This window comes from Pleurodeles waltl, chromosome 1_1 (genome assembly GCF_031143425.1).
Source record: "Pleurodeles waltl isolate 20211129_DDA chromosome 1_1, aPleWal1.hap1.20221129, whole genome shotgun sequence".
Classification (NCBI taxonomy): Eukaryota; Metazoa; Chordata; class Amphibia; order Caudata; family Salamandridae; genus Pleurodeles; species Pleurodeles waltl.
Window position 1 is genome coordinate 546,326,012 of NC_090436.1, and position 72,089 is coordinate 546,398,100.

Here is a 72,089-nt window from a genome sequence, read left to right on the forward strand (position 1 = left end):
TCCATCATCTATCTACTGCTCACACTGCATAAGTCACACTACATACATTACACTAGATGTCTCGCTAGGGTTACTAACGCCCCAGTAGGCAGAAAAGAAAACGTACTTGATTTTTGTTATTATTGCTAACATTCGTTAATCTTCTCCACACAGATATGTAAATACCCACTCAAAAGCCAAAAGATACAGAAATAGAGGCAGGAATGCAATTCCACACACGCACGAGTTTGATTCAAATCCGTGAAGAAAGCTGAACAGCTTGAAAACAAAATTAATCCTTACGGCAACCAAGCTGAAAAGTTCTCAAAATGATATGCCTGTATGTGAGTGTAATTTTGTTTAAAGCAATCTTTGACTGAGCAAAAGTAACTTTCTCTCACAGAACAGAGATAAGTTGATAGAATTCTGGATGGATTGGTTTTAAAATGGCTTTTCACTTTTCTTTAAGGAAAATCATAGCCATTCTTAGATAAACATTCCCAGCCATATTACAAGCATCCGAACCTATTCAGAATATGTGCAATTGCTGTCATGTGAGACTATATAGAACGTGTCCTCGTGTATATCCACGGTATAATAACTGCAATAGATGCGGAATGCATTTCAGTTCCCACAGACTCACGCGAAGAAACAAACCTCCCTTGCAGAGGGCAGCATGAAAAAGCTCATTTTCTCCTTTAAATGCAAATCAACAAACTCTTGCAATTTTCGAGTGATGCCCAATCTATGACAAGACAGCAGGATGTCTGCGTGCAATGTGTGCTTTTTAATGTGCCCCTCGATTAACTTTGTCCCTATACAAAAATATTATCGGGGTGGGGGGCGGGGAAGAATCTTGCGGACTCTCATTTTAATGTTAATTTACGGTGTCTATACACAAGTTGGCGCAGAACAGATTTCTCACGAAGCAAGGAAGCATGAGAAAAAACTGGCATTTTGTTTTACCATCTATTTATACAGGCAATGACAAACCTCAATGCGCCCTTGAAAAACAGAAGCTTAGGGGCATATTTACAAGCCCCTAAAGCGACGGAAGCATCACTTTTAGCGATGCTCCAGTGGTGCTGTGCACTGCGCCATATTTACAAGACAGCACTAAGCCACTTTTTGTGGCTTGACACCGCCTTGTAAATATGGACCCATCCGATGCATTTTTCTGCAGTAAAGGGGTGTGCAATGGGTGTTGCTATGGGCGTTCCACTGCAACACCCATTGCTTTTGATGTTGCCCCAGATTTACAAGGAATCGTAAATCTGAGGTAGCGCCAAAAAGTAACGCCACCACAGGGGTGGCGTTAGCATGGCACAATGAGGAAAACTACTTTTATTTCTCCTCGCCTTTGCTTTTTTTTTTTTGGGGGGGTGGGGGGAGTTTAAGAATGCTTTATTCAAAACATTTTAATGAGATGGTACATTATATTGTAACCAGACTAATATTTAAATCGAAATGATAGAACTGAGATAAACAATAAAGTTATAAAATAAGTTATCTATCGAATATGCCATTATTGATCTATGGAATGAGGAAAGAAAGTAAATAGAAACAGTACCTTAGTACTGTTGCATTTTTTATACTTTTTATATTTTTAGGAAAAGGAAGAAATACAGAAAGAAAAGTAGCCAAAAGGAGATGAAGAAAAGAGAAAGAAAGGGAAAATAAGAAAAAATAGAAAGAAAGATAAATATAGAAAAACAACCTTACCAGCACCTATTATTATCAAATGTCATAGCTTAATACAATATATCATAATAGAGCAAGTAGCATTTTGACAAAATAACGTTGAAGGAGTAAAATGCTGAATCATGGTCACTGAAAAACTAAATTACTGATTGGAATCCAATGGATTGATTACATAGATAATTAGTGAGAGGTGACCAGAAAGAGTCTTTTTGAAGAAGTTGTTTTGTGGAGATGGCAGATGCTCTGTCTAGTCTATGGTGATGACAACGTAAGTTCCACCATTCCTTAAAAGTAACTTTAGTAGCATCTTTCGAGCTAGAGGTAATAATTTGAAGTGCTATAGCTATAAGCAGATCAACAAGCTTGCCTAGTTTACGGTCACCAATCCAAATATGGAAGGACCTTCCCAAGTAAATATTGTGGTGTGAAAAAGGAAATTCACATTATATATTGATGTAATTGTGTTGCATAGCTTACACCAAAAGGAAGCAATATTTGGACAATGAAAAGACAATTGCAGTTAGGTACCTGGTGTATTAGAACATGTCTAACAGAGGCTTGATATATTTGGATTTTATTTGGAGAGAGAAGAAGGAGTTAAAAACAACCTGTGATAAAAGTAGTAAAGAGTTTGTGTGCTGCTTCCATTAGATGTGGTATGACTCATTTTTGACTGTATGGAATTCCATGTTTGAACAGAAAGAGAGCAGTGTCGTTCAGATTCCCCTATAAGCTCTATTTTGTGTTTAGGATGATTAGGAAGTTGATAGTCAAGGTATTTGTATAAATATGAGCCTTAGTGGGTGAGGAGGGAGTTAAGTGAATAAGAAATATCTCAGAATTGAGGGAAGGAACCTTTGATATAGAGGATAATTGTTGTGCAAGAAAAAGTCTTAAAGATTCATATTTCAACAAGGAAATATCAGAAATGTCAAATTTAGACTGGATTTCAGAAGGGGAGAGGAGATGCATGTCTTATGTGAATTGAATAATTCCTTTAGCAATCCACTCTTTCCAAAAAGTAGTGCAGTTAGATGTTTTTACTTGTTTTTTTATACCAGAGAGAAGGATCAAGAAAAATATGCAGTGGTGATAAACTGATAGTAAGGACTGGAAAAATAGTAGATATAGAATGAGAAACGGTGGGGGAAGTAAAAGATATTGGGGGATGTGGAAATGAGCTAGAGACTAAAAGAAAAAGGGGAAATTAAAGCATCTTTTAATCTGTGCCATATCAGTAGGACTGTATCCATTGATATATGTACATGGAGTAGAACTTGTTTTGATAAAAATGAGGAATGATATTGTTGAAAATTGTGAAAATTCACTCCACCCGTGTCTTTGGGTAAACATAGTAAGGATTAGGAGATATGAGTTTCCATCCATTCCATCGAAATGTGCCCAAAGAACCATTAAGAGATTTAAAGAAAATCAAGGGAATTTTAATTGGCAGCATGGATAAATGAACATTAATAATAGGGAGCATCATCATTTTGATTGATTCTAGCCTTCCCCACCAAGATAAATACAAAGGTGACCATTTGTCTGACATAAGAAGGATCTTTTGAAGAATGTCTTCAAAATTGAGTTCGATAGTTTTGGTGATGGAAGAGGCATTTTTGATTCGTAAACATTTTATGTAATTAGGATTCCATTTAAAACCAGTATCCGTAAACATTTCCTTCAGACAAAATTTATCAGGGGGAGAACCTCAGATTTCTTAAAGTTGAATTTGTAGCCAGAGAGGTTGGAATAGGTAGCTAAAAGATCTATAAAGGCAGAAATTGACATCTGTGGAATAGAAACATATAAAATGATGTTGTTAGGCCTAGCATCCTCGGCTTGGTTTCCCCTGACTTTTTGCCTCTGCTTCCTGTATTTTTGACTGGGTGCTGGACTTTGTTTTTGCTGGTTTTGGCACTCTGGGCATTTTACCACAGCTGACCAGTGCTAAAGTGCAAGTGCTCCCTGTGTAAATTGTGATTCTGATTGGTTATCCCTGAGTGGCTTAATTGAGTACACGAATAGCCCTGGCAGCATGTCTCCGACCTGCCATTGCAGTGCATAGTTTTGCATTACCAATTCAACCTGGCAAGTGTACTCACTTGCCAGGCCCAAACCTTCCCTTTTCACTACATGTAAGTCACCACTAAGTAGGCCCTAGGTAGCCCCATGGGCAGAGTGAAGTGTATTTAAAAGGTAGGACATGTACTGGTGTATTTTACAAGGCCTGTCTCTCCCATAGGTTGACATGGGGAATGCCTTTAAATATCTTTTAAGTGCAGTTTCCCATTCTGAGCAGATACAGATATGAAGACTGGGTTCTTTGAACTCACAATTTAAAAATACACATTTTGGTAGAGTTGGTTTTTAATTGTCTGTTTGAAAAGGGCAGTTTTAGAAAGTGGGCATTTTCATGCTTAACCAGTTTGTTCCTCTGACTGCCTGTGGAGTCCACATCTGGGTAAGTGTAAAGAAATGGCTCCCTGTTGCAGTTACCCCCCACTTTTTGCCTGATACTGATGCTGACTTGACTGAGAAGTGTGCTGGGACCCTGCTAACCAGGCCCCAGCACCAGTGTTCCTTCACCTAAAATGTACCATTGTATCCACAATTGGCACACCCTGGCATTCAGATAAGTCCCTTGGAACTGGTACTTCTAGTACCAAGGGCCCTGATGCCAAGGAAGGTCTCTAAGGGCTGCAGCATGTCTTATGCCACCCTAGAGACCCCTCACTCAGCACAGACACACTGCTTACAAGCCTGTGTGTGCTAGTGAGAACAAAATGAGTAAGTCGATATGGCACTCCCCTCAGGGTGCCATGCCAGCCTCTCACTGCCTATGCAGTATAGGTAAGACACCCCTCTAGCAGGCCTTACAGCCCTAAGGCAGGGTGCACTATACCATAGGTGAGGGTACCAGTGCATGAGCACTGTGCCCCTACAGTGTCTAAACAAAACCTTAGACATTGTAAGTGCAGGGTAGCCATAAGAGTATATGGTCTGGGAGTCTGTTTTACACGAACTCCACAGCACCATAATGGCTACACTGAAAACTGGGAAGTTTGGTATCAAACTTCTCAGCACAATAAATACACACTGATGCCAGTGTACATTTTATTGTAAAATACACCACAGAGGGCACCTTAGAGGTGCCCCCTGAAACTTAACCGACTGTCTGTGTAGGCTGACTAGTTCCAGCAGCCTGCCACACCAGAGACATGTTGCTGGCCCCATGGGGAGAGTGCCTTTGTCACTCTGAGGCCAGTAACAAAGCCTGCACTGGGTGGAGATGCTAACACCTCCCCCAGGCAGGAGCTGTGACACCTGGCGGTGAGCCTCAAAGGCTCACCCCTTTGTCACAGCCCAGCAGGGCACTCCAGCTTAGTGGAGTTGCCCGCCCCCTCCGGCCACGGCCCCCACTTTTGGCGGCAAGGCTGGAGGGAACAAAGAAAGCAACAAGGAGGAGTCACTGGCCAGTCAGGACAGCCCCTAAGGTGTCCTGAGCTGAGGTGACTCTGACTTTTAGAAATCCTCCATCTTGCAGATGGAGGATTCCCCCAATAGGGTTAGGATTGTGACCCCCTCCCCTTGGGAGGAGGCACAAAGAGGGTGTACCCACCCTCAGGGCTAGTAGCCATTGGCTACTAACCCCCCAGACCTAAACACGCCCTTAAATTTAGTATTTAAGGGCTACCCTGAACCCTAGAAAATTAGATTCCTGCAACTACAAGAAGAAGGACTGCCTAGCTGAAAAACCCCTGCAGAGGAAGACCAGAAGACGACAACTGCCTTGGCTCCAGAAACTCACCGGCCTGTCTCCTGCCTTCCAAAGATCCTGCTCCAGCGACGCCTTCCAAAGGGACCAGCGACCTCGACATCCTCTGAGGACTGCCCCTGCTTCGAAAAGACAAGAAACTCCCGAGGACAGCGGACCTGCTCCAAGAAAAGCTGCAACTTTGTTTCCAGCAGCTTTAAAGAACCCTGCAAGCTCCCCGCAAAAGGCGTGAGACTTGCAACACTGCACCCGGCGACCCCGACTCGGCTGGTGGCGATCCAACACCTCAGGAGGGACCCCAGGACTACTCTAAGACTGTGAGTACAAAAACCTGTCCCCCATGAGCCCCCACAGCGCCGCCTGCAGAGGGAATCCCGAGGCTTCCCCTGACCGCGACTCTTTCAATCCTAAGTCCCGACACCTGGGAGAGACCCTGCACCCGCAGCCCCCAGGACCTGAAGGACCGGACTTTCACTGGAGGAGTGACCCCCAGGAGTCCCTCTCCCTTGACCAAGTGGAGGTTTCCCCGAGGAACCCCCCCCTTGCCTGCCTGCAGCGCTGAAGAGATCCCTAGATCTCCCATTGACTTCCATTACAAACCCGACGCTTGTTTCTACACTGCACCCGGCCGCCCCCGCGCTGCTGAGGGTGAAATTTCTGTGTGGGCTTGTGTCCCCCCCGGTGCCCTACAAAACCCCCCTGGTCTGCCCTCCGAAGACGCGGGTACTTACCTGCAAGCAGACCGGAACCGGGGCACCCCCTTCTCTCCATTCTAGCCTATGTGTTTTGGGCACCACTTTGAACTCTGCACCTGACCGGCCCTGAGCTGCTGGTGTGGTGACTTTGGGGTTGCTCTGAACCCCCAACGGTGGGCTACCTTGGACCAAGAACTAAGCCCTGTAAGTGTCTTACTTACCTGGTTAACCTAACAAATACTTACCTCCCCTAGGAACTGTGAAAATTGCACTGTGTCCACTTTTAAAACAGCTATTTGTGAATAACTTGAAAAGTATACATGCAATTTTGATGATTTGAAGTTCCTAAAGTACTTACCTGCAATACCTTTCGAATGAGATATTACATGTAGAATTTGAACCTGTGGTTCTTAAAATAAACTAAGAAAAGATATTTTTCTATATAAAAACCTATTGGCTGGATTTGTCTCTGAGTGTGTGTACCTCATTTATTGTCTATGTGTATGTACAACAAATGCTTAACACTACTCCTTGGATAAGCCTACTGCTCGACCACACTACCACAAAATAGAGCATTAGTATTATCTCTTTTTGCCACTATCTTACCTCTAAGGGGAACCCTTGGACTCTGTGCATACTATTCCTTACTTTGAAATAGTGCATACAGAGCCAACGTCCTACATTGGTGGATCAGCGGTGGGGTACAAGACTTTGCATTTGCTGGACTACTCAGCCAATACCTGATCACACGACAAATTCCAAAATTGTCATTAGAAATTCATTTTTGCAATTTGAAATTTTTCTAAATTCTTAAAAGTCCTGCTAGGGCCTTGTGTGTTAAGTCCCTGTTTAGCATTGTCTTTTAGAGTTTAAAAGTTTGTTAAAGGTTTGAAATTAGATTCTAGAAACAGTTTTAGATTCTTTAAAAAGTCTTCCAACTTTTAGCAAAATAATGTCTGATACAGAGATGAATGTGGTGGAACTCGACACCACACCTTACCTCCATCTTAAGATGAGGGAGCTAAGGTCTCTCTGTAATATAAAGAAAATAACCATTGGCTCCAGACCTACCAAAATTCAGCTCCAGGAGCTGTTGGCAGAGTTTGAAAAAGCCAACCCCTCTGAGGATGACTTCACAGAGGAAGAAATTAGTGACTTGGAGGGCAATTCCCCCCTTCCAGTCCTAAATAGGGAGACCAGGGCCTCTCAAGCCCTGTCTCCAAAAATGATAGTCAGAAATGTTGCTTCCCTCACAGGAGGGTCCAGCATTTCTGAAATCACTGAGGATGCTCTCAGTGAGGATGACCCCCTGTTAGCCAGGATGGTCAAAAGATTGGCTTTGGAAAAGCAGCTCCTAGCCATAGAAAGGGAAAGAAAAGAGATGGGCCTAGGTCCCATCAATGGTGGCAGCAACTTAAATAGGGTCAGAGATTCTCCTGACATCCTAAAAATCCCCAAAGGGATTGTAACAAAATATGAAGATGGTGATGACATCACCAAATGGTTCACAGCTTTTGAGAGGGCTTGTGTAACCAGAAAAGTGAACAGATCTCACTGGGGTGCTCTCCTTTGGGAAATGTTCACTGGAAAGTGTAGGGATAGACTCCTCACACTCTCTGGAAAAGATGCAGAATCTTATGACCTCATGAAGGGTACCCTGATTGAGGGCTTTGGATTCTCCACTGAGGAGTATAGAATTAGATTCAGGGGGGCTCAAAAATCCTCGAGCCAGACCTGGGTTGATTTTGTAGACTACTCAGTAAAAACACTAGATGGTTGGTTAACTGGAAATGAAGTGTGTGACTATGTTGGGCTTTATAATTTGTTTATGAAAGAACACATTTTAAGTAACTGCTTCAATGAAAAGTTGCATCAGTATCTGGTAGACCTAGGTCCAATTTCTCCCCAAGAATTGGGAAAGAAGGCAGACCACTGGGTCAAGACTAGGGTAACCAAAACTTCCACTGGGGGTGACCAAAAGAAAGGGGTTACAAAAACTCCCCAGGAAAAAGTGGGTGACACTAGAAACAAAGAAAAAGAGTCCTCTGTAGGCCCCCAAAAACCAGAACAGGTGGGTGGGCCCCAAGACACAACCCAAAACAAAGGTGGGTACCAGGGTAAGAACTGGGATGCCACTAAGGCATGGTGCCACAACTGTAAACAGTCTGGGCACCACACCAGGGACACTTCTTGTCCCAAAAACAAACCCCAGAACAAAATTCCAGGGGTAACCAGTGTAGCCATGGGAGATGACTCCTCAGATGAGGAGGTCTTCCTAGCCTTCAACTGGAAACAGGGCCCAACAGGTGAGTTGGAGATTCCAGAGGGAAGTAGACACTTCCACCACCTACTGGTGAATGGAATCCCAACCACTGCCCTGAGAGACACTTGTGCCAGTCACACTATTGTGCACGACAGGCTGGTGCTCTCAAACCAGTACATCCCAGGTGAGACTGCCAGGGTAAGAGTTAGCCTAGACAGGGTCACTAAGAGGCCTGTGGCTTTAGTGCCCATAGAAGTGGGTGGCACTCTTAGCTGGAGAAGGGTAGTAGTCAGTACAGACCTCCCCCTTGATTGTCTCCTTGGAAATGACTACCCAGAGGTTAGTCAGAGCTCAAGAGAGGAACTGGTCCAGTGCCAGTCCTCTCCCAAGGATTCTGGAAGTCCTGCCTCTGCAGTAAATGCAAGCAGGCCCCAGAAGAAGAAGAAAAGAAAACAGAGTAGGAGGGGTGGACAACCTTTAGCCAAGGTTACAGCAAGCCAAGGAGATTCTGCTCCAGTAGGGGAGAACTCCAAAAATGGCCCTGATAAAGTCCAACCTGACCCACAAGAAGTCCTGGCTAGTCAGGCAACTGTTAAACCTGAGTGGGTGGCTCCTCAGCTAACAGAAGAAAGAGTGGAAGAAGGGTGTTTACTACAAGATGTGGTAACCCCCCACTCCAATACAGCAGACAGGCAACCTGAACCCAAAGAAGCCTGTAACTTAGCCCCTTCCCTTTTAGGTGAAGAGCTAAAGGTGTGGTTCTGGGCACTGACAGCTGTCAGTGGCCTCTGCTGGGTGTTAGCCTTTATGGCTGCACTATCCTTAGCATGGTGGTCTGACCCCATGCCAAATAGCAAGTTAGGCCCCCTGACCCTATTGGTCATGGTGGGGTTACTCCAGCTCTGGGTAACCTCTATGGGTAAGCTAGGGGTAACCCTGGCCAAGATAAGATTAGCAGAGGTGGATACCTCTAAACCCAAAATAAAAAGAATGGGTGGAGACATTGAAGAGGCAGACAAGAGGCAATTCAGACTAGGTCCTATCACTGTGGAAGTGGGTCAGTTCCCCAAAGGGAATGACCTGAACAGAAGGATGTAAGGCAGAGTAGGTCCTGCAACTAACCAGCCTATTTCTCCTACTCTTCCTCGCCTGACAGACTAGGAAGACTCTCCCAGCTTGGGCTGAGTCTCCTGGCCTGTGGGCTGGGGGGGGCTTGTGTAAAGAAATGGCTCCCTGTTGCAGTTACCCCCCACTTTTTGCCTGATACTGATGCTGACTTGACGGAGAAGTGTGCTGGGACCCTGCTAACCAGGCCCCAGCACCAGTGTTCCTTCACCTAAAATGTACCATTGTATCCACAATTGGCACACCCTGGCATTCAGATAAGTCCCTTGGAACTGGTACTTCTAGTACCAAGGGCCCTGATGCCAAGGAAGGTCTCTAAGGGCTGCAGCATGTCTTATGCCACCCTAGAGACCCCTCACTCAGCACAGACACACTGCTTACAAGCCTGTGTGTGCTAGTGAGAACAAAATGAGTAAGTCGATATGGCACTCCCCTCAGGGTGCCATGCCAGCCTCTCACTGCCTATGCAGTATAGGTAAGACACCCCTCTAGCAGGCCTTACAGCCCTAAGGCAGGGTGCACTATACCATAGGTGAGGGTACCAGTGCATGAGCACTGTGCCCCTACAGTGTCTAAACAAAACCTTAGACATTGTAAGTGCAGGGTAGCCATAAGAGTATATGGTCTGGGAGTCTGTTTTACACGAACTCCACAGCACCATAATGGCTACACTGAAAACTGGGAAGTTTGGTATCAAACTTCTCAGCACAATAAATACACACTGATGCCAGTGTACATTTTATTGTAAAATACACCACAGAGGGCACCTTAGAGGTGCCCCCTGAAACTTAACCGACTGTCTGTGTAGGCTGACTAGTTCCAGCAGCCTGCCACACCAGAGACATGTTGCTGGCCCCATGGGGAGAGTGCCTTTGTCACTCTGAGGCCAGTAACAAAGCCTGCACTGGGTGGAGATGCTAACACCTCCCCCAGGCAGGAGCTGTGACACCTGGCGGTGAGCCTCAAAGGCTCACCCCTTTGTCACAGCCCAGCAGGGCACTCCAGCTTAGTGGAGTTGCCCGCCCCCTCCGGCCACGGCCCCCACTTTTGGCGGCAAGGCTGGAGGGAACAAAGAAAGCAACAAGGAGGAGTCACTGGCCAGTCAGGACAGCCCCTAAGGTGTCCTGAGCTGAGGTGACTCTGACTTTTAGAAATCCTCCATCTTGCAGATGGAGGATTCCCCCAATAGGGTTAGGATTGTGACCCCCTCCCCTTGGGAGGAGGCACAAAGAGGGTGTACCCACCCTCAGGGCTAGTAGCCATTGGCTACTAACCCCCCAGACCTAAACACGCCCTTAAATTTAGTATTTAAGGGCTACCCTGAACCCTAGAAAATTAGATTCCTGCAACTACAAGAAGAAGGACTGCCTAGCTGAAAAACCCCTGCAGAGGAAGACCAGAAGACGACAACTGCCTTGGCTCCAGAAACTCACCGGCCTGTCTCCTGCCTTCCAAAGATCCTGCTCCAGCGACGCCTTCCAAAGGGACCAGCGACCTCGACATCCTCTGAGGACTGCCCCTGCTTCGAAAAGACAAGAAACTCCCGAGGACAGCGGACCTGCTCCAAGAAAAGCTGCAACTTTGTTTCCAGCAGCTTTAAAGAACCCTGCAAGCTCCCCGCAAAAGGCGTGAGACTTGCAACACTGCACCCGGCGACCCCGACTCGGCTGGTGGCGATCCAACACCTCAGGAGGGACCCCAGGACTACTCTAAGACTGTGAGTACAAAAACCTGTCCCCCCTGAGCCCCCACAGCGCCGCCTGCAGAGGGAATCCCGAGGCTTCCCCTGACCGCGACTCTTTGAATCCTAAGTCCCGACACCTGGGAGAGACCCTGCACCCTCAGCCCCCAGGACCTGAAGGACCGGACTTTCACTGGAGGAGTGACCCCCAGGAGTCCCTCTCCCTTGACCAAGTGGAGGTTTCCCCGAGGAACCCCCCCCTTGCCTGCCTGCAGCGCTGAAGAGATCCCTAGATCTCCCATTGACTTCCATTACAAACCCGATGCTTGTTTCTACACTGCACCCGGCCGCCCCCGCGCTGCTGAGGGTGAAATTTCTGTGTGGGCTTGTGTCCCCCCCGGTGCCCTACAAAACCCCCCCTGGTCTGCCCTCCGAAGACGGAACCGGGGCACCCCCTTCTCTCCATTCTAGCCTATGTGTTTTGGGCACCACTTTGAACTCTGCACCTGACCGGCCCTGAGCTGCTGGTGTGGTGACTTTGGGGTTGCTCTGAACCCCCAACGGTGGGCTACCTTGGACCAAGAACTAAGCCCTGTAAGTGTCTTACTTACCTGGTTAACCTAACAAATACTTACCTCCCCTAGGAACTGTGAAAATTGCACTGTGTCCACTTTTAAAACAGCTATTTGTGAATAACTTGAAAAGTATACATGCAATTTTGATGATTTGAAGTTCCTAAAGTACTTACCTGCAATACCTTTCGAATGAGATATTACATGTAAAATTTGAACCTGTGGTTCTTAAAATAAACTAAGAAAAGATATTTTTCTATATAAAAACCTATTGGCTGGATTTGTCTCTGAGTGTGTGTACCTCATTTATTGTCTATGTGTATGTACAACAAATGCTTAACACTACTCCTTGGATAAGCCTACTGCTCGACCACACTACCACAAAATAGAGCATTAGTATTATCTCTTTTTGCCACTATCTTACCTCTAAGGGGAACCCTTGGACTCTGTGCATACTATTCCTTACTTTGAAATAGTGCATACAGAGCCAACGTCCTACAGTAAGACTGACAGTTGGGCTGTTTGTGAATTCCCTTTAGACAGTGATACAAAGGGAGCTGAGGTGTGTCCTGCATATCCTGATGAGTCTCCTGGGATACAGTGTGGAGGGTGGAGCTGACACCTGCACCTCGTAGGACTGTGCCTGTCCTCACACAATGCAGGCTCCAACCCACTGGAGTGAGTCTGGGGCCACGCCATGGCAAGGCAGGATCTTGTGAACAACAGAAACTTCCCTTTGAAGTTTACCTACTTTACGGGCAGAAATGAGTGTAAGTACTGGACCCAAAACCCCAGACTTTTAGAACACTGGATCAAGAGGAACCTCCACCAAGAGGAAGAGCTGGAGGAGGAGTACTGCCCCTTTGCTGTGTGTGCTTTGCTGGGTTGGCCTGCTGTTGCTGCTTCTGTCTTAAAGAGGACAGGGACAGGACTTTGCTGTGTATCTTGCTTGTAAAGTTTCCCCAAGGGCTTGGACTGAGCTTGCCGCCTGTTAAGAAGTCTCAAGGAATCAAAGATTTTACCTACAAGCCTCTGGGTTCACTTGCCCTGGACCCTCACTCACCAGGTGGTGACTATTCCAATGTCTGGGCCCTCCGGAGTGAAAGCTGTGCTAAAAACAAGTAGAACCCGGTGCACCGACTCTGGACGATTCCAGGACTGGTGCTGCTGCCCAAACCCACACCAATGCCTGTAATTGAAGCCGTGCTCCCCACTGGAGTGCGACGACCGTGACTGACACCGTAGGCCCAACGCTCCCACAGCCCCCGACGTTCCATGACTCCGTGAGTCCCAAGTGCCGGGTCACTGACGTCCATGACACCCGACTCCATTGCGGCGCCCGCAGCACGTGTCATGACCACAACCCCATCAGTTCGATCAATGCATCTTAACCCGCCAAATTCATTGAGCCTGCCGGATCATCAGGGACCGTTGCCTTGCACTGATGCGTCATCACCCCCGCTCCGCAGTAGAGAACCAACACCACACCATATCCAGTGATGCCTCACCTCCCTGACGCTATGCATCGGCTTGTTCCCTCATTTACAAAGGTACTGTACTTGGGGTCTGTGCGACTCCGTCACCGGCGCCATACTCCTTGCGAGGGGAGTTGAATTGTTGGGTACGATACCATCAATGACATTGTGATAGCCCATGTTGGAGATATTGTGTTTATAAGCGCTACATTAAAGTTTATTCTTTGAAATTTTTTATCTTTGCTTGAGTCTGTTGGATTTTCGGTGTTCTGGTCTTGTTTTACTCAGATACATATTGGTTATTATTCTAAACTGGTGGTGAGTGGTTTTGTGGTGTTTTCACTGTGTTACTGTGTGTGTTCGTACAAAAACTTCACACATTACTTCTGAGATAAGCCTGACTGCTTATGCCAAACTACCAAGGGGGGGGAGGCAGGAGTTATCCTAGGTGTGCATCTACCTAGATAGAGTGAGGGTCCCTGCTTGTACAGAGTGCAAACTGACTGCCAACCAGAGACCCTATTTCTAATAGATGTCATCCGCTTAGTCTGTGAATTCAATTTGAATGTATTTGTAAGTAAAACCTTGAAAAGCAGAAGAATGGTGTAAAAAGGTCTCTAAAGATAATATGAACAGTAATTGTGAAATAGGGCATCTTTGCCGTGTACCATGGAGGAGTGGAAAGTAGGAGGATTGAATACCATTAACAAATATGGAAGTAGTTGTGGGAAAAGTAAAGTATATTTATATATTTTAAAATTCCAGATCCAAAACCATGCCATTTAAGTGCACGCATCATAAAGTCCAAATGAACCTGACCAAAGGCTTTTTCTGCATCCAGTGTGATGGTGGCGAAGGAGGTAGAATGTTTAGATGCAAGATGTAGAATATTCAAGGGGGTTCTGGAGTTTTCATTCATATATCTACCCTTAACAAAACCAGTTTGCTCTATTCCAATTAAGTCTGGAATGACATGATTAATCCAAAGTGCTAATATTTTCACAAAAATCTTACAATCTATCTTAATGAGAGAAATAGGTTGGTAATTGGCTCAGGAGAAAATACTCTTCTATACTTTTTTAATAAGACAGAGCATTCCTTCAGAAAAACTACCTTGAGCTGCATTATCATGAAAACATTGTTCATATAAAGAAAGGAGATATGGAAATAAAATATGTGAAAAACAAAGATAAAATTCAGCTCCAAAACCATCATGTCCGGGGGCTTTATCTTTACGTAATTTAACTAGTGCAGATTTGATGTCTTCTAAGAATATATCATTGTCTACCAGATGAAGATCCTGTGGCTGAAGGGAGAAAAATGGAAGAGAGCTGAGAAAGGAGTCCAAAGCGGCTTCTGATGGTGAAGATTCAGGTGTATATAATTTTTGATAAAATCCAGTAAAACACTGTAAAATGTAAATATTCTTGAAATAATTAATACCTCTGTCATCCAGAATGTTAGCTATTTTATTCTTTTGGGAGTTGACTTTAAGAAAATTGGCAACCATCTTTCCCGCTTTATTGTGCCCACCATAAAACTTTGAATTAATCTTCTGGAGAGTACCAGATGCTTCCTCTGTCAATATTTTTTATTAAAAGTCAGATTGGCCTGAATAAATTGTTTAAGAGTATTACCAATATTAGAAGTATAATATTGATGTTCTAGTTTTTTAATAGACTAGAGAATGAGTGTAGAGTCCGTAAGAGATTTTTGCTTTTTGACAGCAACCTAGTTCATAATGTAGCCTCTAGCCGTTGCTTTAAAGGTGTCCTAAATAACATGAAACTTTGTCTGAGGTAATGTTAGAAGCTAAATATTCTTTCAAAAATATTTCACATTTTTCGACAAAATGTTGATCTTTCAATAAGTAATTGTTAAAACACCATTTGTTTGGTCTAGAAGTTACAGTTGTTATTTCTATACCAATGAATATGGGTGCATGATCAGAAATTAATATAGAACCAATTTCAGCATGAAATAAGGTTGTGAGTAAGTGAGGTGTCAGAAACATATAATCAATTCTGGATTTGGATTGATGAGAGGGTGAATAAAAAGTGAATTCCATATTTTCTGGATTATAAATTCTCCAAGCATCTATGAGTCCCCTGAATTAGATAGCTTGTTTGAATGTTTTTTGCATTTTATTATGAACATAGCTAGCAAGAGACTTCCCGTCAATAAAGGGATCTATAATTCAGTTGCAGTCTCCTGCAACAAGAAGATTATTAGTTGGACATAACTGAAGAATATGAGAAATGTGCTCCCAAAATTGTGTGTCTATGCCAGTAGGGCTATAGGTGTTAAGGAGGGAAAATGGAGTGTTGACAATAAAAAGATGAAGAAGAATCCATCTTCCATTCTAGTCCTTCTCCTCTTTCTCAATCAATATGGAGAATGACTTATGAAATAATATAAGAACCCTGTTTTTATTTTGTTTTCCGGGAAAATAATATATATGGCAGACCCAATGCTTCTTTAGAGAGTTAATGTCCTTATCAGTGAAGCGAGTTTCCTGAAGCATTGCAATCTTACAGTTCAATTTAGATAAATGTGAAAGAATTCTCTCCATCTTAATCAGGTTGCGTAAACCCTTAACATTCTATGAAATTACTCACACATTTTTAACCACAGAAAAGGAAGAAAAACTAAATATAATATAGGTACATCTGCAGTTCTATAATAAAAACAAGGCAATATAATATAAGCGTCAAAATAATCAAAATGGAAATCCATCTTGTAGCTGTGAGGTAATTGTTAACAAAAAAAAGGAGAAGAAAAGAAGGAAGAGAAATATAGTAACTGATAGAAAAGGAACAGATGGCAATAAGCTGGGAGGCTTCAGCCATTGATGGAAAAAGGCACGTGTGGTGCAACAGCAAAAACAAGGAAAGGTAGAGAAACGTGAAGAAAAGAAGAAGGTGAACCGCAAACATGAGTCAAATAAGATGTGAACTAGCGATCACGAAGACAACCAATACACAACATGAAGTGTACAACTGCATTTAAGAACATAGAAATATGCTAGGGAATACCAAAATAGATGACTTGCAACAAAGACTGATAAAACCGGGAGCACTTACCCAACAAATGAGACATAATATATACAATAGGTCTGGGATAGGGAACACATAAGGAACATACATTTGGGGTGGGGGACACAAGATGTCTGTATAGAAAATACAAGATTTAGTAGCTGAGAGAAAAACCTAATAGTAATAATAGAAAAACAATACATTCATTTAAAGGCAAAACATTTTACCTACAAAAATATGAGATCTAGTTTAAGATTTGCCAATGTCCATGTCTTCACTCTTGTGTTGAGAGATGAATTTTCAGAGGTCCATCGGGGAATCAAATGAGAAAGTCCTCTCCTTATACGTCACCTTGATAAAAACAAGGATGTACCAGGCCATAATGAGCGTTCATGGAGCATAGGATGGGGTGAAGTGAGAGAAATTCCTTAGGACGAGCCGCAGAAGCTTGAGCCACATTGTGTGAAAAAAAGACTTTCTGACCTGGCCATAACATGTGTTTTCTTTGCTTGACCACTGATAAAACCATTTGTAGCTTTGTGTATTCCAAAAATAGAACTATTATTCCTCTAGGTCTATCTGGTGATGAGGTCCCAGATGGTTTGGGGCCCACACGATGAGCACGTTGTAAATTAAGGATTGTACCATCCCTAAGGCAAACTATCTTCAGGATGTGTGAATGAAGAGAGGCAAGCATGTCGGAGCCCTCTGCCCCTCGTGAATACCATAAATTCTGAGATTGTTAAATCTGTGAGGGTTTTCCTAACACTCGGTTTGCTGTTTTAATAGTTTTAATAGCAAAATGTACTTCGAAATATCATCCATTTTATTGTTGCATCTTAAGTAGTACTAAGACGTTAATCTTCTTCGGGTGCTCTGGATTCGAGGTTGGACCATTTTTCTTCAATCCGCTTTAGCATTGCATTAGTCTTCACAACAAAAGGTTTCAAGAATTTGATCTGTTCCATGAGATCCTCAAGAGTCAAAGGCAATGGAGATTTTTTTAGAGAACCAGGGTCTTTTTTTACACTTAGTGGAAGAGTTAAGTTCCTTACGAACCAAAGGCATTATTCCTGATGAGGCCCCAGGCTTGGTACCAGAGACAGATGCCTCTGTGAGAGCAGAACAGAGCCAATTTTATAAGACATAAAACAGGGTAGAAATTTGAGGACTGTTGAACTGATGAATGTTGAGAAATAAGCCAGGAAGAACCTTTACCTCAATGCCTCCGACTTCAGACAAGATACCAAAAGTTATTACTGAAAAAGTGACCCAGCAATGGAGAACAGGTCAAGATTTTTTTTTAATTGCTGCTGGTCTTCAGACAATGTGAGGAAACAGCAAAGAACGGGTGGCAGGCACCTCTGCAAAGAGTGAAACAACAACGTTTGGTCACTTATGAAAGGCAACGCTGTCCCAATAAGCAATCCATGATGATAGGCAGCATCTATACTTAAATATAATTAGGGCAATTGTAGGCAGAATGGTAACTATATAAACATATCATTTATAAAAGCGGCAGGGCAAAGAAACTCTGAGCGCTGTCGCATATTGGATTCCAATGAGAAGAACGAACATCGGGGGAGGTAGAACAGGTCTGAATAGGCTGAAAAATCAAAATTACCTGTTACACCCGCATCCGCGCTCCTTTGTTATATTGTTCATGGCTCCTGTAATGGCATGCTGCAGTCCGTTGCTTTCAAAGTCTCTGTGAAGGCGAGGACATTCAAGTGAGTGCAGCCATATTGCAGAGATTCAAATGAGTGCAGCCGTCTTGTCCGGCCATGCCCCTTGTTGAGCAGAAGGCCATTAATGATTGTTTATGTGCAGGAAGGTGTCAAATTCCTGCGCATAAATAATCATTCAATAATGACGATTTGCTACTTCTATGTGTGCTGCATTCTGCACATAGGAGTGCCAAATTGCCATTGTAGATTGTTTATGTGCAGGAAGGCACAGCTTACAGCACATAAACAATCATTCCCTTTAACGCAGACACCTTTGCACTATGAAGCAAGGATTTCTGCATTGGTGCTGATAGCTAAATTTAGCTTCAGTGCTAGGGGAAACACAGGAGTGCGTCGTATTTTTGTAAATATGGTGCATCGCTGCATTTGAGAACTAACGCAGCGCTGTCAAATTTGGCACAGCAACTCGCTACACCAGTTCCATGTAAATATGCTGCTATCTGTTAAATAAAACCCCACCACCAGTCCTCTGAATTAAGATGATTGTTGTATTAGGTCGTGCATCTGTGTGCATGTGATGATGATGAAAATACTTGGGTGATGACAGCATCAGTAGTAATGAAGCGTACCACTGAAAGTGCAGCACCAGCATCGGATAACAAAAGAGCTCCATTATAGCCATCAGGTCTACCGGCAACATCATACTTTTGTGGCAGAACCCACAACATCACGCGCAGCCTCTGTGTTTGCTTTTAGTCTGAAAATCACATCTGTGTTTTTGTTGTTGGCAAGGGAAGCACCTATAAGCTACCACCTCTTCCTTTGTTAATTCATAGGTATGGGTTCACACACGTTGCTGCTGGTGCTCCATCTCCTGAAGATACTGTGGCTATTGGATGCATAAAGGTGTTCTGAAGACGAGAGTCACTGCAGACCTACCCCTGGGTTGTGGCTTTGTTGTGGAAAGAAGGCACTTTATATTTTATGTGTAAAGTCATCAAGGATTAATAAACAGAAAGATATAAATGAAAGTATAATTTTTGCTTTAAAACCATTCAGTGCGATCCTGGATGTCCATACAAGTTTCTGCACTGTTGGAACCGGGCCTTGAGCTTCTGGGCTATTTAAGGATAAACCTTGAGCTAAGCAGGAGTCTATCAAGGCCAATAAAAAGGCAGTGTCTGTGGCTCCTGCCTTAAGTTGTAATATTTTGTCTCATTTGAGCTATTCAAGTTCCAAATAAGTGATTATGTTCCACTTTTAGAAATCGGAAAAAATGCAATTTGATTTTCTCTTCAATTTCTAACTTTCTTAGCTTGTACAACATAAACTGGTACTGAATGTGTGAAGGGATGAACTGCTTTCAGTTCTGCCATATGAAATATTTATCACTTTCTGATCATTGACCCTCTGTTGACCTTGTTGGTCTTCAAAAGAAAGTTGCTGGTTCAAATTTTGATATACTGAAGATGATAAATGCATTGGAAAAACCTCAGTGGGAGCGTTTTACTTTACTCATGCAAGATGGATATGACTAATTATCGGTTTGGAGCCATTACGATGGAGTTATTTCTCAGGGACGCTCAATATAGATTTGTGACTTTCAGATTTCTACTTGAAGAAGTATTGATTTTCACCTGATATGAACCATGATTTAAAAGAGTATTTTAACAAAGAAGTTTTTTGTGATGATTGAAAGATAAACACTTTTAGAATATACAGCCGGAATGATGACTCATTGCACTGAATGCTCATCGCTGATGAGTCCATATCCTGCCAGGATAGATTTACCCTTCCATCTTCGTAAAGTGGAAAGAGTATAATAAACTGGGTAATAGATATATCTGTTATTCATACCACTTGATTTGTCGAATTATAATAATTTTTGCTAGATAAGACCAACTTATTTTATTGTTATGTATGGCTCTGGTACAGAGTCTCTACGGTTTATTTCAGTTTCTGAATGTCATAACTCACCACTATGACATTGCAGCAGTTGACAACAAAACTTGTTACCCACTGTTGTGATGTCATAAAGGGCTTCCAGGCCAGGTGACAGGGCTCTTCGAAATCCTGTTAGTGCAACTCTGGTTGTCTGCTCTGACTGAAAGCAGAAAGCGCAGCTGCATAAAGAGGAAGGAAACCAGGGAAGGTGGTGGGGGTTGGTCAAGGATGACAGGTAAGTATCTTTTAACCTTTGGACAGGAATACATAATAGAGGCCATGTTATATACAGCTCCACCATTACTCCTCTGCAACTCTGTAGCAGTTGCAAGCAAGGAAAGATCATTTCGGGGTCCATACATAACATAAAACATAACATAAAATTATAGATAGATAAAAAGTGGATTTCATGGATGTTTTTCACCTCGGGGTCTGAGTAACATCATAGACAACTTGAGCTTCTCTTTCAATATCTATATGATGTAACTCAGAATCCTTGGTAAAAAAAGAACCCAGTAATTCACTGTTTTTTCCCATCTACAAATACACGTTATGTATGGCTCTCACAGAGAGCCATTAGCGTGATTGACTGCATTCCATATCCGGTTATTAACTGCTATGACATTGCAATAGTGGGTAACAGAACTTGTTAACCAATGGTTCTATGGCATAAAGGAATTCCAGACTGCTTTGCATAGGCTCTGTGACAGCATGTCAGGGCGCACAGGAGAACAGGAAGCACAGCTTTGGCAGGGAAGGGAAGGCTCAGAGAGTGGTGGAGGTGGGTGGCAGGATGTCAGACATATTTTTACATTTGGGACAGACAGGAGAGGGTATGTTATCAGGGGTGGCTCCTCCGCTATGGTGGAGAAGTGTCACCCCCCCCACCATGAGCAGCAGCTGCAAATCTTTTACAAGAAAATGATAATAAACTATGTTTGATATTGTTTTCATGTAAAAGGGGTTGGGCCACAGACGATGACAGGGACAGATGGAGAGTGCATAGCACTCCCCCTCAGTGCGCATGTATGTTTGATTGGCTGTCTCCGGCCAGCCAAACACACATTCACACTAGGCTCTCTCCAACGCAGCACTACGTTTCTGGTTTGGAGACAGCAGGCAGAGACTCTCACTCTGCCTTGGAGTACCCTGGTTGGGCACTCCGTCCAATTCTACCGCTGCTTTCATAATGCCAGCAGCATAAAAGCAGCGTTAGGATTGGATGCAGGGCAGGCTGGGAGCCTATGTCTGCAATGGAGGACCAAGGAACAGAGCAGCGTAGCGAGAAAGGTATGGTTTAAAAAAAACATTTTATATTTTTTTTGTCATCCCTCCTCCATACGCCGCGCAGCCCCATCCCTTTACCTTCCTGTGAGCCGTCACTGTATGTTATGTATGGCTTCTTCATTGTTCCTTTGCCCTATCATTCAGTTGAAAGCAGGCACAATTGATCTTGGGGGCCATAAAAAACATAAAGATATAGATGGGTAAAAAGTGGATTATGTTGATGTTTTTCACCTCGAGGTTCTGAGTGAAATCATAGACAACTCAAGCTTTGTTCTCAATGTTTATTTGATGTCACTCAGAACTACTCTGTGAAAAACATTTCTGTAATGCACTGTTACCCACCTATGACTGTATTTCTTCTTCTTATTATTATTATTAATAATATACTTATTATTATTATTACTATTATTATTTGTGTATATATATATATATATATGTATATATGTGTATATATATATTTATATGTATATATGTGTATATATATATATATATATATATATATATATATATATATATATATATATATACATTTGATAACTAGAGATGAGCTCTGAGGCCCCATAGCACTGCCGGAACCCCAGCCACCATCCATCTTGTGTACCAGCGAGAGCTGCCTGACTTTGTGCTTTTGTCCGGTGGGAGCAGCTTTTGTTTCTGCTCCCTCAAGGAGGAGCAATCCTGTGTTCCCTGCTTTTGAGAGCGCAGCCTGGGAGGTAGATTTGTGGTCCCACCCAATGGGATACTTTCTGCTGTCAGCTGCAGCCCCACTTGATGGAGCACCCTGAAACCTTCCAGGAAAGGTGAATTAACTGTTTTTTTTAATGTTTTGAGACGAATATGAAAATTCTGAAACTAAAATCCCTCTTCATAGTTTGACCTATGTGTAATTACACAGTAGTGCCCACCAATAAATCAAACTATCTATCTATCTACCTATCTATCTATCTATTGATATAAATCTACAGATACAAATCTCTCTCTCTCTCTCGCTCTCTCTCTCTCTTTCTCTCCATATATATATATATATTTGAAATCACTTTAAAAAACGGAGGTTAAATGAATGTTATAGTAATGTTCACATTTTACTCACACAAAACCATAGAAATTCAGCAGTTATGGTTATGGTTAGCTCAAGAAACTAAAATGAGTGCCCTAAGGTAACTATAACTCACGCACCTCCACCATGCACAGTTTTGTCCTCAATAATTTGAACAACAATGTTGCATTGATATTATTAATGATGTCACCAAAGAGATCATGAGTGATGTAATATGTGGGGTAATTAGCAGTGCATGACAAGGATGTGTATTATAGTTATCTTAGGGCACGAGTTTTAGTAACTTGAAATAACTCAGCTAAATTTCTATGTTTTTATGCGTGTAAATTCAGAACCTAACAATAATGTCCCTGTAACCTTATTTTTTTCAGTGAATTTCTAAGGTTTTTTAATGCTAATTCCAAACTATAACAACCCTGTAACCTTTTTTCCAGTGAATTTCTAAGGGTTTTTTTACGCAGTGGGGGGGAATGGCCTCAGTCCCTGCGGCCAACCACCACATGCATCCAACCCTGTACACAACCTCCTGCTGTGCGCTGTGGGGGTTGGCCACAGGGGTTGGCTTTGTCCAAGAGCTTCAAATTAGGATAATTTGTACTTTATGGAAGCAGATCTTCAAATTTTGTTTATATTTGTAAGTGCTTCCGTTTGTGATTACATTTTTGTGAAATGAACACTGGTGCCAGAATGCATCCTGAGCTGCTTATTTATCCAAGGAGACTCCACAGTTTTGCAAATAATGTCTACCCAACTGGAATACGTTCTACTGCCTAATTAGTAAGTGCAAACTCATTGGGTAAAGGTATAGTGCATCTTCTGCACTACAGCTGTGTAAATGACCACGATGTAATATCTCCACTGACCTTGTGTGTCTGTAGTTTTGGCAGTGTGATAATTCTTCAAGCGTCTACATACAGAAATCTGCGGTAGCAAGAATTCTGATGTGGAACAGACAAGGAGGTTACAAAGAGTTTAATCTCCACCAAACAAGGGTACTTTCTCTTAATTATATGTAGTATTGTTTGCTGAGATGTTCTCATATTCCTCTGCAGCAAGAATGTATCTCCAAAATCAGCTGGAAAAGTGTGCTCTGGAGGCTTTTTAGTAAGCTGTCCATCAACCTGGATAAAGGCATGAAGACGTTGCATATCACTAGGGTGTATGTGGAGGGGCCAAACGCTGGGGGCTTTGAGGTTATTTTACCTACTCCTAATGTTTGAAAACAAAAATAATGATCTCTGGCATCAACAGCAGATGACAAGGAAGAGCCCATTTCTCTCTTTTAGCTTTGTGGACTGCAGGCCACTGTGGTCCCTGCCGGAACTCAGCCTCCTGCAGGAGCCAGCATTGCTTCCCCAAGCAGGGAGCAGCTAAGAATGCTGCTCCCTTTGTGCAGGAGTAACCCTTTCATCTATTTTCCTTGCTGCTTGCCAGCGGGCAGGAAAACACATGAAAAGTTTACCCCCAGCGAGCAAGAGCAGTTTCCCTGTTCCTTCCCACTTACGGTTTTCTCTTGCTTGGTGGGAGCTGTCAAAGGTCCTGCCAAGCGAAAACAAACTGCTATTTCCCGGGGTGGGCACCTCAGGAGATAGGGAGCCATCCCTTGGAGGGGTTGGCCCAAATGGCCATTAGTGGCTCCGAGAGGGGTGTCATGCAGCCCCCTATTTTCAAATTGCAAAGGTCGGCCTCAGGGAAGTGGTGATTCCCAGGGCAGTAAATGGCCCTGGAGGGGGGCCATGCAGCCCCCCTCCCTTTTTATAGTAGTTTTGTGCCCTGGGAAGGTGGCGGTCCCTGGGGCAATTAGAAAGTTGGAAGGGGGATCCACTTGGCCCGCTTTTTTTAATTCACAAGCACCAGGGAGGTGGTGTTTCCTGAGGCCTTAAAAAAAAAGCCTTAAGGATAGGGATCTGTGCGACACCCCTCCTATTAAGGAAATAAGCCCCAGGGAGGTGGTGGTCCCCGGGGGTAAAACTGCCCTTAGGGAGGGATGCCACATGCCCCCTCCCCTTTTCTTTAATAACTAAACCATGCCCCCAGAACCTGGCCCCACCAGTGCCCCAAAATAAAACAAGCATTGGAGACCAAGCTTGTTTTATGAAAGTTTTGGTCCCAGATTTATGGATCTGCCATGATTTCATGGCAAAATTTAAAAAGAAAATGCTTTTTTTTCCCAGCATCAGGACTAGGGGGCAGGGTTTTCCTCCCTTGCCCCCTTTTCTTCTTTTTTTAAACTTTATTTTTGGGACTCAGTTGAGACTGAGTCCCAAAATAGCTGCTGTTAGAAATGGAGTTTCTAGGTGGCAGTCACTTTACATCCTGTTTAAGTAAGGACCCTCATTCTAGTCAGTGTAAGGGAGATACATAGCTCAGATAACTCCTGCTTATCCTCTTCGTAGCTTGGCACAAACAGTCAGGCTTATCTCAGAGGCAATGCATAAAGTATTTCCACAGACACATACAGTAACACAGTGAAAACACCACAAAAGGACTCCACACCAGTTTAGAGAAATAGCAAATGTTTATCTGAATCAAACAAGACCAAAAACGACAAAAATCTAACATACACGAGTGAAGCTATCAAATTTTAAAGTAAGAAGAGTCTTAATCCATAAGAATCAATGGATGTGTTGTTTTAGCACAAAGTACCTGATATGCGTAAAAAATAAAGCCACAGGGGCGAGGTGCATCCGAAAAGTAAGCAATACATTGATTCCTTAATCGCAGGTGAGGCTGTGTGTTGATTCTTTCCTTGAAGAGTAAGCAATGCTTCAATTATTTTCCTTGCAGGAAAGAGATGCATCGATTTCAAGGCAAGCAGCCTTGGGTCCATGCAGTGATGTTAAAGATTTGATGCCCAGAAATGATGCATGGAAAATCCGGATGAACGTCAGCGATGAATCCGCGCTGAGCTGGCGATGCGTCTATTTCACTGGTGCTGCATCGATTTTTCAGCCGCGGTGCAGGTGCTGCATCAATTTTCCTGCCGCTTGGCTCTGGTGCATAGATTTTCACTCAGGTTCTGCCAGCTCTCCTTCCAGGGGCCCATGGACTGGATGTGGCACTACTTGGAAAGACAACGAGTCTCAGTAAGAAAGCTCAGGTGCTGGCGGATGAAGTCCTTGATGTCCCTGAGACTTCTTAACAAGAGGCAAACTCAGACCAAGCCCTGCAGGCAGGGAAATAAATGAAATTCTTGCTCCACCATGTGGAAAGCTACTATTTGCAGCAGCTCCCTGTGTGCAGGAGCAATGCCGGCTCCCGCAGGAGACGGGGAACTGACTTGGACTGCAAGGGCCTTGATGCTCCCCCTGCGGTCATCGTCATAAATAAAAATACAACTTTTCAAGGTGCATCTGCTGAAAAAACACATATTTGTGTTTCTCAGCAGTTCCACTCTATAAAGTTATGTGATGAAGACCCTTGATGAACAACCAGATTAGCAAAGTTACAGAAACACAGCATCTTGAGAGACATTACCTTGGCTTTATTTATTCAGCTGTAGTAAAGGAGATGCACCATACATTTTATTAGCGGGTAGCACTTACTAATTAGCCAGTACAAAAGTACTCTATTTGGGTAGACATTCTGCACAAAATACTAACTCTTTTTGGATAAATACACAGGGCATGATTCATTCTGGCATTATGCTCATTTCACAACAATTAAACCTCAACAGGAAGCACTTACAGATACAAACAAAGCAGGTGCAAAAGTTGAAGCTCATCTTCTGTAAGGTACTAATCATCCAAATTTCTTGCACATGGTCACGGCAAAGCAATTGTTTTATCTCAGCATTTTCATCTTGCAAAGTTATCTGTAAACATTGATGTAGGGGTTGGGTAGTTATAGGGAGTCAACGCATGGCCTCGCCATGGCTAAAAGTCATGCATGGCGTGGGGTTGGGTGGTTATGGGGGGTTGGAGGAAGGGCCTGGCAGCAGGACAGGCCCTGCATCCTACCCATGTTAGACATGGCTAAAGGCCGTGTGTGGCATGGGGTTGGATGGTTGTAGGGGGTTAGGCACGGACAGGCCCTGTGCCATGCACAGCTAAAGGCTGTGCGCAGCACAAGGCTGGATTAACGTATAGTAATTAAAATGACTTTACGTTAAAAAAAAATAGAAAGTAACTGAAAAAACAATGGTTAAAGGGACGTCATAGTAAGGAAATAGAAGTTTAAAAAGCATAGGAATTCACTTAAAAAAACAAAGGTTACAGGGACATTATAGTTAGGCTCACGTTTTAAAAGTACGAAACCTTAGAAATTCAGCTGTTATAGTTAGTGTTATTTCAAGTAACCATACCTTTAGTAGTTGAACTAACCCACCAGAAAACACGTACATTCTTGCATTCCCGGTAGCTAACTAAACACTTCTGGATTCAAAGTTTTCAAAGTTTCTTGGTGGGCCTGTTACCATCCAGGATAAATGACAAGCTCAGTATGCTGTACAGATCCCACGGAACACAGAACAGATGCATTTTTTTCATTCTTTTAATCAAGGTCATCCTTGTGTGTTTCCCCTTTCATAATGATATCTTAATATTTTTCAAAACTCAGGAGGGAGCTGGGCCCATTGGTCATCATACCTCCTCTATGTCCTTCTTAGGTGTGGTACTCGGATCTTCTTCATATGTCCAACGAGATACCCATCCTACTTTCCCTTACAGGCACCTTCTTGCAACCTAGCAGGTCAGTTTCACTAGCTAGTCTTATCAGGTAACTTCAGACTAGTATTCGTTTTTTGGGGAAAAGGGGCGGGCCACATCGGTGACGAGTGTGATGGGGAAAGCGCATGTGTGTTTGTTTGGCCGGCCGTCTCGGGCCGGCCATACACACATGCACACAGCGCTCTCTCCAGCCCAGCAACACAGTTGCTGGGCTGGAGAGAACCTGCACAGTCTCCCAGTCTGCCTGGGAGCGCCCAACCAGGGCGTTCCCTGACAATCCTAACCCTGCTCTAAGCAGTATTAGGATTGATGCAGGGCAGGCTGGGAGCCTGTGCCTGCCTCACCAGCTAGACGAAGAAGCATAGGAGCGGCGCGGGAGCGGAGGTAAGTGTTTTTTTTCTTACTTTTTTTTATTTAATTTAATTACCCCCCTGCACGTGCGCGCACCACCCTGCCCCTTACATTAGCGCGAGCCGTGACTGGTTATAGAACAGTAAATACTCACAGGCTGGCCTTATCCTTACAGCATGACTTTGTAAATAGATATCCAGGAGGACAGCATTCCTTCATTTGTTAGCGTCTCAAAGGAATAGGGATAGGTATCCCTTACCTTAGTAATATTCAAGGGTTTGTAGAATGTCAACTTCGTCTTGAACATATTTGGAATTTGGCCAGAAAATACTTCTCTTTCATTGAAATTCTTATCAGCAAAATTAACAATGCTCTAAATCTTATATATTTTAAAAGAGTCTCTGATGTCAAAGCTCTGGATTTGTATGCCAGGCAGAACTCCTGCTGGAGTTATTTTCTTGATTCATAGAAGAACAACTCTTCAGTATTTATTATGTTCAAGATGCTGCTTGTCCTGATCACCCAAAGCTCTGTGCTCTCTGCTGTGTTAGAGAACACAATGGTCACATGTCAGACATCAGAACCTCTGCTCCCCAACTATACTTTCAGAAAACCACATTTACCTGCCTCCTCTGTTACTCTTTTTAAGTGGGTTGTATGGACCATATAACAGACTGGAATTTACATCTCAGTACTCATTCCCCTGGGGAGCCATGGGTTGTACAGTTTTTCATTTGGCTTCAAGATTGAGGATATTTCGAGAGTAGCCCATTATTTTTCAGCTTCAACCTTTAAAACGTTTTATTATTAACCTGTGGTGCATACATCTGCTTCTGTGATAAGTAGGCTATAACATAAGTCTCCGGTCTCCAATAACATCTAGATTTTCCAAGTTTATATCTAAAGAAGTCCTAATGTTAATAAAGACACGTAGGCAAGTACTATCCCTCCACGAGTTTACTGTGTCAAAAGACAGCTGGTTTGGTATTTTTCTTCACTCCCTTTATTTTCAAGTTCTTATTTATATTATTTTAGGCAATGCAATTACAATATCAAAGTCTATATTTTTCTACCTTGCAAAATAGGGAATGACTGATGGCCTTCATCCTTACCTCCTTCACCATGTTTATGGCTCTCAAAATGACTTAAGCCATTCTACATCAAGAAAGAGGACATGACCTTTCATGGGCCTTTTATGGAACTAATTATTCACCTCTATTATTTTGTTGTAGTTCTTTGTTGCATAGTAACTGACAGTGAAGTATTTCAGAGGATAGGGTTAAGTGTACCACATTCACCCTGCTCTTCTGGAAGGGTGTTCTATTCATTGTAAATCCTTGCGTTCTTTTTAGTGTCCTCAAAAACGAGTGAAACATGACATCCACTTTTCTGGCAATCAGGTGCGATACTAAAGAAACCCTTCTCCTTTTGTGACTTTTAAGAACTTGCCTCCCATTTCAGTGATTTTTCAGGAATTTCCCACTTCTGATTTTTACAACTATTTTAAGATTTTTCGTGGAAGCAAAGAACTTCGTTTTTCATAGTGAAATATATTGCATACCTATAATGCCTAATTATGCCCTCGTTCTGTGGGGAAGACCCATGATGAAGACGTACTGGAGGTTTCGTGGGCAGAATGTTTTTTTTTTTTTTGGAATATGACAGATATGGTAGTTTAACATTTTGAAATTATTAGCTGCCAGTCACGACATATTTGCGTATCTGCTCTTGCAAACATGCACCTGTGCTCCGGACCTCCCTTCCCCTCCGTGGTTGCGTGGCGACTTCCGATCTCATAGTGCCTTTTTGTGCTTTCAAGGACTCCAGGCGCAATGGCCCACCAGATATATGTCTTTCGGGTAGCCGTGTCCAAGTTTAAATATCCTCTTTGGCCGACCCATGGGCTTAACAGAGGGTTTGTTGTCTAGAAGTGTCACCGAACAGCATGTATCAGATGTAAGATTGAATGTCCCTCGACCACAGAGACCCCAGCAAAGGGGCTTTTCACCATGAGCAAACAGATGGCCGGACCGGAAAAGAGGACTCTTTATGGAAGCCGCATTCCTATAACCTCCGCTTCTCCGCGGCTTCAGGGGCAACATTCGATACGCTGAACATCATCTGGGCATTCGCAAGCTTTTAATTAAAGCAGAGGCTCCGAATAGCAGCGCCCTTGTTTTCACAGAGCGGCGATTTCTAACGCAAGATAATGAACCGTCCTCGCTGAAGGCCTGCATGTAATGTGTCCTCTGCAAGAGCAATCAAAGATAACCTGTGCTCAATTGATTACAGGCATCGTGTCCATTTAATTACCTGTGTATACACCACTCTCGAGTTACATGCTGAAAGCAGATACCGCCAAGCCTGCTGTACAGATTCACCTTGCTACATGCTAAGAGAAAGCGGTTCGCGGGCTCCCACACTATCGGACAATTCTTTCTGACTGACAGATCTAAAACCTTATCTTATCTTTAATTATTTGACTCCTCAGTGGATGGGTGACTGGAAAACAAGGTTAAAAATGCACTACTCTATGTTTTGAGGCCCAGAAGGATTTTTACACATCGAGACTCATACAAGGCCCTCTGTCCTCAAAGCAGTCTTGTGTGTCTGACAAGAATGTAATGACTAAGATATGTGAATGACCGCCACCTGAGGTCACAATCAGTTTCTTGTTCTGTCCCCATTTAGTCCAACCTGAGGGCTCCTTGAAGTGATCTTGCAGACAGTATACAAGTGAAAACAATACATAGTGCAACGTGCTAATCGTGGAAAATAGGTTGAAATGCAGAAATACATTTTGTTCTCTAAATACTGTTATAATTTTACTAAAACAATGTCTTAGCTATTTGCAAAGATTGTTACTTACCTTGTAGACCTATAAAGGCTCCATTTGGTTATTCGATCAGCCAGTGTTCTAGTCCACTCTCAGTGACAGCTCCTTCAATTTTGCAGATTTCTTGATCACATTACATGAGTGATGACAAATATTTCATATGAAATAGTTTGTGTGTAACTAAAATGATAATTGGTGTAGATTTCTCAATGAAAACAGAGGTTTCTGAAGAATTCACTGCAGAGGTATGTACAGTCAATTGAAAAAAGGCAGAAGTGCTACATTACCGTTTGGTGGCATCAACATCCTCTGCACTTTTATAGCCAGGAGTGTCACATCCTATAAGTAGAGACTGAGTATGTTGTAATTTTCCCCAAGTGGGTTTAGTAAGGTAGAGATGTTGCTTTCCATTGCAAATTAGGGCCTACAGGCATATTCAGAAAATCATTTGGGAGCACAGAAAGTAGCACTGCAGGAGTACTTGTGTGTATGCTTGCATTTGCAAATCGGCTCCCAAACGTTCCACTTCCTATTAGTAAATCTGCAAATATAAAGCAGACCTTATTATGTGTACTTATAGGATATGAATGTCCTTTGACTCTTGCTATTTCATTTCCATTTTAGATGTTTAGGTGCAAGTTCTCAAAGGCATATAAGAATATGTAAATGAGCACTGAAGGAGTACTACTCACTCCAAAATGTGTTTGTGACTAGGCCCATGGTCTGTCAATAGGTGTCTCATAGACTATCGATGATAAAAATATTGTGTGAGCAAAATATCATGTCAAAATTTCGAGGACCAAAATATCGATAAGTGCAAAAGGTAAGTATAGATTTACTATTCTTAGCTCCACATCTATGTCCCTTGAAGATATGTATATCACCAAGGTGCATATAAGTGGAGTTTAGTATAGTAATGTAGGACTCTGGCCCCTTGTTGCTGTACCTCCCCACTTTTTGCCTGATATGTGATGCTAACTTGACTGAGTGTGTGCTGGGATCGTGCTAACTAAGCCTCAGCACCTGTGTTCTTTCCCTAAAACTGTACCATTGTTTCCACAAATGGCACACCTCTGGCATACAGATAAGTCCCTTGTAAAAGTTACCAGTGGTACCAAGCGCTTTGTTTGCCAGTGAGAGTCCCTAAGGGCTGCAGCATATATCATGCAACCCTAAGGGACCACACACCAAACACATGCACACTGCCACTGCAGATGGTTTGTGTTGGTGGAGAGAAAAAGGCAGTCAACATGGCATCCCTTCCTGTGTGCCATGCCTACAAAACACTGCCTGTGTCATAGGCAAGTCACCCCTTTAGCAGGTCTTACAGCCCTAAGGCATGGTGCACTATACCACAGGTGAGGGCATACCTGCATGGGCAATATGCCCCTAAAGTGTATAAGTCCATTTGTAGACATTGTAAGTGCAGTGTGACCAGTGTGAGTACATGGGCTGGGAGTCTGTCATTACAAACTCCACTGCTCCATGATGGCTTCACTGAAGACTGATAAGTTTGTTATCAACCTTCTCAGCTCAATAAACCAAAACTAATGCCAGTGTTGGATTTATTGAAAAATGCACACAAAGGGCATCTTAGAGATGCCCCTTGTAATCCACTCTTCTCTCTAGAGTGTGGTTGACCAGTCTATGCCAGCCTGCCACCACCAGGCAAGTTTCTGACCCCTTGGGGTGACAGCCTTTGTGCTCTCAGGAGTCAGGGACAAAGCCTGCTCTGAATGGGGCTGCTTCACACCTCCCCCTGCAGGAACAGCAACACTTGGCAGTGAGTCTCAAAGGCTCCTGCCTTTTGTTCTGCCTCCTCAGGGCACTCAAGCTAGTGGAGATGCCTGCCCCCGGACCAAGCCCCACTTTTAGCAGCAATTCCAGCGGTAGAATTAGTCAACACGAGTAGGAGTGTTCACCCTAGCGGGACCACTCCTAGGGAGCCCAGACCTGAGGTGAACCCCTCTCTGCAGAATCCTTCATCTTCTTTTGGAGGAAGATAGCCAATAGGGTTAGAAATGTGACCCCCTCCCCAAAGGGAGTGGGCATAGGAAGGGTGTAGCCACCCTCAGGGTCAGTAGCCATTGGCTATTGTCCTCTGACCTCTGTAACACCCCTAAATTTAGTATATAGAAGAACCCCAGAACCATGCTCTTCAGATTCCTGATGGCCTAAAGAAGAAGAAGGACTGAAGGGCCGCACCAGCACTGAAGACTCCATCCAGACGACACCTGACTAAGTCCCAGCTCTACCAGCCTGTCTGCAGCTTCATGACTCCTGCTACAGGAAGACGACTCATCCCTCAGGACCAGCGACCTCTACACACCCTCAGAGGACTGCCTGCCTACCCTAAAAACCGGATTTCCAATGGACAGCAGCCCAGTCCACAAAGAAATCTCCAACACGAACTCCAGAGCCTTACAGATCGATGAGTACTGCCCACACTGCACCCACCACCCACAGCTCAAGTCCAGGTGGCCCTGACCAGATGGAGTCCCCAGATGATACCAACCTCAAGTCCACCCCGGGTTGACATCTCCTGGTCACCACGACAACACCTGCAGCCTGAATCCAGAGGACCCCCCCTGACCGCAACTGGATCCAGTGAAGATACCCAAAGTCACCCCTGCACCCTCAGCCCCTTGGCATTGAGGAACCCAGCCGATGGTCCATCAACATCCAGAGGAGCCTCAACTTACCTGTCCAGCCATTGGTCTTCTTCCGCCGACTCCCTGGACCAAGCCTACAGCCTCTTTGTGAACCCGGAGTTTCTCCTTCAAAAGCATTGGGCGCCGGATGCTGTGTTTGCACCCTGCACCCGGCCGCCTCTGTGCCGATGATGGTGTACATTTGGTGCTGAGCCATGGCCCCCCTAGTGCTGATATAAAGCCCCCATTGTCCGTGCTCTGAGACCATGGGTACTTACTTGCAATTTGTTCACTTCCAAGTGCCACCAGTCCCCATTGGATTCCATTGGGCGCCCAACACCAACTTTGACCTTTGCAACCAGCAGGCCCCTTGTTGTTGGTGGGGCACCCTTGTTGTCTTCTTAAACTGTGCCCTGTGCACACCTTAACCCCTGAAGACTGGGACAGTAAGTCTAGTAATTACCTGTAAACTGTATGTACTTTTCCCCCCAGGACTGCATTGCCTTCAATGAAAATTACTGTCTACTTTTGATATTGAAAAGTATTACTTACCTGAAAACTGTTATAACTGTGAATTACAAAGTGCATTTGATACTTGAAAGTGATACATTCTTGAAACTGTACTTACCTGCAACAAAGATCATTTTAGTTCTAGACATAAAGTAACAAAGTATATTTTTGACATATAAAACATTGGTCTGGAGTTAGTCATTGAGTATGTGCCTCATTTCTTGACTGTGTGTGTTCAACAAATGCGTAGCACTACCCTCTGATAAGCCTAACTGCTTGACCACACTACCACAAAAGAGAGCATTAGTATTATCTACATTAGCCGCTAAAAAGCCTCTGGGGAACCCCTGAATCTGTGAACACTATACCTCACTTTGGTATAGTATATACAGAGCCAGCTTCCTACAAGTAAAACTTTGCTTTCCAATTGAAATGTACCTTCACAATATTTTTGTCTTCAATATTCTTGATGCAATATTTTGTCCACACAATATTGTTTCCTCAGTATTATGTCCAAACACCTCTGTGCCTCAAAATCAGAAGGCTGCCAATCCAGCCAATAAGGAACTTTGAACTTTCCTCTCTAGCAGGAAGAGGTGTGGCGTTCTGATTGATTGGGAGTTTGGGAGCAGGTATGTGGTAGTGTACACAGCAATATGTGGCTGGTTGGAGTTGGTGAAAACAATAAATTACTTTTCCATACTAAATAATAATAAACCATATAAAGGTGTTTCTAATAATCAGTTGTTAGCCTCTATGAGAACCAATGTTTGCGTGTTGAAATGACTGCCATAACTATAAGAACTAAAATGGGAAAGGGGACTTGTTTTTATCAACAAACAATGGTCTGCAAGTCTATAAATAAACTACAAGGAGATTCACACACAGAGGAAAGAAAGGCAGGAAAAAAGGACAGCCGTATCCACAGCTATGTAAATTACACACACCAGAGAAAGCTCTATACAGTGTTTTAAACTTTATACAGAATGGGTGAACCACCTCAAATCAGTAGTTCCATAACCTGCTAAAACTGTTGGATCCTCCAGCTCACTGAGTGGTGGAGGAACATTCAGGATTCTGACAGCAGAGCCTCAGCTGGACTCAATATCAACATTCTTCCTTGCAACCCATCAGCACCAAGGCCCCCCGTGCAAATGTGTTGAGAAGCACAAACTAGTTAGAGCATGCCATCCACTGCACATTTATACATGACCTGTATTACCATGCGAACCATTGTGGCCCCAGGTAAGGAACTTTGGGGGTGATTCTGACCTCGGCGGTAAAATGCCCTTACCGCCGGTCATAAGACCGCCATAACACCGCCGCGGCCGCGGTCAACCGCCACGGTCATTCTGACCCACAACGGCCAAACCTCCAAAAATCCGTCCTCCACTGCAGCCTGCCACATCGGCGGGCAGCGCTAAACTGGAGATGACCAAACCTCCACCGTCACGCCAACAGAAATACGCCCATGCCATTACGACCCACGAATCCACACGGCGGTCATTCAAACGCGGTATTCCATTGGCGGTACACACCGCCGCGGTCAGAATACACACACATCACCAAAACACAGCCACATTGAACAATTTGAAATACACACACCTGATACACATACACACACCACTCCCACACAATCAACCAACTATAAAACACACACCCACATCACCCACAAACCCCTGCGACCATAATTACAGAGAGAAGGAGAGAGAGACACAGCAGACAATCCATAGCAATACACACTGAGGCACACTACAACATCACACACACCACATAGTAGCACAAAGGACCACACACCAACATACTCATCATCACATACACCACCCCACACCTCACCCACACCACCCCATGGCACCCCAAAGGCACCCACGCTTTTCGGACCAAGAACTCCGGGTCATGGTGGAGGAAATCCTAAGAGTGGAACCCCAGCTTTTCGGCTCGCAGGTGCAGCACACCAGTATAGCCAGGAAGGCGGAGCTATGGCAGCGGATCGTGGACAGGGTCAACGCGGTGGGACAGCATCCCAGGAATAGGGAGGACATCCGCAAAAGATGGAACGACCTACGGGGGAAGGTCCGATCGATGGTCTCCAGGCACAACATCGCGGTCCAGAAGACTGGCGGCGGACCCCCACCCACCCCTCCCGAATTTACATCGTGGGAGCAAGAGGTCTTGACCATCCTGCATCCTCAGGGCCTCGCAGGAGTAGCCGGAGGAATGGACTCTGGTAAGTCCCATCTCAACTACTATATCCCCCCCACCCCACCAGCATGCCAACCCACACCCCCACCCTCACCCCCAACCCCCCAGCACATATCCTCCCTGACAATGTCTCACCAGCACAACCCACCCATCCCAACACCAACTCCTGCATGCCAACACAAATCATGGGCACCCATCACCTATGCATGACCACTGCACTAACCCCTCCCCCCCACTAAATACCCTCACAACACCTCCCTCAAGGGAATGCCTGCACTGGGGAACAAGGGCACCCATAACACGCACGCTATTGCACACACAGAAACAATAACCAAACTCTCTTACCCCATGCAGGACCCGAACGACAACACACCAGCCAGGAGGGTCCAGAAGTGTCCATCCCACCACCGGAACAGGCCCACACTGAGGATAGCAGCTCTGTCGACAGTGAACCTGATGACCAGCCCGGACCATCGGGGACCTCTGGGCAGTCGGTTCCCCTCAGGCAGCCACAGGGCACACCAGACCCGACCCCCTCTGCCGACACCAGCACAGCTCCCACCCAGCGGGCCCATGCCTCTGTCTCTAGGACAGCTCAATCAGCGGTGTGTCCGCCACTACAGGGCACCCAGACTAACCCAACACCCCAACAACAACAGGGACCTGGGGGCAGTGGGAGCGGGCACACCGGCCAGGGGACAGAGGCCGGGGGAAACCGGGCAGCTCGGAGGGCTGCTGTGCGACAGGGGGGGGAGGAGAGGCCCAGGGAACCCACTCTCCAAGAGGCCCTCACCACCATCATGGCAGCCTACCACCACTCCCAAGAAACGATGGCGACGGTACTGGCCAGGTTCACTGAGATCCAGGCACAGCAGGAAGAACGCTACATGGGGTTCAGGGAGGAGCTGAGAATCATCGGGACCGCAATGGGGACCATCGTCCTGGCCCTCCACAGGATAGAGGACGCGTGGTGCACCACACAGGGCCCCTGTCACTAGGCCGGACCAGGAACAGCCTACCACCTCCGCCGGCGCTAGTGGACAGGAGGTCCCAACACCTCGACAGCCCCCCAGAACCCCACCTCCTGCTGAAGAACAACCACCCCGTAAGAGGAGCCTGAGACCAAAGAAAAAGACAGAGTAGGATGTCAAGACCCCCGCCAGCAGGACATAACCCCTGAACTCTTCCCACTGTCCCACATTGCCACCCTGTCCAACCATGAACTGCCTATGCTCCATCCTTCCACAGGCAAAAGAACAATGCACCTGTGAGACTGAGAACTGGACTCTGCCATGGATATTCCTCCACCCCCACCCATCACCCTTAGAATCACATGTACCGATATCTAGCACTGTAAATAAATCACATTTTGCACAATAATCTGTTTTGAGTCATGCTGTCTTATTAACAAATGTATTACATATTACTGTTCAATTTCTGTTCTGTCAATTAGTCATGACAACATACCAATGTCAATACGCTGTATTTCATGGGCGAACCAAGCAGAAGTCAGGTACTGAGTCAGACAGCACTGAGAAGGGAAGGGAAAGGCAAAAATTACTGAAAAACATCTGTGGGGAACTACAGAAAGTACAGATGCAGGAGGCTAGAAGCAATTGGGAAATGGCGTGGGTGATTCTTACCTGGGTGTCACTGGAAATACTGTTGTATCACTCTATCCCTATTGTCTGTGTCGTCCTCTGAGTCTTCCTCCTCTTCACTCTCCACAGGCTCCACGGCTTCTACAACACCACCATCTGGACCATCCTCCTGCAGGAAAGGCACCTGGCGTCGCAAAGCCAGGTTGTGAAGCATACAGCAGGCCACGATGATATGGCACACCTTCTTTGGTGAGTACATTAGGGATCCACCAGTCATATGCAGGCACCTAAACCTGGCCTTCAGGAGTCCAAAGGTTCGCTCAATCACCCTCCTAGTACGCCCATGGGCCTCATTGTAGCGTTCCTCTGCCCTTGTCCGGGGATTCCTTACTGGGGTCAGTAGCCACGGCAGGTTGGGGTAACCAGAGTCACCTATTAGCCACACACGTTGTCTCTGTAGCTGCTCCATCACATAGGGGATGCTGCTATTTCGCATCACATACGCGTCATGCACTGACCCTGGGAACTTGGCATTTACATGGGAGATGTACTGGTCAGCCAAACAGACCACCTGGACATTCATCGAATGATAATTTTTTCTGTTTCGGTACACCTGCTCATCGTCTTTTGGGGGTACCAAAGCCACATGGGTCCCATCAATGGCACCAATGATGTTGGGGATATGTCCAAGGGCATAGAAATCACCCTTCACTGTAGGCAAGTCACCCTCCTCGGGGAAAATGATGTAGCTCCGCATGAGTTTCATCAGGGCAGACAACACTGTGCTCAAAATCTTAGAAAACATAGGCTGAGACATTCCAGATGACATGGCCACTGTGGTCTGGAATGACCCACTGGCCAAAAAATGGAGGACTGACAAAACCTGCACCAGAGGGGGAATCCCTGTGGGTTGGCGGATGGGGGACATCAGGGCTGGCTCCAGCTGGGCACACAGTTCATGGATAGTGGCACGGTCAAGTCTGTATCGAAGTATTATATGGCGTTCTTCCATTGTCGACAGGTCTACCAGCGGTCGGTACACGCGAGGATTCCTCCTTCTCATCGCAAGTCCCAGCGGACGGTGCCTAGGAAGGACAACATGGAGCACAGAGTCAGCCAAACCACAGGTACGTACAGACAGCTTGCACAGTTAAAGAATGGCAATGGGTTGAAAGGCGTGTATGTGTGGCAATGCAAGGCCTAGGCCTGTGTGTCGCAGTCAAAATTAAGCCATGTGGGCCCTTGAAATGCGGCTGCCTGACCTGTGAAGTGGGACAATGGGATGTGAGGTCAATGCGCTGGCGGGGCACACCGTGGCGGTCGCAGACCACGGCGCAAAGCCGCATTGGTTAACATTGAAGCCTATGGGTTTCAGGAGCCAATAACAAAGTGCGCCGGCGGTCGCGGTACGCACCGCCGCGGTACGCACCGCCGCGGACGTGACCGCCATTTTCTATCTGCTTAATCACTCGAGACCTGATCATCCACAGGAGAGGACTTATACTGCAAGTGCTGCTGTGACCTCGGTCTGGAAGATACAATGGCTGCTGCGACTGGGGAAAGGGCCCCTGCCTTCACGTCTGAAGAGTTGGAGAAGCTCGTGGATGGGGTCCTCCCCCAGTATGCGCTACTCTACGGTCCTCCAGACCAACAAGTGAGTACACCGGGTGCTAATGGAATGGGCTATGTCTGTGTGGATTGGGGTGGATGTAAGTTGGTGGGGTGGGGGGCGAATGAGGAGTGCAACGCCCGACAGATGAGAGCATGTGCCATATGGCAAAGTGGGTGGGGGGGGGTCAATTACATCTAACATGCAGGTCATTGATGAGTTCCTCCTTTCCACCCTGTACATGTCTAATAGGTCAGCGCCCATCAGAAGATCGACATTTGGCGTGCCATCGCCAAGGAAGTCCGGACCTTGGGGGTCCACAACAGACGGGGCACCCACTGCCGCAAGATGTGGGAGGACATCCGCCGCGGAACAAGGAAGACCGCAGAAACACTGCTGGGGATGGCCTCCCAACCTAGGAGGGGTGCCAGTCGCACCATGACCCCCCTGATGTCCCGGATCCTGGCGGTGGCCTACCCTGAATTGGATGGGCGCTTTAAGACATCACAGCAGACACAAGGGGGTGAGTATCAGCACATTCTCCTATCTTTCTGCGCAGTGGAGGCGTCTGGGTGGGGGAGGAGGGCTGTGGGTGACATTAGGCCAGGGCGCTTTCTGTAGTGTAGTCCTCTCCCTTAGGCATGGCCCTGTGCCCCCGGCCCCCACCTCGGTAGGGTGACAAGTACAGCCATTGAAGGTCCAGCATCTCCCATGTGCGCGTTTGACGTCTCTTGGCCTGTTGTCTTAGTCAGTAGTACTGAGTAGTGTACCACGAATGCGCGGCTTAGTGCATTAGGCACCTGTGTCTGTCCTCTCCGCCAACGGTGTTGACATTGCATGCACTCAACCTGGTCTTCTTTTTTCTCCCCCCACCCTTTCTCTTCATCTTCTTGTGCATGTGTGCATTAGCATCATCAGGCGGAGGAGATATGGCATCGGAGCACGAGGGAGCTGCAGGACACAAGGCCCCGGTGGGCCCAGGAACAGACACCGAGGGCACCAGTGATCCGGAGGGCGAGGGGAGCACCACGACGGGGACCGCTGGTGAGAGCAGCGAAAGCGACACGTCCTCGGATGGGAGCTCCCTAGGGGTGGCGGCAACATCCGTGCCCCCCGCCTCTACAGGTACAGCCGCCACCCAGCGCACCAGCCCCGCCCTCCCAGCAGCCCCTCAGTCTTCGCTCCGTGCCGGTTCGCCCAGGAAGGCGCGCGTCTCCTTCGCCCCAGGCACCTCAGCCCCTGCCCCTGTTGCCCCTGCTGCCCTCAGTGCGGAGCTCATTGACCTGGTAAGGACGCTCATTGTTGGGCAGACGACCCTTTTGAATGCCATCCAGGGTGTGCAAAGGGAGGTGCAACAGAGCAATGCGTACCTGGAGGGCATTCATTCGGGTCAGGCTGCCCATCAACGAGCGTTCACTGCTCTGGCCTCAGCACTGACGGCAGCCATTGTCCCTGTTTCCAGCCTCCCTCTTCTGACTGCCTCCAGCCTGTCTCTGTCTCCTGTTCCTCAGCCTATCCCATCCACACCATCAGACCAGCCTGCACACACCTCAACACCCAAGAGCAGCTCATCCAAACACAAGCACCACAGATCCCGCAAACACTCACCCGAGCAACACCCAGAGGCAGACATGCCAACAGCCACTGCCACCCCTGTGTCCCCCTCCTCCTCGTCTCCCTCCTCCCTCCCTGTGACGTCTACACTCACACCTGCATGCACCCCAACATCAGCCAGTGCTTCCATCACCACCTCACCCTCCAGTACAGTCCACACTCGTGCAGTCACCACCCCCACTGCCATGTACACGTCCCCTGTGTCCTCTCCCACTGTGTCTGTCACCCCCTCTTCCAAGACACACAAACGCAGGCAGCCACCCACCCAACAGCCATCCACCTCACGACAGCCTACAGCACCAGCACCTTCACCCAATGACAGCACACCTGACTCTCCTACAACCACCTCCTCTACCTCCACTTCCATCTCCACTTCTCCTACCCTTTACCTTGGCCCTAAAAAACTTTTCCTGGCTAACCTTAACCTCTTTCCCCCTGATGACCTCCCCCATCCATCTTCAAAGAGCCCCAAGAGCACCGCAGCCACCACCAGCCCAGCTTTGGGTGTCACTGTTGTGCCTGGGTTCTGGAGCCCACCCTTTGCCAGCAGTGACACATCGATCAGCAGCAAGGACACGTCCAGCCCCCCCCCGGCAAGAGGACCCGCAAAACCAAGGACCGCCGTGCGAGGACCGACAGGGCTGCCCCCAAGGAGCAATGTGCGGCCACTTCACCACCCACACCATCTGGGGGAGGCAAGGGCCCGAGAGCCCCATCAAAGGAGAGGAAGGGCAGCAGGAGCGCGGAGAAGGTGGACCCCACATGCCACATCCCAGCTGGGAAGGAGGACACTAAGGAGGCCAGGAGTCCGTCCCGAAGGGTCCAGAAACGTCACGGTCCGAGGGCGACTGAGCAGGGAGTCGAGGCCAGGTCTGGCTCCCTTGACCTGCTGGATGAGCACCGCTGAACAGGGCCCGCGGTGCAGAAGAGCACCGCTGAACAGGGCCCCGCCGTGGAGATAGGCACCGCTGAACAGGGCCCCGCCGTGGAGAAGAGCACCGCTGAACAGGGCCCGCGGTGGAGAAGAGCACTGCTGAACAGGGCCCGCGGTGCAGAAGAGCACCGCTGAACAGGGCCCCGCCGTGGAGATAGGCACCGCTGAACAGGGCCCCGCCGTGGAGAAGAGCACCGCTGAACAGGGCCCGCGGTGGAGAAGAGCACCGCTGAACAGGGCCCGCGGTGCAGAAGAGCACCGCTGAACAGGGCCCCGCCGTGAAGATAGGCACAGCTGAACAGGGCCCCGCCGTGGAGAAGAGCACCGCTGAACAGGGCCCGCCGTGGAGAAGAGCACCGCTGAACAGGGCCCGCCGTGGAGATAGGCACCGCTGAACAGGGCCCGCAGTGCAGAAGAGCACCGCTGAACAGGGCCCGCGGTGGAGAAGAGCACCGCTGAACAGGGCCCGCGGTGCAGAAGAGCACCGCTGAACAGGGCCCCGCCGTGGAGATAGGCACCGCTGAACAGGGCCCGCCGTGGAGAAGAGCACCGCTGAACAGGGCCCGCGTGCAGAAGAGCACCGCTGAACAGGGCCCCGCCGTGGAGATAGGCACCGCTGAACAGGGCCCGCCGTGGAGAAGAGCACCGCTGAACAGGGCCCGCGGTGCAGAAGAGCACCGCTGAACAGGGCCCGCGGTGGAGAAGAGCACCGCTGAACAGGGCCCGCGGTGCAGAAGAGCACCGCTGAACAGGGCCCCGCCGTGGAGATAGGCACCGCTGAACAGGGCCCGCCGTGGAGAAGAGCACCGCTGAACAGGGCCCGCGGTGCAGAAGAGCACCGCTGAACAGGGCCCCGCCGTGGAGATAGGCACCGCTGAACAGGGCCCGCGGTGCAGAAGAGCACCGCTGAACAGGGCCCGCGGTGGAGAAGAGCACCGCTGAACAGGGCCCGCGGTGCAGAAGAGCACCGCTGAACAGGGCCCCGCCGTGGAGATAGGCACCGCTGAACAGGGCCCCGCCGTGGAGAAGAGCACCGCTGAACAGGGCCCGCCGTGGAGAAGAGCACCGCTGAACAGGGCCCGCGGTGCAGAAGAGCACCGCTGAACAGGGCCCCGCCGTGGAGATAGGCACCGCTGAACAGGGCCCGCGGTGCAGAAGAGCACCGCTGAACAGGGCCCGCGGTGGAGAAGAGCACCGCTGAACAGGGCCCGCGGTGCAGAAGAGCACCGCTGAACAGGGCCCCGCCGTGGAGATAGGCACCGCTGAACAGGGCCAGCGGTGCAGAAGAGCACCGCTGAACAGGGCCCCGCCGTCTCAAGCACCGCTCCGCTGGGCACCGCCGTCTCAAGCACCGCTCCGCTGGGCCCTTCTTCTCAAGCACCGCTCCGCTGGGCCCTTCTTCTCAAGCACCGCTCCGCTGGGCCCTTCTTCTCAAGCACCGCTCCGCTGGGCCCTGCCGTCTCAAGCACCGCTCCGCTGGGCCCTTCTTCTCAAGCACCGCTCCGCTGGGCCCTTCTTCTCAATCACCGCTCCGCTGGGCCCTTCTTCTCAAGCACCGCTCCGCTGGGCCCTTCTTCTCAAGCACCGCTCCGCTGGGCCCTTCTTCTCAAGCACCGCTCCGCTGGGCCCCGCCGTCTCAAGCACCGCTCCGCTGGGCCCCGCCGTCTCAAGCACCGCTCCGCTGGGCCCTTCTTCTCAAGCACCGCTCCGCTGGGCCCTTCTTCTCAAGCACCGCTCCGCTGGGCCCTTCTTCTCAAGCACCGCTCCGCTGGGCCCTTCTTCTCAAGCACCGCTCCGCTGGGCCCCGCCGTCTCAAGCACCGCTCCGCTGGGCCCTTCTTCTCAAGCACCGCTCCGCTGGGCCCTTCCTCTCAAGCACCGCTCCGCTGGGCCCCGCCGTCTCAAGCACCGCTCCGCTGGGCCCTTCTTCTCAAGCACCGCTCCGCTGGGCCCCGCCGTCTCAAGCACCGCTCCGCTAGGCCCTTCTTCTCAAGCACCGCTCCGCTGGGCCCTTCTTCTCAAGCACCGCTCTGCTGGGCCCTTCTTCTCAAGCACCGCTCCGCTGGGCCCTTCCTCTCAAGCACCGCTCCGCTGGGCACCGCCGTCGCAAGCACCGTTTATGGTTCACTGTGCCCACCATGCCTCCTCCTTGACCAGTGGAGACTGTCATCCACCTGATGGACTGTGGCTTTGCACTCCCCAGGATGGTCCAGTGGGCAGCCCACCCACTGTAGAGACATTGAGAGACTGTGGCTTTGCACTCCCCAGGATGGTCCAGTGGGCAGCCCACCCACTGTAGAGACATTGAGAGACTGTGGCTTTGCACTCCCCAGGATGGTCCAGTGGGCAATCCACCCACTGCAGAGACTTGAGAGACTGTGGCTTTGCACTCCCCAGGATGGCCCAGTGGGCAGCCCACCCACTGTAGAGACATTGAGAGACTGTGGCTTTGCACTCCCCAGGATGGCCCAGTGGGCAGCCCACCCACTGTAGAGACATTGAGAGACTGTGGCTTTGCACTCCCCAGGATGGTCCAGTGGGCAATCCACCCACTGCAGAGACTTGAGAGACTGTGGCTTTGCACTCCCCAGGATGGCCCAGTGGGCAGGCCACCCACTGTAGAGACATTGAGAGACTGTGGCTTTGCACTCCCCAGGATGGTCCAGTGGGCATGGTGGCTCCTCGTGGATCTGGCGTCGTGGACTCATGTGGCTGTGGTGCCCCCCCCTTCCCTTCCCCCTGAGGTGCCTGTAGTTTTTACATCTGATGCCCCTGCAGTGTTCTCTCCAAAGGACTCAGGTCTCCTGTGTGGGCTTTGCCCTTGTTTCTCAAGACTTTGGCCCACGGACATGCTGAAATCGTAGGTTGTGCAGGACTTGGTACTTCAGTTATACACTGATGAGTGTGTCATTAGTTTTGTTGTGGATATCTTTCATGGTTGTACGCTAATTTTCTGGAGCATTTTGGTACATCAATATTTATTCAAAATATGATTATGTCCTAGCATTTTTCAGGGGTGTTTGGGTGGTGTCACTGTGACTTGGTGCGCTGCATTGGTGAGTACATAGTTGGGGGGTGGGGGGGTCGCATATGTGTGTGCCCGTAACCTTTCGTCCTCCCCCTCCCGTGTGTCGTAGGTGCAGTACTCACCGTTGTCGTCTGCGCCGGACTTCGTACTCGTGGTAGATGAGAAGGTAGACGAGAGCAGGTAGGATGTTTAATTCGGGTCCCATGCTGTCCTCCTTCCTCCTGGAGTGCGTAGTGGTGAGCGTTTTCCCGTCCGTAGTCTGTTTCCGCCGTGTTTTTATCGGCGGTGCTCCCGCCCCGGAAAAGGTGGCGGATTGGTGAGTTGGAATAGTGTGGGCGGTACATTGTCTGCCGCCTGTCTGTTGGCGGTGACCGCCGCGCTGTTTGTTTGTACCGCTGTGGCGGTCGGAGTGTTAAGGTGGCTGTCTGTGTTGGCGGTTCCCGCCAGGGTCAGAATCCCATATTTTTTACCGCCAGCCTGTTGGCGGGTTGGCCGCCGCTTTAACACCGACCGCCAGGGTTAGAATCACCCCCTTTATCTACTGTGCCTACAAACAAGGAGGAAACTTCCTGCATGTCTTAATCACTGATTTTTGTATTTCACAAATTAGCCCTTTATCTAGGAGTTTGTGTCTGAAGTTAAAAAAAACAACGCCAACTGTTTACCATGACATGATGGCAAAGGCATTACATTTTTCATGAATGTGCTCTGGCAATCTCATTGGAAACACTTTTGCCAAAATGAATACATTCCAAGCCACAATGGATCTCTTAAATCAGTTTTGCTCTTGTGATGCACATGTGCAGATGGACACTTAGCCACACTGGAAGATTAACGGCCGACCCACCAAACTCCATATGATCCCCTTTGTCTTTAACATGTGTTTCCTGACACAAGCACAAAGTGTTGATAGACCTCTGTAGTGCACAAATTTGCTTAAAAGATCCATCCTAGAAGCTGCCAATGGGGTATGATGTGAAATCCAAATGTCAGTGCTTTAAGTCTTCCTGACACCCACTATAATCCTTTCAGGCAATTTATTGTGGTTGTTTCTGACTCCCCCAAGGGGGATATCAGGACTCTGAGATCAGGTGCCAGTACACGGTCCCATAGCAGTTTTTTATTTGTGTTTAATGATTTTCATACAATTAACAGACGAGAAATAAAAGAGAACAAGCATTTGCAATGCAATAGGTCTCGCTTTTACTCAAGTTAAAGCTATTAGCGTGGTGAACTCCTAACCAGACTGTTCTTGCCACATAAACTGAACAGTAAAACAGTTTCACATAAGCGAGCCGACGGCCACCATGAGCGCAAAGCAAACACACAAAAGGAAAGTCCACTTGCATTGAAAATTATCGGCAAAAGTGCAATTATCCATGTAACCGCAAAAGTGCAAATATCCATGTAATAGGGTCGATGTCATAGGAACACATTTATAGTGTTCTACCGAAAGAAAAGGCAAAAAGTGAAACAAAGCAGCATCTACTAACTATCAAAGTGGCAGGTCCACCTAAAACTGATAGCATGCTTGTTTACATGGGCAAGGAACAGGGAAATACTCAATAGAAATCCTGAAATGCTGGACTTGTTACAGGGTACAAAATATTATTTTATGAAAACGAAAGCGTGTTTGTGCCTGGGCACAGAATAGTTTAACATAAGAATAGATGCAGGAAAATCAAGTGTTTGGTGTCCCTGCCACTTCAAAATGCTACAGTCATGTCTATGCCTGGGCCTGGGTGGGACTAATGGACAGGGAAGGCTCATGCACTGTAAAGACCAACAGGACCACAATAGGACAGAGTGGAAGAGTCTTGTTTCTCCAAAATATGTACTGGTGGGCCCACAGGCACCCCCGGCACATTGTAACGACTGGGTTAAGGAGAGGGCACTGTATGGCCTTAAAGATAGGGTGGTGGGTAGTTATAAAGTAAGGTTTCATTTTAAGCTGTAGGTTAGCATAGGGTCAGTACACTTACTCTTGAATCTATCTTACTCAATGTAGTGGTAATGTTAGAAATGGTAATTTCAACAATGGTAACCCCTACAGTGGTATTCTCAGAGGTAGTACTCACAGTAGTGGTAATATCAGTAGTGGTAATCTCAGTGGTAGTAATCACATCAGTGGTAATCTCAGCAGTGGTAATCCCTGCAGTGGTAATCTCTGAGGTAGTAATCCAAGTAGTGGTAATCTCAGCAGTGGTAATCCCTGCAGTGATAATTTCAACGGTGGTAATCTGATCAGAGGTAATCCCTGCACTTGTAATCTCAGAGGTAGTAATCACAGTAGTGGTAACCTCAGCAGTGGTAACCCCTGCAGGGGTAATTTCAGAGCTAATAATCACAGTAGTGGTAATATCAGAAGTGGTAATTTTCAGAGATAGTAATCACAGCAGTGGTAATCTCAGCAGTGGTAATCCCTGCGGTGGTACTCTCAGAAGTAATAATCAGAGTAGTGGTAATTCAGCAGTGGTACTCCCTGCAGTGGTAATCTCAGCGGTACTAATCACAGTAGTGTAATCCCAGCAGTGGTAATCCTTGCAGTGCTAATCTCAAAGGTAGCAATCACAGTATTGGTAATCTCAGCAGTGGTAATCCCTGCAGTGGTAATCTCAGAGGTAGTAATCACAGTAGTGGTAATATCAGTAGTGGTAATCTCAGTAGTAGTAATCACATTAGTGGTAATCTCAACATGGTAATCTCTACAATGGTAATCTCAGAGATAGTAATCCCAGTAGTGGTAATCTCAGCAGTGGGAATCCCTGCAGTGATAATTTCAACAGTGGTAATATGAGCAGAGGTAATCCCTGCACTGGTAATCTTGGAGGTAGTAATCACAGTAGTGGTAACCTCATCAGTGGTAACCCCTTTAGGGGTAATTTCAGAGGTAGTAATCACAGTAGTGGTAATCTCAGCAGTGGTAATCCCTGCAGTGGTACTCTCAGAGGAAGTAATCACAGTAGTGGTAATTCAGCATTGGTAATCCCTGCAGTGGTAATCTCAGAGGTAGTAATCACAGTAGTAATAATATCAGTAGTGGTAATCTCAGTGGTAGTAATCACATCAGTGGTGATCTCAGCAGTGGCAATCCCTGCAGTGGTAATCTCAGAGGTAGTAATCCCAGTAGTGGTAATCCTAGCAGTGGTAATCTCAGAGTTAGTAAGCAGAGCAGTGGCAATCTCAGCAGTAGTAATCCCTACAGTGGTACTTTCAGAGGTCGTAATCACAATAGTGGTAATTAAGCAATGCTAATCCCTGCAGTGGTAATCTGAGAGATAGTAATCACAGTAGTGGTAATCTCAGCAGTGGTAATCGCTGCAGTGGTAATTTGAAAGGCGGTAATCTCAGAATATGTAATGCTTGCACTGGTAATCTTAGAGGTAGTAATCATAGTAGTGGTAACCTCAGGTGTGGTAATCCCTGCAGTGGTAATCTCAGAGGGGCTTATTTCAATGTAGTAGATTCTATGTAGCAGTGTGTTTTGTTGCCTGTGGATATAGGTTGGGGAGTAGAGACCAGGTTGGGGTGGAATGCTGTGCAGCTGCTGCTCTAGAGCAAATGAGGATGGAGGAGGAGGAGCGCAGAACTAGGCGAATGCTAGCGGGTTGGAAAGGAAAGCTACAGCTAGTCTCTTGCCTCCACCTCCTTCATGTTCAGTGGTAGCAGGGTGGGGCGGAGTCTCAGCATCAGCTCTCCCTGTGTATTTATTGTCAATAAAAATGAAATGTGAATGCCATGTGTTTTTAAAAAATAATGCCGTCAGCGGAGCACTTTGTTTAACCTAGTAGTCTCCTCAAAAAGCTGCACTTGGGAGGGAAGAGGAAGGGAGCATGAACAGCTAAAGTAACAAAGCAAGGGGGGAGAAGCTGCAGCTATAGGAGAGGGAGCGAGCGTTTTCAGCTGTTCAGAACAATTCATAAATAAGCCCCGTATGGGTGCAGCAAATAAAGTGGCCGTGTGCCTTTCTTTTCTGAACATGGTGCCCAAAGTAACCAAAGCATAAACATGGCTCCCAAAGTAAATAAAAAGCAAAAGAGCCTGGTGGCCGTGAAGAAAGATCAACCTCAACAAATGAAGCGGCCACAAACCTCTCATCAAGCCTGCCAACAAAGTAAACAAAACGCGAACACTTAACACGAGCAGAGGAAGCAGATGACGTAAAAAAGCAGGAGGAAGGGGGAGGCAGCTGCAGCCTGAGGAGAGGAAGTGGAGTTTCGCATCTATTAAGAACAAGTCTTAAACAAGATTGGTGGGGGCACGGCAAGCTAGCAAGCGCCTTTATTTTCTGAACATGGTGCCCAAAGTAACTAAAACACAAACACGGCTCCCAAAGTGAAAAAAATTATGGAGTTAAAGTCATTTTTGGGATGTGGAAACCTACCGTGCCTTCATGAGATGCAAGGTAGGCATTCCCGTACAAAAAATGACTCTGTGGCCTTAACACTATATTTATACTCCCGTGCGAAAAATGGTTGACAGGAGGGAGGAGGGGTGAAAAAATGGGGCAAAGCTTGCTTTGCCCCATTTTTTAATGCCTGGGTCAGGGCAGGCGTTAGGGGACCTGTGGGCCTATTTCCATGGTGGAACGCCCTGGAATAAGCCCACAGGTGCCCTCCCTAGGCCCCAGGGACACCACCACCCACACCAGAGGGACAGCGGAGGAAGGGGGGGCCCCATCCCAGGTAAGTACTGGTAATTACAGGTAAGTATTTTATTTTATTTTTTAAAGTGCCATAGAGGACCCTGAAATGGTCCCCTGTGATGGCCATTGGGGTGGTGGGCATGACTCCTGTCTTTTCTAAGACAGGAGTCATGTGGTATGGATGGTTTTGAGTCAGAAAATGACTCTAGGCAGGTTAGAGTCATTTTTTTTTACTCTAACCTGCCTAATGTCATTTTTTGGTGCAAAACCCCCTTCTTCCATACCACCAGCCCCACCCGACTAACGTATTTTTTTTTTACACTAGCTTACCCTTTGCACCGGCTTGCACCATTCCATAAATATGGTGCCCGGCTGGTGCAGAGAAATGGTGCAAGCCAGTGCTAAACGTTTTTGTGCAAAACCGCATTAGTACAGTTTTGCACCAAATGTATAAATCAGGGCCTAAAAGTCCCCTTCAGAAGAGATAAACAGGACATAGCGTAATTAAACAGTAGTTGGTGCTGCTCCCAAAGTGAAAAAGGTAGGACAAAGAGGCGGAACTGACCACTACCAAGCAAGGATGTTTGAAGGACACTGTAATCAACAAATGAAATAGCTTTGAACTACAGTATAAGTATACTTAAAAGTATACAACACATCGAACGCTTACGCTCGACCTCAAAAAAGCATCTTCAACTTTATTGCCATGATGCATAGATAATAAAACCCCCAAAAAGCAATTCAGATAATATCCGAGTTCTTCCACTGGCAGCACTGATTTACAGAGGGCATCTCAAATCGACTATGTTTCGCAGTACATCTTCATTTCCCCCAAACTGTTCACTGTGATAGTCAGACACCAGAAAATGTTGCCTCAATTGGTCCCAAATGACTTTGGCTCAGGATGTAAGCAGGAACAATGTCATAAATGTGGCCTTTTGGGCATTACAAAATGTTAAGTAGGAAAGCCATCCTTTGATTTTTAGAGTACTGTGCCAGAGCAATCCTTTTCTTTGCTCAAAGCAACTCCCTGGCTACATAGTGGCTGCAATTTCCTTGATCTAACCTAGGAGGGCCATCAGTGAAGATGCAGAATGCAGCAAATTGATCATCTCTTTCAGCCCCTCAAATATTTATGTCCAATATTTTATTATTTTTGTACATTGTCACACCGAGTGGATGAATTTGACTCCGCTCCTGCCACATCCACACTATTTTTCATCCTTCCTCAGTACTATTCTCATGAGTGCGGCAGGTGTATGATACATTCGGCATAGGGACATAGGGCCAGATGTACAAAAGAACCATTTTGTGATTCCCTAGTTGCGAATCTTTGCACATTGGCCGGGCAGCATGAAATAGTGACACAATAATGAGTCACTTCAAAAAATAGTGAATGGCAATTTGCAATTACCTATTTGGTGGCAATTTGTGACTGCAGTCACAAATTGTGAATGTAGTTGCAAATTGCAACTGGATTGAAAAAAATTGCATTCTCTGCTTCTTGGGTCATAGCAAGGACCCCAGCAACAGAGAGTGCTGACTAGGAGAAGCCAGGAGAGCAGGTACAGCAAGGAGAAGAACTGCTGTACAACACTAGTGAGCTGAGGAGTGCTACATGCAGTACAATTTATTGAAGGAATGTCCAGCCAACAGCCACAGAATGAGGCAAGGAAGCACACACTGAATTTCTCCGAAAAATAACTGTAGATACTGACAGGGGAGTAATAAGCAGCAACCCTAAGCTGATTTTTTTTCATGCATTCATGTCTGTGCCTGAGGCATAGAAACACAATATCTGGGAGGACATGCAGCTGAAAATAAATGCTGTTGGTGTGGCACAGTGCTCTGTGGAAGAAATAAGGAAGAGGTGGTATGACCTCCGGTTTAGCACGAAATAACGGGTGGCGACATGCCCGAGTGAGTCCGGGGCAACAGGAGGTTGTCTAATAACCATACCCCACCCACAACACTGGAGCCAGTGGTAGAGATGACCCTGGAGCCCAAGACAGCTGTTGGATTTGGCAGCCTTGACACGTTAGCAGCTGCACCATCGCAATGTAAGTGGACCCCTGTTTCACAGTATGGTACATGCATGTAATAATAGAACTGAGACAGGTAGAACAGTATTGCACCATTGCGTAGCAAAATTACCCCTCCTGCTGCATCATGGGACTTGTAGTCAAATAATTGCCGGGTGTACTCAGTGTCAGACATACTGTATTTTGCAAACATTTTCTGCAACTTAAATAGGAGTCCTAAACAATGAAATTAATAGCATGTCCATTCTTCAAATAGATTCACCTGCTGAAGAAATGAAATGGTGAGGGAGATGAATGGGTATTGAGGATAGTATGGTCATGCAACCTCATGCTCACTCCAGTGGCACATCATTCTCCCCACACTCACCATCAGGTGAGAAACAGTAGGCCATCTAGCCACCTACCCCAATCCACCCACAAGTTGTCAAGCCCCAAAACCAGCATACTGCAGTGTGTGTCCGTGTGCGCCATGGTAGCCCTCATGTGCAGGAGCCTTCTGTCTCAGGAAGCAATGTTTGGTGGTCTTGGGGCATCCATGCTGCATATTCAGCGCCTAAAGCTTAAACAAATCAAATTGGTCAACCGTAAATTGCATAACATTCAGCATGCTATATCATTGGATTTCAGTACACTGGCCACTAAAATGGACAAGCTCATTGATGTCATTGAAAAACTATGCACGCAGATGGCAGAGGACAGCAGCAACCAGAGGCACAGAGAGAGAAGCAGTGCTGTATGTATGGATGCCTTAACAAGATCCATTGGATATCTTGCACATGCCACCTCAGCCTTACCAAAGCCCACTGTAACATTACAGGCAGAAATGGGACACTTCACTGGGGATGTGGCAAGGGGCCTAGGTCAGATTACCACTGCAGTGGAGGCCATACAGACAGTGCAACTAACAAGTGGGGGTGTTGAATGCCAACCTGATAGTGAGGATATGCCGAGTGTCAGCAGCATCTCTGACACTGATATCCAAGTGCTGCAACACTATAGTAACAAAAGCAAAAAAACACAAATGATGGATGGAAAGCAGAACCAATCAAACATTCACCCCAATCACAGATCTGGGTTTAATCTATCAATTGTTTTGCCCACCATGCCACCACAGTTTGAACCCAGCCATATGCAAATCAGTCTTGACCCTGTTCCCCATGGGAACAGTCCAGCCTGAACTGCCAGGCCAGGTCCTCCCTGGACCGGAAACAGGCATCCTGGAACCGGTTTCAGAGTATCACCCTTCATCAACCGGGCTAGCTTGAATCCAGTGGTACAGTGAGCCCGGGACCCACGTCTTGGCATACCCGGCACACTTATGGCGACAAAAGCAAAAAAACACAAATGATGGACGGAATGCGGAACCAATCTAACATTCACGCCCAGTCACAGTCACAGATCTGGGTTTAAGTCTGGATTCTGATCCCCAAATAGCTCACCGACTCATCCCTCCAGACAAAATGGTAGTCTAATGGAGGGCATATTGTGGATCCTGTCAGAAGGAATATTTCAGGCACATCCCAGTTTGTATAAATGCCCCCAAAAAAGAGAACCTCACTGCTTAGTGGAGATATGTTCATATGAGGTCAGTGGACATATAGTTGAATGCCATCTGCATGTATGGAAACCAAAATTTTGCACCCTCCCATGTATATTCAACTAGCTGCATGGTAGTCTTGTAGAGAGGCTCAATCGCAACTGCAAAAGCAACATGGAAAAAGGGAACCCCTGTCGACACCTCCGACTATTGTATGGATTGGATAACAAGTAATTCACCTTTACACATGTTGTTGACTGCATGTACAGCAAACATATCCACTCCATGGTCCATCTACGAATCCCCAGGCATTCTAGGACGACAAATACATATTTCCTTGAGATCAACTCCAACCCCTTTTCAGAGTGAAGAAAAAGAGTGGTTGAAGGCAGTTCTGGATCAGCCTGATGCATCAGAGCAAACAGCATGTCAACATTATGGGTTATCATGCATCCTGAGATAAAAACCAGTTTGATACAATAGGAGGATCCCAGTTATGAGTTTGAGAAGGCATCTGAACAGAATCTTGGCAAGAATCTTGGGGCCATATTTATACTCCGTTTGCGCCGAAATTGCGTCGTTTTTTTTGACGCAATTTCGACGCAAAACTAACGCCAACTAACGCCATATTTATACTATGGCGTTAGAGGCGAATAGCGCCAAAGTTCCTGGAATGTGCGTCATTTTTTAGCGTGAACCCCTTCCTTGCGTTAATGATATGCAAGGGAGGCGTTCCCGTCTAAAAAATGACTCCCAGGCCTTTACGTGGTATTTATACTCCCGGGCAAAAGAGACGCCCGGGAGTTGGCGTGGCAAAAAACGGCGCATTTGCGCCACTTTTTAACGCCTGCTCAGGGCAGGCGTTAAGGGGCCTGTGGGCTCAAAATGAGCCCACAGGTGCCCTCCCATGCCCCCAGGGACCCCCCCTGCCACCCTTGCCCACCCCAGGAGGACCCCCAAGGATGGAGGGACCCACCCCAGGGACATTCAGGTAAGTTCACGTAAGTATAATTTTTTATTTTTTATATTTGTTTTTGGTGGCATAGGGGGGCCTTATTTGTGCCCCCCTACATGCCACTATGCCCAATGACCATGCCCAGGGGACAGAAGTCCCCTGGGCATGGCCATTGGGCAAGGGGGCATGACTCCTATCTTTACAATGATAGGAGTCATGTTGATGGGGGATGGGCGTCGTTAAAAAATGGCGCAAGTCGGGTTAAGACGATTTTTTCGACGTAACCTGACTTGCCCCATTTTAAGACGCCCATGCGCCATTTTCCCCCTACGTCGGCGCTGTCTGGTCTACGTGGTTTTTTCCCACGCAAACCAGGCAGCGCCGGTCTGATTGCGCCGTCTAACGCCATTCCATAAATACGGCGCCCGCATGGCGCTTCAGAATGGCGTTAGACGGCGCAAAACTTTTTGACGCTAAACTGCGTTAGCGCAGTTTAGCGTCAAAAAGTATAAATATGGGCCTTGGTGTCAAAGTTAATAAGAGAAAGAGGTCTGTAAGAGGCACACTTTCACAGTGGTTTACAAGGTTTTAACAAGGTAGTGAATAAAGCTTCCCCCTGGTAAGGCACAGAAGGCACTTCAATCTAGCCTCTTCATACATTTTGAGCATGTGGGGAACTAAAATATCAAACACACCAAAATATACCATGGCCTTTATAAAAGTCAGCAGACAGTCTATCACCCCAGAGGTGATGCCTCCTGCCAGCTTGCGACCAGCAATTCCAATCGCAGTCTCATTTAGAGAAGAGCACTATAGTTTCCTCTTGCAAGTCTTAGTTATGCCATGGTTGCCCTATCCAGGCAAGCGGTCAAATGTCTCCTGTAAGAAATACTCACTTAGCTTACATTTTGGTGTAAAAGCTGCAGAACCCAGAAAGGATCAGACTACGTAAGCACAGCAGCCATTAGCTATTTCGATCTCAATAATATTCTGTGCTTTATACGTAGGTCTGACTAAGTGCCCTAGCATTCTCCTAGGTCTGTCAACCTAGGTCAGGCTGCCACAAATGTGCCCAAAAGTGTAGCCACATTATTGTAATTGTCAACCCAGATCTTTATGGTACCCACATTAGCCCTATCCCCCTTGTGATGGTGTTCTATTTCTGCAGCGCTGATCTTATTTTCCCATCTGGCAAGTGTTCTCCACATTGTTTCTTGTCACTCTGCTCATGGTGATTTTCAGTCTGGCTGGATAAAGCATGGAGTATTGGTCTTAGTGTTTTCTCAACAACTTTTTGACTTGAAGTAAAAGTCACCTAGCTTGCTAGACATTTTGTGCAAAATATAAAGTAAACGTTTTTCTCTGGATTTGTACAAGCCAGTGTCTCTGTCTCTGTAGCTCAGTAGACATGACATAATGGGTAGAAGACCCAGGGTCTAGTACCCTATTGGCCCTCTCAACCACCTGAAAGTCAGAGAAAGTGTTTCTACAAAGAGATCCTTCAGCAGCATCTCAACATAAAGTTCGAGTTTGATTAGTGCAGTAGACTCTGACACACCAATAATGCATAAATTGTTTAGCATTGACTTAGATGCTATCTTCATTTTTGACCACCACAATCTAAATGTGCTTCTCCAGGTGAGCAAGATTGTGTCCTGTGTGATAGACCCATTCTCGAAATCTGACATCCTACACTCTGCCATGTCGATTTGTGAGACTTGCTTGTCCACTCTTTCCTTCAGATTACCTGGAGAGTTATGGAGTTGATCTTGCTGTCTATAGCAACCAGTGTGCTATTTATATCAAAATAGCAGTTGCTTCAACTCACCATCTGTTGCAAAAGTCTAAAGAGGTAGATGATGCAGAATATTTATCGGTGGTTCTTCCTGTTGAGACGTGCGTGACATTTTTGTGTCAAAAGGTAATATAGCTTACTTGGCATCAGCCTTCCCCACAGCACTGCGAATACAGGCTGATAGAGGCACCTCGTGGCAGGATTTATGTGACGTACACTAAGATAGTGCAGGGGGAGGTGCAATGTATCAGTCTGTACAATCAAGTATTCAGTGGTGATAGTAGTAATCCCTGAGGAGACCATAAAGCAGGATTCAGCACTAGCCAATGGAATAATTTAACCAGCTTGCCAGGAAGGTCCAGCAGGCTACAACACCTTCAAATGTTCAGCTCCAGGATGATTATAACAAAGGCCACCATGTTGTATCATAAGTGCCTTGAAGCACATGTGACAGGCTAACCATTAATAGCACATGGAGAGGCCCTGCTGTGACAGGTGCCCTTTACTCCTAGGCCCCAGCTGCCATCTTGGCTCATTGGATCCCAAGCTATTCTGTACTCCATTGGGCCATGGCCCGACTATGCAAAGGCACAGTGCCATGACCTAGTCCTGCAGTGGGCCATGATCATTGCTGAGTCGTCCACTGGGCAACACACTGATTTTGGCAGCCAGCTGCACTGACACAGTTGTGCAAGCACAAGTGGTCCTTAAAGCTCACTGGAAGCACCTACTGCTGCCTAGCCTGCGAGGACTCATTCCTCTGCTATCCACTTCCACAAGGCCATGAACACACTTAGCTGGGGCCCATCACTGGTGCTCCTAGACGGGGATTGGGTCAGATAACCCCAGCATTGTTATCCAGGCACACGGCGAGTCCTAGAGGATCCAGGGGTCTGTTGGTGTTCCCCACCATCTGGAAGACAGTCAAGAAACAGTCGCACAAGACTCATAGTCAAATATCTGCCATGGCAAGGTCAATTGGCATTGATAACCATGTTAAGGGGGTGGGTAGTAAGTCTGCCTCTCCTGTTCAGAGTTATAGGCCAGAAAAAATGACTTAGCAGGTACATCCACAGCAGCCTACAGTACAGTCCTGCTCAGGCCAAACTGTTGCCATTACAGAATCCCCAAGCCTCAGGGAGAAAAAGGGGCTGGGTTGTTTATAAAAAGGTGGATGGAACCATCTGGTAAGAAGAAGTAATAGGCACAGATCCCAAGGGTTGGTTGTTTTAAACCTACTGGAATTTGAATAAGTTCAGTAATACCAAACAATTACAGAATGATGGTGGTTATACTTTCAAGTTTGCACATCCAACAGCAGACAACAGTATTCGGAGAAAATGTAGCATTCAAACATGTTCAATGTCCAATAGGTGCCATCCTGATGTACACACCCAACCACCAAGGGTCTAATTGCCAGACTTGGAGATTCCATGTGAGGCTAGATGAATTTTCAATATAGTACCAGGCATATATTAATCTTTGCCGCCTTGAAAAAGTCTTGATGATGAAACATGTGTCGGCTGTATCCTATATATTGGAATCATTGTTTCATGTGAAGAATAAAGTACAAATTATCACTAACACGTGTTGGAAGTTTCATGCGATTGTCATATGAAGTACAAAATACTTGTGCCCTTGTAATTTCTTGAAAGTTCATTAATACCGCTGAGCCTGTTATGTAGTGTAGCACTGGGAAACTATGCTTGGGTACACATGCACTCTACAAATTCCAATAAAAGAACAGAACATCCCTGGTTGGAAAAAACTGACACACATGCCTCCTCAATTACATGTAGGGAAAATGGGCAGAGCTTGAAAATGGAAACCACTTTAGGAGTTCCCCTAGTAAGGCATTCATTTCATTCAATCGACAAGGAGAAGCTCTACATACCAGAAGAGAGAGGAATAGCCCTTTTTCTTTACAGTCAAGTGGGGCATATGGGGAAAGGAAATTTGATCTAGTAGTAGAGAGAGGGAAGGAAAATAAGAGCATGGCCTGGGTTGACTACAGGAGAACTAAAGTCAGCCCTTTTCATCTTAACTAGAACAATGCAGCTCTGCCACTGACTAGTAATAGGACTGGAGTCTTGAATAGGAGGAACACTCTTGAAAGAGTCTATAAATATTGGGAAGTATCACCATCCAAGATCGTAACTATTCACTCATGATATAAAGCCTCAATGTTGGTAATTCTACTATGTACATAATCATATGTTTGTCAGTATTCTCCAAGCATTCACTGGTGTTCGGCACAAATGGAGGATAGGCACCAAAATGGCCCACCAAATAAACTGTCTTTCATTTCACTGTAGAATTTCAATATACAATTTAGGAGTAGATTTGTATCCAGAATCTATTGTTCAAAAATATCATACCCATATAATCCACTAAAAAGGCTGCATTAAAATAAAAAACAATTACAAGTTTTAAAAATTATGAATGAGCTTCCACATCCAGCACTTTTTGTCAATATGGGGTTTGGTCCATTGGGGTCATGGGTAAAGCAGGAAGCATGATTTGTATACTACAAACTACAGACTAATGACAGTAGTATTTGACATGGTGACACAGATTAGTTGTGGCTCCATTATGATTTGATGTGGTTTTTCTATTATTATGTGCTGCAATAACTCTGTGCTTCCTACAAATTTCTAGCAAAACAGATAAAGGCACAATACGTTCTGTTTTGTTGCACCATATAATATTATTCCCATTAGAGAAAATACATATAATGTAATAATGTATTGTGTGAATGTGCATTCTCAACACTCATAGGTTTAAACAGCTTCAGTAGGGCACTCAAATCAAATGTGTGCTAATGGTTTATACAAAAACACTGAAGAAACTAGCCTTTACTTTTGAAATGGACTCTGATTAAGGCAACATTTGTTTCTTTGTACTGCAAGTTTGATTTGTTAAACACAGTTCATGCCTTGCACGGGGAGTTTAGAAAGAATGCTTTCTTCAAAGCATATGTTGTTTATCCCTTTTTTACTTTGTACTTTAAGTTTGTTCAGGCTCTTCTTTGGACAAGTCTACATAGTGAGCTTTGTCCTCTTAGGGTTGGAGCTGTTAGTTGTAGGGTCTTCATCATGATGGAGGGTGCTGAAGGATTGGCAGAAGGTGTTGGCTTATCCGCAAAGAATAGCATGCTGCAATATACTCAATTTAACTACTTACAGATGACATACTTAACACCACTCAGACTGCCGGTTATATGTGGGGGGTGACCCAGAGAGTGCCCACGATGCCCCTACATTGACACACATTTTACACATATGGTGTGGGGATGCCCAGTGATACATACATTTTGAGAAGGGGTGTTTGATAGTCTCAATGCTGCTGCAGGACATGCTCTCCAGTGCACAGAAGAGATGTGCTTATTGGGCCTATTTGCTAGATGGCATCCTAGGAAGGTGGGCTCTAGGTTTTTGAGTCTGGCTCTGGTATTGGCTATGTGCGGCATAGCAAAGCAGTGGATGTCATCAGAGGGACCGGGCTTACCACAGTGGACCAGAGAGGTCACATTATGGGCTAGACCTGTAGAGAAAGCATTGATCAGGGATGAATCCAGCGGTATATGGAGGAGACCACTGGGGGGCTTTGGTCAGAGGTGTTAGGCACCTGAGAACGGCTGGATGGTGACTCAAATACAGAGTCTGGGGCAGAGTCCCTTTCCCAACCAAACACAATAGAGGACCACAGTTAAACAACGACCAGTAACTATGTGCCGGAACTACACATTAGCGATGCTATGCTGGCTCAATGAGAATTTTGATTAACCAGTATAGGTAGTGATGGTGCCCTCCCCCTCCTTCTGTTCACAAATGGACACATGTTAGCACCCCCTCCTAATGGATGTATTGTGAAACATATGCTTAACAAGAGAAAGGTTCTATGCAACAACAGTGAGAATTTGAACAATACCCCCCTTGAATGGACTGAAGTTAGGTAGTTAATGATATGGTTGATAACTCAAAAATAAGTATTAGATAGTTATTTAATGGCTGCCATAAACTACAGGTTAACCCATCTATATCGATACAATAGACGGGCTCAGATTGACATAAATTTCATGCTGTTACATCACCTAATGTAATGAATTCGGCATTTCTTCGACTTTAGTGAAAAATAAAAAACAGATATACGGCTTTTATCTGATTGTATATTGTAGATCACATGTGTATGTATATTGAACTGTGTTTTCTACAGCTATGGTAAAGCCAAAAAAAGATGTTTAAAAAAACAACTTAGGCAATACTTACTCATATATTTTTAAGAGTAAGACGCATACAAATGGTGAAAAACGTTTTTGAATCAGGCCCATGTCTTACTCTTGGAAGTTCACGAGTAAGTTACAAGAGTTTGGCTGATGGCATACTCTATCACAAATGTATAATATATTTGCCATATTACAAGTGTCATAGTACATGATGCACTTGTAGTTGTAGCAATTGTTCTACTTATGATTCTACATTACAATATGTGAGCAGCCAAGCAGGAAATGCGAAAAGCTTTCTTATTAAAGTAATTACTGTTTATGTGCATAATGTTACTATTTCAAATTTATCTTGTGTAAGTACTGCTACTATTGGCTTAGCAGCACATAACATGAAAGGAATTACCTTACATCATCTACTTATTCCACCTGTAGAAAATAACAACACATTGGAACACTTACAATTAAATACTGATGTATTCCAAAAGCTTGGCAGACTCCTTAAAAATGTAAATGTTTTGATCATAGATGGAGTATGGTTTCACATTTGATGTTGAGGTTTGTTCACTTGCACATGCAGCAAGTACTCGTTTCAAACACAGAGAATTAACACATAATATGAGGCAAGCTAACAATGAAGAATATGCCTTGGCATTGTGGCAAATTAAGCAAAGATTATGCTAAGGGAATAAAAAACAAGTAGACTATTTCTGAAACTTCATTCACCTGCTGAAGTTATGACTTATCTTCTTTCATGATCACAACCCGCAGTCTGTTTAATTCCAACTGTTGAGGAATGTGCTCAATTAAATTATGAAATGCTGCATCTGGAAAAAAAGAAATTGTACATCTTTCTTTTAAGGCTAATCATTGACTTAACATACGTATAAGCAAAAATGTAGTTATAAAACTACAAAAGATGGAAAACTGATGGACTGATTTAAGAGCCCCTAGCACCTCCTTTTGCCTCATTAGCGTAATTTGTTTCTACGCTAATGTGGTCCAACGAGGCCAAAATCGCCACGTCAATTTTACAAAGTGCTGCAATGCATACATTGCGCCACTTTCTAACCCTTCCCGCTACATTATGCCTTCACCAGGCATAATGTATGCAAAAGGGACGTTCCACCGTTGGAAGGGGAAGGGGGTCAAAAAATGGCACAAAGAAATCTAAAAGATTTCTTTACATCATTCATTTTGGCACTTTTAATGCCTGCTCAGAGCAGGTGTTAAAAGGAGGTATGTCATTGTTTTAAGTGGGCCTCAATGGGCTTTGCAGGTTAGTGCCAACATTGTTTACGCTAATCCTGCTAAGCTCCGAACTATCTTCAAATATTTTACACTAGATCCCTCACTTCCGCCTTGGTGCGCCTTATCGTAGATATGGCGCGCAAATGGTGGTATTTGGGAGGTGCTAAGGGGTGCACAAAAACTGGTGCTGCACTGAATGCAGCACCACTTTTCTTAAATCAGGGCCTCTGTTTCACATACTACAGTGGGACTGGAAAAATCTTTACAGCTATCACAAATTGTTGTGTCATTTTACATCAAAACTTACAAGCTGAAGAAGGACTGGTAAATAGAGCCATGGGATTTGTAGTGGACTATGTGAAGCCTGGAAAAATGAAGAGATTGAAGTTATTGTGGTCAAAGTTGACCACATTAAACAGCAGAAACAGAACTCTTGTTGTGCAGCAAGATACTTCTGAAAGATGTATATATTCATAGAGAACAGTTTCCTCTTTATTTAGCTACACAGTAACAATACACAAATCATAAGGACTAAGCTTAGATTTTGCAGTGATTACCATTGGCTCTGCAATTTTCAAGGAAGGGATGACACACATTGTTCTGTCTCACATTTAAATAGCAGGGCAGTTTTTTACATATTTAGATGAGGCAAGAAAACAGGCAGTAGCTGGGTCAGCAAATACAATCATTTGTGAAATAAAGACACACTTCATCTTGGTCAATATCCCATTTTGATAAAAACTAAAATGTCTCTTTAAAAATATAGACTCAAACTTCATTTATAAAAGAGGAATTGGAACAGCTGAAACAAAACCCAGAAAACAAAACTCACAGAAATTACAGGACATCAGTTTCAAATACCTTGGCACCACATTTTTGGGTATACAAACCTTCTTTTCCCCAGAAGGCCCTGCATGTATGCTGCCACCATCACTGCTGGACTCAGACTGCCTTGCCTTGATATCCAGCTCTTTGAGACTCAGTTCATGAGCCAACAAACGTTTATTTTCAGCCAAGGCTCTCTCAGCTGCAGCCTCAGCTCTCTTCTCCTCTGCCTCTCTCTGAGCTTTCCTTTCCTCTGCCTCCATGTTTAATTATGCCATTTGCAATTGAAATCCTCTCTCCTCCCTCCTTTCCTCTGCTGTCAGGCCATGTCTGCTCAGGGGGCACAATACCAGGGGTAACATCCCCCATTGCTGGTGACAAATCCTCTGAGGGGCCATCCTCTGGCTCCTCCTCCTCAACATCCTCTTGTGTACGGGCTTCTACCCCGGGCCTAAGCGACTTTTGGCATTCCTCCTTTCAGGAGGCACCCCGGGTAAGTACTCCCATCCCCTTGCAGAACCCCTTCAGCTGGTTAACAGTGTATGTCTCCAGCTTGGCTAGGTCAAACTCTTCAGCTCCTGCTTGAGACCCAGCCAAAGACATGTTGAATGAGGATTAAGTTAAAATGTCAGGTAGAAAACAAAACTGCAGAAAAAGATAAAAAATCAAGTTGACCTTCAACTGTGGGTAGGTAGTGTACACATAGCTCTTGTAAGTCACTGCTCAAATACAAGTCCTATCCTCATCGCTGATCACCAATGTTATAAATGGGGTCTTTGGTTGGCAGTCAGGTTACCCCCTGTCCAAGCAAGGACCCTCACTCTAGTCAGGGTAAGTCACACACAATCCAAACAATCCTGTGCCCACCCTCTGGTAGCTTGGCACTGAGCAGTCAGGCTTATCATAGAAGGCAATGTGTAAAGTATTTGTGCAATAAATCATGCAATAAAACAGTGAAAATACCATAAGAAGCCACCACACACGAAAATAAGATATTAATCTGATTCATTTAAGGTCAAAACAAGCAAAGTTTGATAATCTCTAGTTGAAAATATCACTTTGATAATAATAAGTATAGTCTTAAATTCTTAAAAGCAACAATTGTCTCTTGCAAGCACAAAGTACCTGGTTAGTGTCAAAATTACATGCATGGAGACCACAGAGGAGGAGATGTGTGGAAAACAAAGGGTGTGCATCAGATTTCCAGGCACACGCAGACGATGCTTTGATTCCTTTCCATGCGGCAAGGGCTTTGCGTCTAATCCTGACGTGCAGGCTTGAATCCTCTTTGCGATGCAGGGTTTTTTGACACCCAGGGATGATTCGGAGAAATCTTGGGCGTGGATGATGAAGTCACAGGGGCTGTGTTGATCCAGCGGGCGATGCGTCGGAGTTTCTGTTGCACGTCAGGCACTGCGTCGATTCTCCACGCAGGAAGTCAGGCTGCGTCATTCCGGTTCGGCGATGTATCGATCTGGTTGGCTGTGCGTTGAAGTTCCGGTCGCAATGCTGGCGCTGCGTCGATATCCACTTGGGGAGCAGGGCTGTGTCGTTCCGGGTCGGCGATGCAGTGATTCTTTCATCGCGAGGCACGTTGTGTGTCGATTTCGGCAGGCTGAGCGTCGATTTGCGCTGTACAAGAAGTTTCTTTGCAGAGATTAAGTCTTTTTGGTCCTGAGACTTCAGGAACAGGAGGCAAGCTCAATCCAAGCCCTTGGAGAGCACTTATTAGCAGAGCCAGAGGCTAGCAAGGCAGCAGAGCAACAGTAAGGCAGCAGTCCTTCTCAGAAGAACAATCCTAGTGGGTCCTTTGGGCAGGTTCTGAGGCAGAGTGTCTGTCCCAAGAAGTTTCTTGAAGTGTCCAGAAGTGTCTGAGTTGGTAAGGTCAGAGACACGGTTGAAATACCCAAGTGGGGGACACTTCAAAGAGTGGCTCAAGGTCCCCTTTCAGTTTCATCCTGTCTGCCAGGGTCCCAGTAGAGGGTTTGGCAGTCCATTCAAATGTAACTGTCAGGCCCTCCACCCTCCCAGCCCAGGAAGACCCATTCAGTACGCAGATGTGTGCTATGTGACTGAGCATCCTGTGTTTGGGGTTGTCTGAGTGAAATGCACAAGGGAGCTGTCAACTAACTAATCCAAGACGTGGATTGTAAGGCACAGAAGCATTTAAGTGCAGAGAAATGCTCACTTTCTAAAAGTGGCATTTCTAAAATAGTAATATTAAATCCAACTTCATCAGTCAGCAGGATTTCATATTACCATTCTGGCCATAGTAAATATGACCCTGTTACTCCTTTCAGATCAGTATATGAGGGTAGCCCTAATGTTAGCCTATGAAAGGAGCAGGCCTCACAGCAGTGAAAAATTAATTTAGGAGTTTTACACTACCAGGACATATAACCTACACAGGATATGTCCTGGGTTTTATATATATATATCACCCTGCCCTAAGGGTTACCTAGGGCCTACCTTAGGTGTGACCTATATGTAGAAAAAAGGGGAGTTTAAGGTTTGGCAAGTACTTTTAAATGCCAATTCGAATTGGCAGTGAAACTGCACACACAGGCCTTGCAGTGCCAGGCCTGAGACACGGTTAAGGGGCTTCTTATGTGGGTGGCGCAATCAGTGCTGCAGGCCCACTAGTAGCATTTAATCTATAGGCCCTGGGCACATGTAGTGCACTTTACTAGGGACTTATAAGTAAATTAAATAAGCCAATTGGGTATGAGCCAATGTCACCATGCTTTAAGGGAGAGAGCATATACACTTTAGCACTGGTTAACAGTGGTAAAGTGCGCAGAGTCCTAAAACCAGCAAAAATAGTGTCAAAAAGTGGAGGGAGGCAGGCAAAAAGCTGAGGGTGACCACCTTAAGGCTGTCAGGTCTAACAGGCATGAACTGCAATAGCAATGTCATTGTAAATTTATTTTCTAACTACCCTATTTCAAAGAAATAATGTAAAATGTAGATCAACGTTTATGCAATAACTAGATAAATCTTCATCAACAAATGTTGTCAGACAACCACATGTGCCAGTGACATAAGAGATATAGTAGATATGTGTAGAGATACTATTCAATTTTCTATCAATGAACAACAAGATGCTCAAGAATTCTGTATGGCTGTTCTAGAAATAAAAGCTAACAAGACAGATCCGAGTTCTGAACTCGTTATTCTAAGCTACTCTTGGGAACATGAATGCTTCAATTGCGTACATTCAAGCACACTGTTATGCCATTTGAAAGACTGGCTGATTGCCAATCAGTTCCATTTAAGAATTCAATATGCGAAGCTGTGCAAAAAAACGTATGTCCACCATGCATTGTTTATAACCTCACATGCTACATCACTCATATCATTCCTATGACATCATTTATGACATCACTGATGTCATCTCAAATTACATTATTAATGACGTGGCAGGGTCAGTAATTATAGTTAACTCTACTAACTATAACTGAAGAATTTCTGTGGATTTTTAGTTCAAAACATTATTGTTATCGCTGACATATTCACCTAGCTATAACGTTACTTTAACCTTTGTTTTTTTCAGTGAATTTCTAAGTTTTCTTTTTAAAACAGATCCTTTTACGACACCTAAATATAGGGGCTCATTCCAACCCTGGTGGTCTATGACCGCCAGGGTGGAGGCCTGAAGCACCGCCAACAGGCTGGCGGTGCTTCATTCTGCCATGGGGATTCCGACCCCCTTCCCGCCATCCTGTTCCTGGCGGTTTTTACCGCCAGGAACAGGATGGCGGGAACGGGTGTCGTGGGGCCCCTGGGGGCCCCTGCACTGCCCATGCCACTGGCATGGGCAGTGCAGGGGCCCCCTAACAGGGCCCCAGCATGATTTTCACTGTCTGCATTGCAGACAGTGAAAATCGCGACGGGTGCAACTGCACCCGTCGCACCCCTGCAACTCCGCCGGCTCCATTCGGAGCCGGCTTCCTTGTTGCAGGGCCTTTCCCGCTGGGCCGGCAGGCGCGCTTTTGGCGGTCACCCGCCGGCCCAGCGGGAAAGCCAGAATGGCCTCCGTGGTCTTTTGACTGCAGAGCGGCCAAGTGGCGGTTCCCGCCCGGCGGGCGGCGCCGGCCACCCGCCGTATTCAGAATTAGGGCCATAATGTTACTTTTACCTTTGTTTTTTTCAGTTAATTTCTACTTTTTTAAAAACATGTAAAGTAATACTTAATGACCATATGTAAATGGAACCCCCCACATGGGCCTGCAGCCAACATACCCCTATACAGCCAGCCCCATGCTGTATCATGTATCATACACATGCACAGTGACTCACCATTGAAATTGCCTCGCGTATTTCACTTGGACACTGGGGCCACAGATTTCACAAAAAATGTTGCTTCATGTCAAAAAATGTTCAAAATGAAATTGTTGTGCAACAAGCCCACAAAAATAATGAAGTAGTGATATTGTTTGAGTAAAAAATATTTACTCAATTTAGTTGGATGACAGATGACTTTTTGGAAACATACATCAACTGCACGAACTTGTCGTAGTAGGAGTACCCTCTCTCTCATTTGCTTATTGAAGGGCCCAACTTTTACTTTGCTTTATACGGGTCTAACCTAATTGTTGTTTAGCACTTGTTGTTTATTAGAACACTGTGATGACCCTGCAGTTAATTACTAGAGAGTTAACTAAGAGACCACAGCTAATGATGTAACTATGTGTGTCACCCTGCATGTCAAAATGTTTTATTGAAATGGATGAGATAATTGCACACTCACAGAAAATATGTCCTTATTTCAGCTTTCTAAAGCACTATCTACAATCTCACTGACAAAAGAAACACCTCATATTGTTAAATTACTGCAGTATCCTCTGTAGGAGCTTCCTTTCTGTTTTATAGCTATGATTCCATCAAGATGGCTTTCAGGTGTACCTCTCTTTTGTCCTAAACAAAGAGAGCCCGATTCATGAAGGTACTTACATGTAGTGAACTTACAAGTGCGGAGTATCTGCACTCATAACAGAATGTCTGCACTTGTGGTGGAATATCTGCACTCGGGGCAGAACCTCTGCATGGCACAATTGTTCTAAAATGAAAACATATAATTGTATTACACCTAGCTATAGCTTTACTTTAACCTTTGTTTTTTTCATTGAATGTCTAGAGTTTTTTTTTAAGTGAATTACTTTTTTTGTGATTATATGTATGGTAGAATGACTGTATAATATATGCTGTCTGCAGCCAATATTTGGAAAATGATTTTTTACTGTAACATAACAGGATATTAATGTACGTAGAAGGAACTATGCAAACACTAGGCCTTCTTTTGTCACACTTTAACAATCCACAAATTCCGTATGTTCCACTTTCAGCAGAGAGGGGCCCCTTTTCCTCTAAGTGTATACAGGCTAAAAATACTTTTTCCTTTTCATAACAACATAGTCTCTCTGTTTAAAGATGTTTTCTCTTACTGAATAGGGTGTTCTGTACAATAAGATTAACCTCTCTAATGGTTCAGCGGAATAAAACAGACAATTTGTGTTGAAACACTGAAAGGAGTAGGTCCTGTGCACTATAGTTAAGCATGCTATACATTCTGCTGGGTACAGTCAAATGAAACAGTGATCCTATCTCATACTATGCTGTAACAACAGTCTATCCAAGTGACAGCTCAACAGAGAACTAATGTTTTGTGTAAAAGACCCTTGAGAGCTAGTGCCTCCTGTGTTACATGGCTTTATAAACAGCAAGATGTCTACTAATATCTTTAAACAGAGTATAGATTGTGTGTAAAAGGCCTCAGACAAACACTAGACCTTATGCTACAATTATTTACCACAGGGGAGATGAGGGATAGTTAAGTTTGAAATAAAATTAGAGGTTTGTATAAGAGTTGTATACAGAGTGATTGGCTCACTTCTATGGCACCATCCCCTCCCTACTAGTAGGTCTGTAGAGGTTATATGTTAAGTGTCAAAAGGTTTAGGAAGTAATTCTCCCCTGCACAAAGGCACATCTTCTCATAGAATATGGTGTGCAAATGGGTTTACAGACAGCAAGGTCACCACTAAGGCCTCTGAAGAGATTAAAGTGTTAGCGTACAACGTTTTAAACAAACACTAGGCCTTCTCCTTTGAGATTTAAACAGGGTACAGTTTGTCTGTGGTGATGTTTCATGAAATAGTAACTACTTCTTATACAAGTCCAACCAGTGTGACTGGTTCAGTTTTATAAGAGCACACCATCTGTCCTGACACTTCTCTACAATTTAAACAGTATTAGTGAAATGCATTATTAACAAAATTGTATCTCTACTGAGACATTTCCATATGTTAAATGCTGGTGTAAAAGTTGTGTTAGAAAACCATCCCTCTACAAATACTTTTTCTGTCAGTGCACCACATCTATAATTGCTTTATGAAACTGAGCCCTATATAAATACAGCACAGAACTAAACAGATTTTAACAGTGTACAGTTTAGAAAAAGTGCAATTTGATAAAACCTTGAGTGTACATCATACAATTTTATATAATATGAATGTTCCAGCTTAATTTCAACAGGCATTCTCTACAAAACACCTTTGTACAAGATGAAACCTCAGTGTTAAACAGTCAAGTAAGCAATTCATAATTAAACTACACTACATTTGTAATTATCTGAAAATGAATCTGTGTCTTGAACATAGCTGAATACACTAGTCACTTTTAATCAAAAGTCAAATGACCTCTGCTGAGTGCTGAGCACAAGTCAAAGAGATTACACTTGCTTCACCTCCAAACCACCAAGAGCAATCTTAGGTGTCTGAGGTTATACAACACATGTACGTATGTAAACCCTCAAGTCTTGCAGCCAATCACATTGAAGCTTTTTAAAAAAAAATTGTAGAGGGAAAGTAAACTATTGGTTGACCCTCAAATAACCTGTCTTCAATTCTACACAGAAGAATATGTTCCACTGTATTTGTACACATACCACATGTACCATAATGCCCCGTAGTAGCTTTTGTGTTAGAATTCATCTTGAATACCTGTGCTTTACGTCTGTTGCTTCATGGTGACTTTAAAAGGTAAATGGCACTGGTCCTGTGGTAATACATGGTTTTTTCTCTCCCTGTACAATCCAACTCACAAGACTCTTGGAAGATCAAAAGAACGACTTTGTGCCAGGGTGACTGGCTCAAGTTCCCTGCCACTCTTGTGAGACTCTTGCAGGATCGTACGTTGGCCCCCTCATCAAGCTTCACCTGCAGAAGCTTGTGAATGACTCTCACAAGACTCTCACAGGATCCTAGGAAATTTCAAAATTAGCCAATAGAAAAGCTCATACTGTTTGTCAAGTAACTGTGCACCCTACAAACAGCAGTTAGGGCCTGATTACAACTTTGGCGAATGAGGTTAATCCATCCCAAATGTGACGGATATCCCGCCCACCGTATTACGAGTTCCATAGGATATAATGGACTCGTAATACGGAAGGCGGGACATCCGTCACATTTGGCATGGATTAACCCCCTCCGCCAAAGTCGTAATCAGGCCCTTAAACACAACCTAACCTACTTTTGTAACTGCCAAAAATCTAACAATTACATTTATACATTTTTCACCCTCCCATTTTTTTGGCTCCTCATACAACTCCATATTACTCCTGAAGCTTACTCATTCTGCTGAGCACTCCTCTTGTGACTGAGATCTCCATACAGCACCATGGTTCACTTCTGGATTTTGAGACACAGCTTGATCCACTGGGCTAGAAACTCTGCTATTAATTGCACTATTGACAATAATCTTGGATTTCCAAACTTGAACAGAACTTGGATTGGCTATAGATGTGTGATGTGGCATCAGTTGTTAATAATGGTTGAGAGTATTTTGGATTGTGATCACCCAGACCTGATGATAGTGCACTGTGGTGGCAATAACCTAGGCACAATCACAGGTGTTGCACTTGAAATCCAAATGAAGGAGACCTTCTAACAATTGATGTCTCTCTTTCCTCAAAATGCCTTTGTAAATTCTAAAAGGCAGAAATGGTAATGGTCGAAAACGTTTTGTCCTAAGATTGATCAATCCCAGAAGCATGTCAATAAAACAATTTCTGTATTTCGTCATGACCATGGCATGAGCTCTATATATCATAACAACATCCGGTTTGATATGCCAGGTCTCTATAGGTACGATGGAGTGCACTTCACTGCAGAAAGGAACATGATCTTCCCTAATAACATCAAAGAATGTATCAAGTACAATGTGTAACTGAATATTACACACTATAAACACAAAGGCTCTTGTCAAAGCCATCTTATTGCAACATTATGAATTATTTCATGGTATAAATCCCTTTTTTTATAATGATGCCTGTGAGACTCTTGCGACAGAAAGGGGGCACCCAAATGCATGTATTCACTGGCATATTTGTCCAGCCCTCACAAGAATCTCACAATCTGAAACATTTAGGGGGTTATTACAACTTTGGAGGAGGTGTTAATCCGTCCCAAAAGTGACGGTAAAGTGACGGATATACCACCAGCCGTATTACGAGTCCATTATATCCTATGGAACTCGTAATACGGCTGGTGGTATATCCGTCACATTTGGGACGGATTAACACCTCCTCCAAAGTTGTAATAACCCCCTTAATCTTTATGTAATGCATAACAGCTCTGCATTGTAGGCTGTGAATATTAGACTGTCCAAAATACACAAGACTCTGTGCTAAAAGCTTTCTCTAGAGGTAGATTTTTTATGAACCACTATTTTTTCATTTTTTGCTTTTACTAACCAGCAAACCAACAGCCAAATATACAATTGTTTTGAACCTTAATGCATTTTCTATAGACCTCTTTAGGTAGGGCTACAGCAAAAACTACTGAACGGATTTGCACCAAAAAGCCCAAACTCGGGACCATGACCTAGCTTCCTGATGAAATTGATGTGTTGAAAATGGCCCTTTTTGCAGGGTCATCCCTAAACTTTTTGCCTTCTTCATCCTATTTTTATTGATCTGTTTTTGCTGGTTTATTTTCCCTGCACAGTTTACCACTGCTGATCTGTGCTAAAGTGCAAGTGCTCCCTATGTAAATTGTATTGGTGATTGGCTTATCCATGATTGGCATATTTGCTTTACTAGTAAGTCCCTAGTAAAGTGCATTAGAGGTGCCCAGGGCCTGTAAATCAATTGCTACTAGTGGGCCTGCAGCACTGGTTGTGCCACCCACATTAATAACCCTGTGGACATGTCTCAGACCTGCCACTTCAGTATCTGTGTGTGCACTGTTAAACTGCCAGTTTGACTTGGCAAGTTTACCCACTTGCCAGGCCAAAACTGTCCCTTTTTATACATGTAAGGCACCCCTAGAGTAGGCACTGTGTGGATCCATGAGCCAGGTGCAGCGTATGTTAAAGGTTAGACACATACTGATGTGTTTTACATGTCCTAATAGTGAAAGACCACCAAATTTGGGTTTGACTGTTGCAAGGCCTATCTCTCTCACAGGTTAACATTGGGACTGCCTTTAAATATTCTTAAAGTGCAGTTTCCCTTCAAGAGCAGATCCAAATTTGGAGTTTGGGGTCTCTAAACTCACAATTTAAAAAATACACCTTTTGGTAAAGTTGGTTTATAGATTGTCAGTTCGAAAATGCCACTTTTAGAATGTGGGCATTTTCTTGCTTAAACCATTCTGTGCCTCTGCCTGCTTGTGTACTCCACGTCTGACTGACAGTTGAGCTGTTGTGAATTCCCTCCAGACAGTGACACAAAGGGATCTAGGGTGTAGCCTGCATATCCTGATGGGCCATCTGAGCTACAGTGGAGGGAGGAGTGGTCACTTATATCTGAAAGGGCTGTGTCTGCCCTCACACAATGCAGTCTCTGACCCCCTGGTGTGTGTCTGGGGCCAGGCCTGGGCAAGGCAGGATCAACAACAGAGACTTTCCTTTTAAATTCACCTAAGTCAAAGGCAAAAAGGGTTGTAAGTAGTGGAACCAAAACCCCAGACTTTTAGAATCTTTCTGGATCAAGAGGAACCTCTGCCAAGGAGAAGAGCTGAAGAGCTGGAGGAGGAGAACTGCCCCTTTGCTGGGTTGGCCTGCAGGTGATGCTTCTGCCTTAAGAGAGAGCAAAGGGTGAACTTTGCTGTGTGTCCTGCTTGAGAAAGTTCTCCAAGGGCTTGGAGTAGAGTTTGCCTCCTGTTGGAAGTCTCGGGGACACCAAAGACTTCAGTTTCATCTGCCTACAGCACTGGGGACTATGTGTTTTGTGCTGTTCAGGAAGAAAAACCACAGCGATGCTGCCAACGATGCTGCTGGCCTGTACCGTGACCTGCTGATGCCACACGGAGCCGCACCGCACCACCCCGCTTCGCACCCCAACCCTGTTCTCACCAACACAACTGACACAGCCATCTGACGCCGCCACCGAGCCACTACTTGCACCATGACCGGTGGGCCCCTGTTAGCCCCTGTGCGCCCCGCACTCCAGCATTGCCTTGCTCACACCACAGCCTGGGCATTCCTGATGATGCCGCTCCTGCTGCCTCCGGCACCACTGCCTGCTGTCAGGA